General features: G+C 40.6%; 5 protein-coding genes across 5 annotated transcripts; 4 read left to right on the top strand and 1 right to left on the bottom strand.

Moving 5' to 3' along the window:
* Positions 1-19972: 19972 nt before the first annotated feature.
* On the bottom strand, positions 19973-20868 carry LOC122520487 (piggyBac transposable element-derived protein 4-like). The gene is given in 2 exon segments (XM_043640547.1): positions 19973-20500; positions 20503-20868. Coding segments are annotated over 2 exon segments (894 nt in total).
* Positions 20869-28641: 7773 nt separating this feature from the next.
* Positions 28642-29214, top strand: LOC122520486. The gene is made up of 2 exons (XM_043640546.1): positions 28642-28910; positions 29019-29214. Exons 1-2 carry the CDS (start codon positions 28642-28644, stop codon positions 29212-29214), a joined length of 465 nt encoding a protein of 154 aa, XP_043496481.1.
* Positions 29215-30265: 1051 nt separating this feature from the next.
* Positions 30266-33382, top strand: LOC122520485. The gene is made up of 5 exons (XM_043640545.1): positions 30266-30536; positions 30583-31140; positions 31485-31772; positions 31843-32894; positions 33005-33382. Exons 1-5 carry the CDS (start codon positions 30266-30268, stop codon positions 33380-33382), a joined length of 2547 nt encoding a protein of 848 aa, XP_043496480.1.
* A 5227-nt stretch (positions 33383-38609) lies between these two features.
* On the top strand, positions 38610-39895 carry LOC122520484. Its single transcript, XM_043640543.1, has 3 exons — positions 38610-38621; positions 38721-38987; positions 39071-39895. The coding sequence occupies exons 1-3, from the start codon at positions 38610-38612 to the stop codon at positions 39893-39895; spliced, it is 1104 nt and encodes a 367-aa protein (XP_043496478.1).
* A 43-nt stretch (positions 39896-39938) lies between these two features.
* Positions 39939-40505, top strand: LOC122520483. Its single transcript, XM_043640542.1, has one exon. The coding sequence runs from the start codon at positions 39939-39941 to the stop codon at positions 40503-40505; it is 567 nt and encodes a 188-aa protein (XP_043496477.1).
* Positions 40506-55164: the final 14659 nt, after the last annotated feature.

Below are 55164 nucleotides of genomic sequence, written 5' to 3'. Positions count from 1 at the left end.
GTTCTAAGAAAAGATCTAAAGAAAAGATCTAAAAAAAAATGTTTCAAGTATTTTTTCAATAAAAATACGAGAAAAAAAATCTTTCAAACATTTACTGTCCTGGATTTGTTTCGCGAATGTGATTCGAACGTTTCAGAGTAATAATATAACATAGGTACAAATAAAATAGAAACAGATTAGAAAAATTCAAAATATGTTTGAAAGATTAATAAACGGAACTTTATAACAATTTAAAAGAAAAGATGTGTAAATTCGATAAAGTACAATTATTTTCTCTTTTTTTTATTTCTCCTAATATTATTTTTCGACCTTACTAATGGATTTTTCCATCAATTTAAAACATTTCAAGATTCTATCGAATTATAGAACTTTTTTAGAGGGAAACTTTAGAGATAGTATTTATCAAATATGAAGTTTACGAAAAACGCGTAAATACCTTTTATAATTTTATTATTATTTTATTTACGCATTACTATCTATGCAGGTTTTATGTGCGAAAATCTCCACAAAAAGATATTGAGTTGAATTCATCGAAATATTCGTTACTATTTCTCAATACGGAAAATCATAAATGTAAGAATTGATAAATGACCGTTGAGAGATTCTAATGTTTATTTTTTCTATACGTTGAAATAAAAAGAACAAACCGTTACTCGTTTTATTTGATTCCTTTTTTTTTTCTTTTTTCTTTTCTTTTCCTACCTTTTTCTTTTCTTTTGTATTTCTATTTCGAATTTTTATTCGATGACCTTTGGTCGAATCAAATCGTATCCTATAAAGTAGCCATTTTCAAGTCGGAAATAACCGAAGCATACTAGGTATGTAAGTCGTAAGTTAACGTTAATATTAAGTAAGTTAATGTTAAGTCGTATTTATTTTTTTGTCTTTTCTACGCAGGGAATGCATTAAATGATTCATATCATAATGAAATTGATATTAAAAACTGTCCTAAATCTGAGGCGGAGAGGGTTCATCCGATGGATGAATTCCGTTTGAACGGAGTTGATGTCGAGTATGAATCTGAATCTTTGGCGGAGAGGGTGAATTCGATATCAACCATAGCAAGAGCTCTTCTTCCACTACGGCCTAAAGAGAAACAGTTAAAGAAATCAGAACAAAATGTATGTGTATTTTGTAAGAAAATAGAAGACATGAATTTTTTTATAAATCGCATGTACTTATTATTTATTTATTTATAATAATATTTTATTGACCCTAGAGCCTAAGCTCCCTAAAGGCCATTAATTACAGTGTAGTCCAATATATTAATAGGTGAAACAAAACGGAAATTAAAATTATGTAATTATTATTAAACTTATCATTATAATAGTAATAACGCACAGGAAAAGATAAAAGTAAAAAGAAAATAGTAGATAAAAGTATAGGTTCTATAATAGTAGTATAGTAGTATTGGCTCAAAGCAACAAACATATGGTTAAAAACAAAACAAAAAAAGAAATTTTTTTTAAATTTAATCGTAAGTCACAAAACACGCTGAATGTCTCTATTAGATCACCTGTTATTACAATATTTTTATAATGCATAAATAACTCATCAAAATCTTGCTCAAAAATATTCAATAATGCTGTGTTAGGCGGCCTGTAGATCACAGAAATTAAAACTTTATTACGAACTGATAACCATACTTCAGCAATCATGTACTCAGGAAAATCATCTATTTGATTTGATGAGCAAGCAACAATACGAGAAAATAACGTATTGCGTACAAATAATTAAATACCTCCACCATGACAACGCTTGCGATCATGTCGATGTAAATGGAACATCGAAGCCATATTTGAGCATCCACAATACAACTGGAAAGCCTTGATTCAGAGACAGCAATAATGTCCTTATTAGTTTCTCTAAAAAATTCACGAAACTCATCAATATGAGGAATAAGTGATTGGGCATTTAAGTGACATATTTTTAAATTAAACGATGATTCAGCAATAATATTACGTTGCTGAGAGCCAATACTACAATACTATTTACATAGACTATGGATATTTGATAGGTCCATTGACGGCAAAATTTTTACTGGTTCCGATCCATTTTTAAGGTCCACGCAAACAGAATAGCCGTAATCCAAATATTTTTTTGCTGATGTGAGAAAACTTCTTAATAATATTTTGTCGCAATTTATACAATGCCGTTGGATACGCTTATTTACAAAAATTGGCGTCTTTTGTGACCCATTGATGACTAAATTTGCTGTAACATCATTGCGTTTCCTCCTGCAGGCAAAAAACTTATCGACCAAATTTGGTGAATGGCATTTTACGATGATATCTCGTTCGCGAACAGAGTTTCCTTTAACATTTTTCTTTTTGTTGTATCCAATTCTCTCTACCAATGAGAAACAATTAGCGCTTACATCAGGAACCTCTAAAATTTACCAAGTTTAACCACTGCAGCTGTTAAGCTCTCCGAAGCTGCCTCTGGGAGACCCGAAATGACAAATTGGTCACGAAGTTGCTTAGATTCCATATATAGTTGGCGCATTTCTATCTCTTGAATGGCTTGCATTTGCGGATTGTTTGATTGGCCAACCATACAAGTTGAGTCCGATGATGACGCTGATTCAATTGCACCAACTCGCTTTTCTAAAGCTTTATAATCTTCTCGTAAAGAATCACAATTGGCAGCTATTCCGTCCAGTATTCTAGTCAGATCCGTGATTTTCGTATCAATGTCATTTAATCTGCTTAGCTTCTTATTGATTTCCTCCAAAATAGAAATTGGATACTCATTCTTCACTGTACAAATAAGACATTTGCTAGTAACAAACTCCTCGACTTCGGATCTTGAGTGAAGAGCATATCTAACTTTGACGCAGGTCAAGTGAAATTTATGTTTTCAAATATCCGGGTCGTAGCAGCGAGATCGTCAACAATTGGCCGTATACAAATACCACACCACTCTGTAGTTTTGTCGGGCATGGTATAGGTGGCAATGTTAAGATAATAATAATAAAGGTAATATGACAGTACTATCTAATACAATATAAACTGTGGCTGAAAATCAATGGCCGAAACAACATACAATTACATGTATAATTTTTTTATATCTATGAGTTTTAACATTTATATTACATCTATTATTATTTATTAGACGCAGGTTCCAGAGTGATAGTTATCGTAACAGCATTCAAAACAATAAATTTTTTCACATCTCGCGCAATTAATGAAAAAAGACTTGTTACATAAACAACGATTTTTTAAAAGATCTGTTGGAAAACAAAACTGATAAACGTTTAAAAATATTTCTTTTTCATTTGGTTTAATAAGGCATGAACTTAATGTTATATCTACATGAAATTGTTGATGTTTAGAATATATACGAATGTTATTTGTTAGTATATTGAAGATTTATCTATTTTTATATATCTGTTAAAAAATAAAATGTTAACTGTAATTCAAGTAATCAATTTTCCTTTATTATTTGCGCAAATGTTAAAAAATTTATTATTTCTAATTTTTTTGTAATAAGTAATTTTCTCTTTCCTGTATATATTTAGAAATTAATAAATATGAAAAACAAAATTAGAAAACAGATAGAAAAAAATATTAAAAAACACTACCCCTACGAAGGAACGAACACTGACAAACGGCGCGAGAAGCGAGAACGCTACTACTGACTCTAGCCCGCCACTTAATACACAGTCGAAATTAAGATAATATAAAAACACATACAACAAAAATAAAAATTTTAAACTTTTTTTTCTCAAAAATGGCTGCGCATTTTGAAAATTTCTTTGCCACGATAACACCTTAAAAGTATACTTCTAATATACCAAAGCTCGTTAAGATCTGTGGGGGTCCCAGTGTAAGGTCCCCTTGTCAAACCAAGTTCAAGTCGCGCGGCCATTGCGCTTGAGGGTCGTAACTACGTTATACGGGGGGTAACCACGGGGATATATTATCTAAAGAAACTATCCTTTCTAATTTATATACTGCGTTCTTTCAAATCGTCGGTACATTCAGCTGACGTATAAGTCAGCTGTTCTAAAAGAGAAGGGTATGATCGTAGCCATAAATAATTGGTAGATTAGAGTTGCGAGATCAGTCGCGAGCGCTTACTTGAGCAGTAGGGACGATACGTCTTATAACGAACATTAAATGTCGTTTCTTCTCGTTACAGGTAAGAGATGTAAATAATTATCACATAAAGTTTGTAAATAAAAGTTTAAACTTCTCGTTACAGAAACACAATTTTGTTTGAACTTGTATTCTCCCTATATTATAAATAGTTTTAACATACATATGCGAGATTCATAGCGCTTGTCAATTATTATTATAATTAAGTTCGATTTGTAATAATAATAAAGTAAAGCTGTACTTGTTGTTGATTCAGTTGTTAGTAGCATCAACCGCTGTACTTATTATTTGTAACGTAGTTACCTTATTTATTACTCCTTTAAGTGCTGAATACTCGTGGCCTATACAGTCCATACGGACGGCGCGCTGCTGGCGCTGACGATCGTTGGGGACTGAATACTGAACTGAATGTTGGACAATAGAAACAATTGCCGAACATATAAATTTGACCATAGTATACTGGTAATATTTTCAAAGAGTGTATTTGCGTCCATAGTCCATACTGATAGCATCTACTGAGCGCGTATTTGCGTCCATAGTCTTTATCGAAAGACTTTCGCTGGACGCATATGTGCGCCCATAGCACTCAAAGAGTTAAGACAAAGGAATTGTCTTATATGTAAATAAATGTAAAATTTGTTTATTTTATATATTTCTTTATTTACATTTTCTTTGATACTTAGTATTCTTTTTAAATGATATGAAGAAAATAATCTTCAATGTGTAATGCAACTCCAAGAGACTTGCACATTAAATTTGTTGGCCTTCTTTTTTTGTTTTTGTTACGTACATGGCAGTTTCTTCGTTTTCGTTTGTTAGTTTCGGAAATGAATATTACACATTTTTTATCTACTTTCCCTCTATCAAAATTTTGAATGTAGTATTTGTTTGTTTCGTTACTAATTAATTTAAATAAATCGTTCCCAATAAATAATTGCACGATATCCTTCACTCTCTGTGTAACTTCGGGAAATACGTTGGGACCCGAAAACCTTTCAAATTCATTCTAAGTCCTAGTTAAATCAGAGTCTGACTATGGTACAGCGTCTTCTTCGTCTGATTCATTTGAATCAGTTGTCAGCCGTTGCGTTATTAGATATTTCCTTATAAATAATGTACTGTCGTCCGAAGATTCAGAATCGGCAAGGTCGATTGGATTGTCAGAAAAGTCATCCGCGCATTCATCGTATCTTCTCTTTCCTCTTCCATTATAAAAAGACAAAACTACTTGTTGAGTATGGTACCTTTATACTATAATTTATACACACAAATATATGTGGGGTTTTGAATTATCTAAAAGTATAGATATAAATGTGTAATGGTATGAGTGTGAGAAAGGAATGAAAGAACGCATCGGGCGAGAATAAAGAAAGGGACCGTTGCGTTAGGATATTTGTTTAGGATATTTGTTTAGGTTCAGGGTTACATCATCTGGACTTTGTCGCCTTCGAATAGCTACATCGAGGCCTCTTGAGCGTTCTCGATTTTAAGGTGAAGAAAGGGCCGTTATTCATGATGGTGAATCATCGGGAAATTTCCAGAAGAAGCAACGAGAGACGATGGAGGGGATGTAGGGTATAAGTAGGCGACGGAAAGGACTGGTGGTGCGTTCTGTAGTAGTTTTTGATTGAGACGAGGAGGGAAAAGTGTAACGTGAGGTACGGAAGACAACGGGGAACGGCGAAGGATTACGATAGGCGACGACGAGTCGGATTCGGGTGTTCCTTGTGGTTGTTCGCGGACGTAGAGAGTTACACTTAGTATATCGTAGCATTAGTTTAGATTATAGATACTTACTATTCTATCTCTTAAAAACATTATACCTTGTTAAGTATTTATTAATAAATACTACCTTATTGTTATCATTAAATATATCTCATCATTATACATAAATCTTACATATATATATATATATGAGTGTGTGTCGAGAGCCTATGGTAGGGAGCTACAATTGTAGCCAGCATGCGTGTGCACGTTCAGTTGGTAGAGAGCAAGCGGCTAGTCGTAACACTTAGAATGTAAGAAATTAATCTAGGATTATAATAAAGAGTTATTTTTAGAGTTTATTAACCCACAACTATTTTATTTAATCCACCTAACATCAACATGGTAGCAGAGCGTGGTTACGATATAAAAGTAAGTGTTTAATTAACATATGGCTAAAGAGATTAATTAAAAATTAAAGATAATAAAAGGAAGAATAAATGGCTGATCAAGCAAGAATTGATGATATTCGTATTCCAATATTTGATGGAGTTAATTATAGTGCATGGAAATTTAGATTTTTGACTTTATTAGAGTATAAAGAATGTGATAAGCCTGCAATAAGGAAAAGGTTGGATACAGAAAATGAAGCTAGTTGGAAAAAGTTAGATCTAAAAGCGAAAACGATATTAATTAGTTCTGTATCCGATAAACAATTAGAATATCTTAGTGAGTGTACGACGACGTTTGAAATGATAAATAAATTAGAAACTTTATACACAAGTAAATCAACTGCACTGCAAATAATCAATCGGAATAAGTTATATAAAATAAAATCGGAAAACTATCACACAGTAGATGAATTTTTCATTGAATTTGAAAAAGCCTGTAATGAGTTTAAACAGGCTGCGGAAAATTATTAGAAGAAGAGAAAATGAGATATATTATAAAAGCACTTCCATCTAGTTATGCACATATTGGAGATTTTATTTGTGCCAGAAGATCAAAAGACTGTTGATTTAATAAAATCTAAGATTCGAGAAAAGAAGATAAATGCCAATGATAGTGAAAATAAAATAAATACGAGTACATTTAATGTTAAAACTAAAGGTCAATGTTTTAACTGTGGCAAAACAGGACATCATATAAAAGATTGCTGGCATAACAAACAAAGACAATATCAGAAGTCATCGAGAGGACAAATGGGGTCTCGCAGAGGCAACACGTACAGAGGTCGAGGAAGAGGTCATGAACAACAACAGAAATCATCGCACGAATCCTGGGCAACACAGGTAGTTCAAGGAAATGTAAACCAGTGTAGTGAGAGTGAAAACGAGAATGAGAACATTATAGAATGGTTACTTGATAGTGGTTGCACAGATCATATCGTAAATGATCAGAAATATCTATGTGATATAACAGATTTGAGAAACCCAATAGAAGTTATCCTCCCAAATGATAAAAAGTTAAAAGCTACTAAGATAGGAAGCGTAAAAACGGTGTTCAAAACGTATAACTATGAAACAAATGTTGAATTAAAAAATTATTTTTTGTAGAAGGGATAAAAAGAAATTTATTAAGCATATCGAAAATAACCGAGAAGAATAAAGTAGTAGCATCTGGTAAATATGCAAAAATTTATAATAATTATCATAATTAACAGCAGTAGCAGAAAAGACTGATGGTTTGTATCATATGACTAGCTTTATACGTAAGAATAATAAGGATAATGTTTACCCAAATTCTGTTAAAATAACAAGTAAAGAAAAATTGCATAGAGCACTTGGCCATATAAATTTTAGGTATTTAAGTAAACTAGTAAGGGATATAATGCTCGATGGGTTACCAGATAAGATAGAAAAAGGTTTTATGCAATGTATAAATTGTAAGCAAAGCAAAATGGCTAATGTACCATTTGAAAATAAGCGGACTAGGTCAAAAGAAATATTAGAGGTAATTCACACAGACTTAAATGGGCCTCATAGGACTCCTGGTTACAAAGGAGAAAGATATTTTGTAAGTTTCAATGATGATTATAGTAGATGTACTAAAATATATTGTATTAAAAGTAATGATGAGACAGCTGATTGTCTAATTGAATTTGTAAACTTAGTAGAAAACCAATTCGGTAAAGGTATAAAAAAATTAAGGTGTGATAATGGTACAGAGTACTTAAATAAGAGAATTTATGATTTCGTAAAAAGTAAGGGTATTGAGATATTAAATTGTCCCCCATATGTTCATGAACTCAATGGAGTAGCAGAAAGGTACAATAGGTCAGCAATGGACATGGGCAGATGCTTAGCAAGAGAAGCAAAAGTTAATATTAAGTATTGGCCTGAAATAATGAAAACGGTAGCGTATTTGAAAAATCGTACGATAGCCAATATGCTGGAAAATAAAACTCCTTATGAGATTTTCTTTGGTACAAAACCAAATATTAAACATTTAAAAATATACGGAAGTAAGGTTTTTGTAAGAGTCCCAGAAGTTTTAAGAAAAGGAAAATGGGATGATAAATCAAAATTAGGGATTTTGGTTGGGTACAATCATGATAGTTACAGAGTTCTAGTCGATAATAAAGTTTTAGATGCAAGACATGTTGAAGTAATTGAAAATGAGAATGATTTGATTTATGGTGAAAATGGAACCAAAGACAGAAACGAAAAGAATGAAAATGAAAAATTTAATTTTGTAAATTTGGAAAATGTACTCCTATTTCTGTGCAAACCAAGGAGGAACTTAGAGATAGTGATGAAGATAAGAATAATGAAGTAGAAAACACTAATGAGAAAATTGGAAGTAATGAGTGGAAAAATGAAAGCAATAAGACCCAGAGAGTGTATCACAGAGAACAAGAAATAAGGTAAAAAGATTTGGAGATCCTACAACGTATTGCATCTCTGTAAACTATATGGATATAAATGTACCTCAATCATTTGAGGAAGCATTAAATTGCGAGGAACATGAGAAATGGGAAGTAGCGATGAAAGACGAAATTAAGAATATAAATGAAAACAAAACCTGGGTTTTAGTAAATAGGAAAAATAGTAAGAATATTATTGATACCAAATGGGAATATACTAAAAAGGTGAATGGTAGATTTAGGGCAAGATTGGTTGCCAGAGGGTTTAAACAGAAAAATGCAATTGATGATATTTATGCTCCTGTAGCGAGCAATCAGGCTATAAAGTTTTTGTTATCTTTCTGTTGCATTAATGGATTGACAATTGAAGTAGTAGACGTAGATTCAGCCTTCTTGTATGGAGATGTAATCTCAGAGGTATACATTGAACAGCCTAAAGGTTTTAGTGATGGCACTGATAGAGTTATGAAATTAGTAAAGTCAATGTATGGTCTAAGTAAGAGTCCACGAGATTGGTATAGATGTTTTAATAAGTATGTAGAAAGCTTAGGATTAGGACAAATGGTATAGAATTATGTTTATATGTACACGGTACAGGAGATAATAAAGTCTACTTAATGAATTATGTTGACGATATAATAATATGTTGTAAAAATAAAAATAAAATTAAAGTTATTAAAAGATTATTAGGGGAAAAATTTAAAATTAAAGGCATAGGAGAAATTAAAGAATACTTAGGTATAGAGATAGACTATAATATAGAGAAGAATGAAATGAAATTAAGTCAAATTAAATATATAGAAAAGCTAGCAGATAAATATGATGTAGTAAATAGTAAGTGTTATAATACCCCAATGGAAACAAGATTAAATGTAGAAAAACGGATTGTTGCAATTAAAATATTATGTATAAAAACCTACTAGGGGCCTTGTTTATATTAGTTCGGGCACAAGGCCAGATATAAGTTATAGTGTAAACTACCTTAGCCGATTTCAGAATTGTTATACGAGTACACATTTAGATATGCTTTGAGAATCTTGAAATATTTATATGGTACCAAAGATTTAAAGTTATGTTACAATAAAAATGAGAACTATGAGACTGTTGATTATTATGTAGACGCTGATTGGGCAGGTGATAGTTCACATAGAAAGTCAACAACAGGATATGCGATTAGATTATATGGAAACTTGATCTATTGGAAATCGCGAAAACAGAAGTGCATTACCAAAGCGTCAACATATGCCGAATATGTAGCATTATCGGAATTGGTAACTGAAGTAAAATATATAAAGGAACTAATAAAAGTATTTGAAACTGAAATGAAAAAACCGATTAAAGTATACGAAGATAATTCAGGGGTAATAAATATTGCAAAGTACGGTAATTTTACGAAAAACTCTAAACACATTGAAATTCACTATCACTATGTACATGAGAGTGTAGAACAAAAGATTATCGAGGTACTCAGAGTAGAATCCGAAAAAAATCTAGCAGATATGTTTACAAAAGCGTTATGTAGAGATAAGTTTGTAAAATTTAAAGAATGTTAAATTTAAAATAAAGTTGTATTTGAAATGATTATAAATGATAGTGGGATATAGTATAAAGGTAAGGAAGCATGTTGAGTATGGTACCTTTATACTATAATTTATAGACATATATATATATATATATATATATATATATGGGAAGGGAAATTAGACAAAGGGAAACAAAATACGATATGGTTGGTTGGACCGTTGGGAGGTAGCGACGTGCAGCGGTACGTTGCTATGCAACTAAACAGTGGGAAAGAAGCAAAAAGATCTAGGCCAGTCATCGTATAGCCTTTAAGAAGCAAACAGCTATTATTGTATCAGATTAATTTGTATTCACATTAAAACATTCTATTCATCTTTATATTGGAATCCTACATTTGGGGGCTCGTCCGGGATTAAAAGAGAATAGATTTCATGTGTGCAATAAAAAGTCGTATAAAGTCGTATAAAGTCGTATAAAGTCGTGTGAAGTTGCATAAAGTTGTATCAAGTCGAAAGTTGCGTTACAATTACCAGCAGTGTGAATCCGATTCTAAGTTGATTAAGAGTGTTGCGCGAGGAAAGTTGACCACGCGTGAATACTAAAGTAAAGTTGTGAAGTAATCGGTAGTGTTGGTGTAACGGTGATATAGGAGGACGATAAAGAAACATTAAGATTAAGAAAAGTAGCTGTTTGAACGATGGCTCAATTAAAGGTAACACTCGAAACAAGTGCGGATGAGCAGGAAGTTGGACGTGAGAATTGAACGAAAAGGCCGTTCAAAACACGTCACTAAGAAGACGAGTTGAAGAACGAAAGCGTCAAGGTAAAGCAGTCAGGAAGAAGCCGTCACTTACACCTATGAGCAGATTGACTCCATGAAATAAGGGAGTTAAAAGAAGCGGCGAAGAAGTTAAGGTTATCCACAGTCGGAAATAAGCAGGCGTTAAGAAATCGCTTGAAAGATGCGATGAAAGATGAAGAAAGCGAAGACGAAGAAAGTGAAGAAGAAGAAGAAGAAGAAGGAGGCGAAGGCAAACGAGAAGAAGAATCACAGAGTGGTGGACAACGCGGGGAAGGAGGAGCGGTTAGCGTTGCTACGCAACAACTCGCTTCGTTTTCCATAAAGGATGTGGAAGAAAGCCTATCATATTTCAACGGAGAGGATAAGCTGCTGATAGATCATTGGATCCACGATTTTGAAGATACCAGCGTATTGTTGGGATGGAACGATTTGCAGAAGTTTATCTACGGGAAACGTATGTTAAAAGGAGCGGCAAGACAATTTATATCGTTCGAAAGAGAAATTAAATCATGGGACAGCTTAAAGCGTAGTTTGATTAGGGAATTTCAGGTAAAGGTAAATTCAGCCACGATTCATAAGCAGTTGTCCAAGCGTAGACAACAACCAGGCGAAAGTAGTCGTTTGTACATTTATAGTATGCAAGAAATCGCGAATCAAGGTAACATCGAAGAAGACGCCCTTATACAGTACATAGCGGATGGTTTGTTAGGCGAACGTCGCGATAAGGCAGTATTGTACGGATCCCGAACGCTCACAGAATTTAAAAATAATATTCAAATATTTGATAAACTTAAAGAAAGTAACGTACAAGAACGCGATTTAGAAAAGATAATCAAGGAAACGTAGCGTCGACACGTATCAGTAGATCTCCGGCGATAAAGAAAGGCCATTGTTACGGGTGCGGTTCGGAAGCACATAGTTATCGTTTCTGTCCAGACAAAGAAAAAGGTCTCAAATGTTTTAAATGTAATAATTTCGGTCACATAGCGAGTCATTGTAATAAATCACAGCAGCCGTCGGAAAATAAAGCAAGTATCAATTGTGTTCAATCTACTACGGATAGAGTTGCGATCAGGATTAATGGTTTGTTAGCATATGCGTTATTAGATACGGGCAGCGAAGTAAGCATTATAAATTCAGAGCTACATAATAAATTAGGAAGACCAAGATTATATGAAACCACTCGACGATTGGCAGGGTTTGGTAATGCGATAACGAAGCAATAGGGAGATGTGAGGTGAATATCGATATCGAAACGGTAGATATAAAACGGATGTATTTGTAGTAAGTCAGTCAGATATGAGATACGAAGTTCTTTTAGGAAGAGAGTTGCTGAAAGAGTTAGACGTTCGTATAAATAAAGGGCGAGTAGAAATAAGACGACCAGACAAAAGACTCAGCGAGGAGATAAGCGAGGGATCGGTAAAATCGAGCGACTATGGTTATGTCGAGCGACGGACGGATACAGACGATATGAATGCAAATAAAGAAGTAGAAGATATAAAGGCGATAATGGAAATAAAATATGTAGATACGGATGAAATAGACGTAAAAGAACCGTACAAGGTGCGCATAAAAGAATTAATACAAAATTATAAGCCAAATACTAAACCAGACGCGCGAACAGAGACAAAAATAAAGTTAACGGATAATATTCCAGTTTGTTCTAAGCCGAGGAGATTAGCTCCGAAAGAGAAAAAAATAGTTACGCAACAATTAGACGAATGGTTGGACGAGGGAATAATTCAACCCAGTACAAGTGAATATAGTAGTCCGGTAGTAGTGGTACCTAAGAAGAACGGAACTTACAGAGTTTGTATTGATTACCGTAAATTAAATGCAAAGGTGGTAAGAGATCGATTTCCTATGCCATTGATCGAAGACTGTCTCGATGCGTTGACACAGGGAGTGGTATTTTCGACAATTGATCTTAAGAACGGGTTTTTTCATGTCAAGATTGAGGAAGATAGCCGTAAATTCACTTCGTTTGTTACTCCAGACGGGCAATTTGAGTTTCTTAGAACACCTTTTGGGTTATGTAGCAGTCCCGCCAGTTTTTTAAGATTTATTGATGAGGTTTTTGGCGATTTGGTAAGGAAGAAAATAGTGTTAACATACATGGACGATCTTATTATCCCAGGTATCGATTACGAAGATGCGTGTAAAAGTTGGAAATAACGTTAACGGTAGCAGCTCAGAACGGGTTAATTATAAATTGGAAGAAGTGCAAGTTCCTGCGGGAGGAAATTGAGTTCTTAGGACATGTGGTGTGGAATGGGAGTATTCGGCCATCACCCACGAAAGTAAAAACGGTACAACGGTTTCCGGAACCGAAGAATAGAAAACAAATTCAAAGTTTCTTAGGTCTGACAGGATATTTTCGTAAATTTATTAAGGATTACGCTAAGATAGCAAGACATTATCAGATTTGTTAAAGGCAGGTAAGGCATTTGTCTTTGATACCGCTGAAAGAGAGTCGTATTCGCGATTAAAGTATTTTTTGTCTCAAGAGCCGGTGCTCCGTATTTATGACCCCGGAGCAATGACGGAATTGCATACTGATGCAAGTTAGACGGGTTTGGCGCCGTATTATTGCAAAAATACGAAAACGAAAATAATTACCATCCGGTTATTACATGAGTTATAAAACGTCGGAAGCAGAGAGGAAGTACCATTCGTATGAATTAGAAGTCCTAGCGATAATTAAAGCAGTTCAGAAGTTTAGAGTCTATTTGTTAGGAATAAGATTTAAGTTAGTTACGGATTGCCAGGCATTCCAAAAGACGCTTAAGAAAAGGGAGTTAGCACCGAAGGTAGCAAGGTGGGCGTTGTCATTGGAAGAATTTGACTTTGAAGTTGAACACCGTCCAGGAGAAAGAATGAAGCATGTAGATGCACTTAGTCGTTATCCGGTAATGTGTATCGAAGATACATTATTACAAAATATAAGAAAGAAACAGGAAGAAGAGGAAAGATTACGTGTCATACGTCTTGTAGTAGAAAAAGAGCCATACGAAGATTATATTCTAGAAAATAATATTTTGATGAAGCGTGTAAACGATAAGAACGTGATAGTGTTGCCTACGAGCATGCAGTCTAATATCATAAGAAAGATTCACGAAGGTGGTCATTTCTCTGTACGAAATGTAGCCGAAAAAATAAAAGAAGAATTTTATATACAGGGTCTGAAAGAAAAAATCGAAAAGATCATCAGCTGTTGTGTACCGTGTATATTTGCGGAGCGTAAGCAGGGGAAAAAGAAATTTTTAGGTCCGTATAAGATATCTAGATGTAAGAGAAATAACCGATATGAAGTGATTCGTGTTGGTGGAGATGAAGGACCAAAGATCACCGCAACGGCGGCGGATTACATGAAACCGTTCGAAGAGTTCCCTTCGGGGGCCGAAGGAGATGCAGATATGGCCGAGTGTGGGAAGGGAAATTAGACAAAGGGAAACAAAATACGATATGGTTGGTTGGACCGTTGGGAGGTAGCGACGTGCAGCGGTACGTTGCTATGCAAGTAAACAGTGGGAAAGAAGCAAAAAGATCTAGGCCAGTCATCGTATAGCCTTTAAGAAGCAAACAGCTATTATTGTATCAGATTAATTTGTATTCACATTAAAACATTCTATTCATCTTTATATTGGAATCCTACATATATATATATATATGAGTGTGTGTCGAGAGCCTATGGTAGGGAGCTACAATTGTAGCCAGCATGCGTGTGCACGTTCAGTTGGTAGAGAGCAAGCGGCTACTTGTAACACTTAGAATGTAAGAAATTAATCTAGGATTCTAATAAAGAGTTATTTTTAGAGTTTATTAACCCACAACTATTTTATTTAATCCACCTAACATAACACTACTTATAAAAAAAAAACTTGATGACGTTTGTAACTTATTGTTACTTTAAAGAAAAACCAACAGATACCACAGATCACCAACAGAATACAAACGTTACTAAAGTACAAATATTGAGTCGAGCACTTTCGGGTTTGTGCACGATTGCGTGCCTGCGTTTTTTCACTCTGTTCGAAAAAAATGCTATGATTTTCCATTTTCACGTTGTAAGAACGGAAGGAGTGTATCCAGAAAAACACACTTCAGTTGTAATGAAACAAACGAATTGCAGCAGTCTTCCCTCGCTAATGATAAGTTTTTTCCCATTAAGGGAACTGGCATGATTTTAAAGTAGGGTTTGCTGACAAAAACTACCACTTTCAAATTCTAGCCATCAAGATAGAATGCCACGTTCTATGAAAGCGCAAATATTGACGTATTGTTAGGAATAGAAGTCTACCTAGAGATTCTATGCACGGGCTAAATAAGAGCAACGCGTTCGCAACCAACCCTTCAAAAAACGCAGTTAGAATAGGTGGTAGGTGGACATTTACTAAGTGGTAAAGGCAGCCTTAAAGGGGTAGTGTGCAACGTAGCGACTCAAGCGCAGGATATCGAGAAATTTATATCAAGGTTTCAAGAATTGGATAACATCACAGACGTTCATCCGTTAATCTAGCAGAAAAAGTACTGCGAGGATCACTTTCAACGAAAGCACAGACGGGACACTGACGGTCAGTTCGTCGAACACCTCTCCGTTATAGAAGAAAAATTAGTAAGCCTCAAGGATAATAGGACCGCAGCATTAAATCGATTTCTAACCTTAGAGCGCAAGTTACCAAAAATTCGGTATTGCGAGATGATTATACAATGTTCATGAAAGAATACAAGGATTTAGGGCACTTGAGGACGGTTCCAAACGATAAAGCAGCTGCTCTAAGTAATTACTACATACCGCATTACGCGGTTGTGAATGAGGAAAGTGTAACTACAAAGTAACTACATACGCAATTCTACCGCCTAGTGCGAATAATAGCGTACTGCAGCAGGTTCAGCAGGAATGTGCGCCGTGCACAGGGCAAGGACATCGGTCCATTAGCTGTGACGAAAATCGCGGAAGCTAAAAGTCGTTTGAACAAACTGTGTCAAAAGCAAGAGTTCAGAGAAGAAATAAGAGTGCTGACTAAAGATCCAAACATTGTAATACGCGGTAGATTAGAATGCTTTCTAGACAATAACAGAATCAGAACACACACACACATGCGTGTAAGAGGGCGGTTGCAAAACGCGAGCATACAGTACGACAGTAAATACCCCATCGTGCTTCCAAGAGCGCACTAACTTACCGTGCTAATAATTCAATATGAACATCGGAAAAATTGTCATGCGGGCCCGCAACTGACACTCCCGGCGGTAAGAGAGAACTATTGGCCTATGGTGAGCAGAAGTACGGTCCGAAGAGAAATCAAGAAGTGCGTAACCTGCTTCAAGAACTCGTTAATAGCTTCGCGATACAAAATGGGTAATCTACCGGAATCGCGGGGTACCCCCTCCCGGACCATCACAAGCACCGGCATAGATTATTGCGGCCCTATCCTGGTAAAAGGGGTGGAGATGGAATGTTAAATACGTAAAGGCATACGGTGCAGAGTATTCTTATGCATAGCGACAAAAACAGTTAACCTTGAGTTGGTGACAGATATGTCAACAGATTGTTTTTTAGCGTATTTGAAACGATTCATGGCACAGCGGGGTAAACCTCCTAATATATATTCAAACAATGGAACTTACTTCGTTGGGGCAAATCGCGCGTTAGGAGAAAAAACAATACAAGTATTCAATGATATAGCGAAACCCAAGATTAGTGATCCATTAAGCGTCGAAGGGGTGACCTGGCACTACATACCGCAAGGCGCTCCAAATTTCGGTGGTTTGTGGGAAGCGGTAGTGAAAGCCGCAAAATATCACTTAAGACTCGTGGTAGGAAACGCTTCACTAACATTCGAGGAATTGTGTACTGTGCTAACCCAGATAGAAGCAATATTAAATTTACGCAATCTGTTACCTCTATCTGCCGATCCCAGAGACATAAACGCCCTTACTCATGCTCATTTTCTTATTTGAGACTCCCTGCTGTCGGTATCTAAACCGGACATAAAGGAAATTTCAATCAATCGGTTATCCTGGCTGCAACTTATCGAGTAGCTGCGACAGTATTTTTGGAAGCGGTGGTCAAAAAACTACTTAAACCTGCTCAAACCAGAGGCCAAAAGGATCCGTGCAAACACGTGATTCACTACAGAAGGGCCACTTGGTCGTAATTCAAGATGACAATCTACCCTCACTACGATAGCTGCTGGGCAGGGTGGAGCAATTAATACCGGACGCAGACGGAGTAACTCAAACAGCAATGATTCGAACATCCAGAAAAATCATCAAGCGGGCGGCAACAAGGCTATGTGTTCTACAAATAGAGCAACCATAGGCAGTCATAAGCATTTATAATTTGTAAAATGTATTCAATGTATTATTAACAGGTGGTGCTTAGAAGATTTAGTTAGTATCAAATGTTATTTAGGCAACGTCAGATTATATTTTTTGATCAGATTGTACATATCAGCGTTATTAGGTTCCAAGTTTTATTTTGAAAGGCAGTCCTTTCAAGGAGGCCGGCATGTTCCGTCATTGTCGGAACACTTAAAGGAATTTATCAAAGGAAAATTCGGATAGCATTCACAAATATAAAGATAACGGAGAAAGCAATTTACAGTAAATAGAAAATAATAATTTAGTATCACTGGGTTTTCTTCGTCGACAGACTGAAAAGTGTCAATAGATATCTAGTTATCGCGTTCGGTATCCGATCTTAATTTCTAAAGTCAGATCATTATGCCTCGACATACTGTTTTATGCGTAAAACACTGAAACGTTGGCGCAAGCTATTTTTTGGGGGATTAGAAGTTTGCATAATTAATTCCTATATTTTATACAAACTGGTTGAAAGGCAGAGAAACGAGCAGCCACTTAATCACTTGCAAATCCGAAAAATATTAGTGAAACTGTTCGGTGAAAATAGGGTACTTGACCGTTTTGTATTGCGCGCGGAATAGTTAAGATAGCGACAGCGTGGAGACATTAGATTAAGTAGATTCACACCCTAAATAGGATCTGTCACGATGGCCTTAGTTGAGTTGTGAGGGCGCGCGGGGACATTAGAAATTCATGGAGGACCGCCTTAGCGCGTCAGGGTCATGCGAGTGCGTCTTGAGGTTGGTGGAAGGGGAGAGGCGTGCGTGGGACCTTGGTCTCGAGAGCGCACGCAGTAGCTAATTCCAGTTCTGGATAGTGAGAGAAAGAGTGTTATTTCTGAGAATAAAGAGTGACGCCATATTGTCTTTGTTTAAGTGAGAGCTGTGGTGTGCTTTGTGGTGCGCTTCCAAGCTACTATCGTGTAAGTATTCAGGGTTGTTGCAGAGAACAACCATTCAAGGGTGGTTGCAGAAACACAACCATTCAAGGGTTGTTGCAGAGACAAAACCGTTTTAAGGTCGTGCAGAGAAACGACCACTCCTTTTACAGAGAGTAGCGGTGTTTCTTACAGGGCTTGCCGGTCTACCAACGTAGGAGAGAATCGCAGCGGCTCAGACTACCTCCAGGTATAGATTGTTGGCGACGAGAAAACGCCCATTTGTAGGACTGATAACGTGGCTAAGTAGGTTGCGGTACCTTGAATAGTTGTACGGAAACGTAGATAAGAGAGCTGACTAGCGTAAGGAGGAAAGAAGTTCCTCGCGACCATAAAAGGTGTGCAAGTGTATCGGCACCGAAGGAGACGATTCATCGGCAACGACGCGAAGATCTTCAGTCGGGTGGTAAGATTGGATCTTCTTCTCAGGGTGAAGAGAAGACGAAGGGTGCGAACGAGAGAAGGTGCTATAATTGTAACAAGTTCAGGCACTTGATGGGAAATTGTCCAAGGCCGAAGAGTGAGCGTGTAACATGTTTTAAATGCAGTAATTCTGGTCATCGGGCCAATCACTGCCAGCCAAGAGAAGAACAAATTAATTGTGTCACGGTAACGCAGGAAGAGGACAACAACAACTTTCTACGTGAGGTAGAACTGCGTATTAATATGGAAGAAAATAATTTTAGTATGCGGTTAACCCATTTGCATCATCGCTCTACTTAAGCTTCCACATCGAAACATCAGCGACGTTCAACAAACGAATGACGCGTATCACCACGCGCGGTCGATCGTATGTGCAGTAACGGGCATCGAAATTATCGATGATGATTCATGATAAAAATTCATCGAGCTCATTAAAAATGTACTTTTTAAACGATTTATACAAAGTATTATATCGCATTTTACATTTTTTTACACAAAAGGATAAACAAATATTTTTTTATAAATAAAATAAACTTATTTTAGTTAAAATGAACATATAAATAAATTAACGTTCGTGAAATTCTTTAAAGTAGTCAATACATAATGCTTTATCACAAACATGGCATTTAAATACTGTCTCCCTTCGAATTGACATACTTAGGCATAGAACGCATCGTTTTGAAATTCTATTTCCCTTTGCTGGAGTTGCAGGTATCTGTACAGGAAAATGTCTGCCAGTAAATCTCGTAATGGAATCATTGACAGGTGCCTTATTTACATTCATATTGGGTAAATATTTATCAATAATTTCTTCAGCTAATAACTGTTTAAACACATGAAACGATCGATCTTTCTTATGATTTTTAAAAATTACATAAGTGTTTAGCAACATCATGTCAATAAAATAAAAAAATATTTTTTTATAGGCTTTTTTACATCGTCGAATAGTATGAAATTTGCTTAACATCTGGTCGCCAACATCAACTCCACCCATATATTGATTGTAATCTACTACTGCGGTTGGTTTTAAACTATTTTTCCAGTATATCGGTTTCGTTTTTCTTCAACAAAACTTAAATCGTGCATAGTAGTTAGCATAACGACATCTTTCTTGTCCTTCCACTTTATCGCCGCCATCTCTTTTATACTAAATATAACAGCTTCCCCTTTTTGTAATACGCATGATTTTAATTCTGGAGGAATTTCTTTCCTATTTATTCTCGCTGTTCCGCATACATTTGTTTTCATATTATATAATATTCTCGGTATAATGTTGGTGAACTGTACCAGTTATCAATGAATAAGCAATACCCCTTGTGCAATAATTGACTTTCTTTCAACAAATTCAATACAACATTCCTGCCAGCAGATCCTGTAGCAGTTTTATCTCTTCCTATATATATATTGAAATTATGTATGTATCGTGATTGTGAATCACAGACTTTATAAAATTTGACACCGAATCTCGCACGTTTTGTTCGAATAAATTGTATGTAATGTAAACGACTTCTACATGCCATTAGTGATTCATCAATGGAAATGTTTTTATTTGGGACATACATACGAATGAAAGTTTTCTTTACAATTTCAATAACTTTTCGAATTTTAGACAATGGGTTATTAGGATTATTTGTACTGGAAAAGTGTAAATTTTGTGAGATAGAAATAAATCGGCTACAGCTCATGACATTCTTAAAATACGGAGTTTCTATACTTTTATCTGTTGACCAATAGCTTTGAATCGTGGGCTTGGAAATTTATATATATATATATATAGACTCATTAAAATATTTACTGCAATAAATACTTTTAATTCGTCCCCTTCAAGAGATATAAAGTCTGCGTCGCTTGCAACATACTTATTGGTTTCCATAATTACTTTTGTAATTAATTCATTGTTAAAAAATAATTCAAAAACCTCCCCTCTCGACAGACCCCGTGTATTTACAGTTGCACCACCCACATTTGTAAAACGATGTATAATCGGAGTATGATTTTCGGCTTTCCACACGTACTCTTCATTTATCAAACTATAGCTCTGTTCATTTTCGCTATCAGAACTTGACGAAATCCACCGGCAACGTCTTCTAGAAAGTCGTACCTCATTACTTGATTCCGAATCAGGATACTCAATATCCATTGGGGCATACTAAATTTTAGATTATATTACAAAATAAGATTGCTTTCCAAACTTGGATTTTCGAATTCAAATATAGATTAGCAACACTTACTAATAGTGGCAATTTGAAAGATTTTCACAGAAAAAGTAAAACTTTTTTAAAATACACTGATGTATATTAAACTCAAAGAACTGGAACGCTCTCACAAATGGTTAAACGTGGTCTGATGCAATTGAAGAATATGTTGCAACTGGTAAAAAAATAAACGTAGGCTCGCAGATTATTCCGCTCTTGGTGATAGCTGACATCGCGACCGCGGATTATTCCGCGCTTGGTGATAGCTGACTGTCGCGACCGCGGATTATTCCGTGCTTGGATGCAAATGGGTTAAAAGCGCTCTTAGATTCAGGAAGCCCTATTTGTTTTATTAAGGACCGATTTATTCCGCGCGAATATATGTTTACTAAGGTTGATTCGAATCGATTTTGCGGAATAAATAGTAGCGGTTTGGAAGTGATCGGCTGTGTAGATGCGATATTAGTTTTCAGTGATAAGGAATACAAAATTACATTACGAGTCGTACCAGATACGACGATAAGCAGCGCGTTAGTGTTAGGTCGAGACTTTATGTTGGTAGCAAAGCTATTTTTAAGCGAAGAAAAAGAGATCGCTGATATTATGAGTATAGAGGTAGATCGCGATAACGATTTCGGTTCGTCGCAGGTAATGGAAATTAATGAAGACATTCTGTCGGACATAAAAGCACGGGCACGTAAAATCTTTGACAGATGTTACATTAAAGCGCAAAGACCGTTTAGTTCAGCCGTTGAAAATACAATGAAGCTTAAATTAAAAGACGATAAATTTGTCATTTCGGGTCTCCCAGAGGCGGCTTTGAAGAGCTTACCAGCTGCAGTGGTTAAACTTGGTAAAATTATAGAGGTTCTTGATGTAAGCGCTAATAGTTTCTCATTGGTAGAGAGAATTGGATACAACAAGAAGAAAAATGGTAAAGGAAACTCTGTTCGCGAACGAGATATCATCGTAAAATGCCATTCACCAAATTTGGTCGATAAGTTTTCTGCCTGCAGGAGGAAATGCAATGATGTTACAGCAAATTTAGTCATCAATGGGTCACAAAAGACGCTAATTTTTGTAAATAAGCGGTATCCAACGGCATTGTATAAATTGCGACAAAATATTGCTAAGAAGTTTTCTCACATCAGCAAAAAAAATATTTGGATTACGGCTAATTCTGTTTGCGCGGACCTTAAAAATGGATCGGAACCTGTAAAAATTTTGCCGTCAATGGACCTATCAAATATCCATAGTCTATGTAAATAGTATTGTAGTATTGGCTCTCAGCAACGTAATATTATTGCTGAATCATCGTTTAATTTAAAAATATGTCACTTAAATGCCCAATCACTTATTCCTCATATTGATGAGTTTCGTGAATTTTTTAGAAAAACTAATAAGGACATTATTGCTGTCTCTGGATCATGGCTTTTCAGTTGTATTGTAGTTGCTCAAATATGGCTTCCGATGTTCCATTTACATCGACATGATCGCAAGCGTCGTCATGGTGAAGGTATTTAATTATTTGTACGCAATACGTTATTTTCTCGTATTGTTGCTTGCTCAACAAATCAAATAGATGATTTTCCTGAGTACATGATTGCTGAAGTATGGTCATCAGTTCGTAATAAAGTTTTAATTTCTGTGATCTACAGGCCGCCTAACACAGCATTATTGAATATTTTTGAGCAAGATTTTGATGAGTTATTTATGCATTATAAAAATATTGTAATAACAGGTGATTTAATAGAGACATTCAGCGTGTTTTGTGACTTACGATTTAATTTAAAAAAAATTTTTTTTTTGTTTTTGTTTTTAATATGTTTGTTGCTTTGAGCCAATACTACTATACTACTATTATGGAACCATTATACTTTTATCTACTATTTTCTTTTTACTTTTATCTATTTTCTGTGCGTTATTACTATCATAATGATAAGTTAAATAATAATTACATAATTTTAATTTCCATTCTGTTTTATCTATACATTAAATTGTACTATACTGTAATTAATGGCCTTTAGGGAGCCTAGGCTCTAGGGTCAATAAAATATTATTAAATAAATAAAATAAAAATAAACCATTCTCAAGTGTACCACGTAGACTATCGTATAGCGAAAAAGACGTGCTAAAGAATATCCTAAGAGAGCTTCTTGACAAAGGGGTAATTAGGGAAAGCATCTCGGAGTATGCATCACCGATTGTGCTGACGAAAAGAAAAACGGACAAGTACGATTATGTGAGGATTTTAGAAGGCTAAATAAAGTCACGTTGCGCGATAATTTTCCTCTCCGTTGATCGAAGATTAACTTGATTTATTAAGCGGGAAAAAATACTTTACAACTCCGATTTAAAAGATGGATTTTTTCATATTAGGATGGAAGAAGGATCGATTAAATATACCTCGTTCGTTACGCCAATGGGACAGTATGAATATTTAAGAATGCCTTTCGGCCTTAAAGGTGCGCCTCTCCGATTTCAACGTTATGTTATGGAAATATTTCGAGAAAACATTCATGTTCGAAAATTGCGCCTCTCAAATTAGATGACAGCACCTCTCGGATAGCATGATTAAGACGCCGCCTGTTATCATCGAGAAGAAGACATATCGATTGTTCTTATTGATCAAGGGATCACGCCACTTAACGTGTAAATAGATCATTGGTCCCTTGTGGCGTCATCCTCTGCGTGTTATTCTCTTATTGGTTTTGTTGTTCTCTCTTCCTAGCGTGGAACGCGCTAATTGGTGTATCGTTTTTTTTCTATCTTCCGCTCTGTTCCTCGACTCGAACCGAAAAGTGGCGTGGTCCAGGTAGAATCGTTTAATAAGTTAATCTGTGCGGACGTACTTTTCGAAATCAAAAATAATTGTGCATCATCTCCTTAGACTACATCTCGCTTTCTTCTCATCTCTCAACGTTCCATCTCTCACCGTTCCATCTCTCATCGTTCCATCTCATCTAATTCTTTTTCTTTTTCTTTTTTTTCAACGAGGCCAGCCTTGTGTTGGGTCTTTCTTACTGATCATCTCTTTACACTATCTTTCACTTTCATTAACGAAATATCAGGTAAATCTATTAACCTCTGACCTCTCATTCTTGTCTTACTCGTTTCATTAATTTTTATCCATTCTCATATTAAATTTATTATTACCTTGCTAACGACTTCTCGTACTACGTACTTCCGGCACACGTGGCGTGATATCCGGTACATGTGGCGTAGTCCATATATTACTAGTTATTAAATCATATTATAATTTTGCTATCTCTATTTCTTTTGTTCACAAATTTTAATAAATCTCGTCACATACGAACTCTATCAGAAATTAAAATAATACAGTCCACTTGCCTATCTCGTCCGTCTATTATCCTTGTTCTTAATACTATCCGATCTTTCTCTTCGCTCATCTCTATCCCAACTAGTTATTTCTCGAACATTTTTTGGTCCTTCGAGCCGGATATTAGAGTTTTGTGTGAGTGTAACAGAATTAAAAAATTTGTGAAAAGTGTCGCGCACACCTCTGTCGCATTGCTGAGCACCTAGGACGTTGTGCTGTGACAGAAAAATCAGTTCAAGGGACCGTAAGCGCAATTTGAACCGCAGTGTGTATTTCATCTAATAGTATAGACATATCATTATACAGTGGGCTTCCCAAAGCCGAGAGTGATAGTGCTGCAACGAGTGCTCGTTTAGTTGTAGCTTTTCTAGTTCGCTAGGGAAAATCTAGGTGGCGTTGGAAGCTAGCGCTTGTGGCCGTACCGCCAAAGCTTGGCGCCACCGGCACTCTTACCGTCACACCGCTAGTAACGAAACCAAAGAATTAAAAAAGCACCAAGTATATGAAAAGCCGCTACTATTCGCTCTCTTCCGTTACAACCACCGAGCGAGACACACGCGTTTTACTAGCAGCGACAAAAAGACTGAACTCTAATCACTATTTCCGTTTTCTCTTTATTGCATTTGTTAAGTTTATAATATATATTTTGTAAAATCCTTTTGATACGTTAAAAATATAAAAATATTCTAATAATATTCTTCCCTAGTGAATTAATTATTATTGCATATCGACGAACACGCTACAATTGGTGACCCCGACGTGATCAAAAAGGATTGTTCAACCACGTGCTAACTTACGTGATCCAAAATCTTCAAGGCCACGTGCAACCACGTGCATTCTTAGTATAAAAGAGGACCATTATCAAAGAAAAGAAAATCTACAAAAACATGTCGTTCGATTTGACCTGCTCACCACCAGTCACAAGAGCCGCAGGACGGAACGAAGACGCGGCCAACATGGCGGAGAACACGAGGCGAATGCCACAAGAGGCGTCCACTTCCCAACAGGCGACCTTTGGAGCGGAAACAGCCAGCAATCTCACAACCACAACTACAGCTGATTCAGTAAACGAGGTTACAGTCAGATTACCAACATTCTTGAGCAGTATGCCGGACATTTGGTTCCAACAAATCGAGCATATCTTTAAGAACAGACGTATCACTTCGGACGCCAGGAAGTTCGAACTTCTCTTCGAGGCATTGACTCCTGATGTCATGGACAAAATATCAGACTTTCTTCGAAAACCACCGGAAGGAGATAAGTATAATGCTGTTAAAGGACTCATATTACAAAGATTGACAGATTCGAAACAGAAACAAATTTTAAGATTCCTCAATGAACTACAATTGGGCGACAGACAACCGTCACAATTCCTACGGGAAATGCGCAATCTGACCGGTGATTTGGTCCATGAAGAATTTCTTCGTACCAAATTCCTCCAAAGCATGCCCACAAATATCCGAACATACTTAGTTGGTTGTACAGAAGTCCCTCTAGGAAAGTTGGCGGACGTGGCGGATGCGATGCTGGAAAGTTGCACGGAATCGGGTGTGATGGCCGTCTCGCACCGTAACGCCGCCTTTGGGAACTAAAGCGTTAGGGATACAAGGATGGATATTTTAGAAGAAAAATTAAATAGCCTCATTTTGAGATTAGACAGCCCAAGCAATGAGCTCAGACTCGCTCAATCTAATAACAACAACTACAGACGCAGTCGCAGCCGTTCGGTGTACCAAGGTCAACGATCTCCCAGCCGATCACGCTCCCAGGAGGGGATCTGCTATTATCATCGCCGTTTCGGCATAAATGCACAACGCTGCTTACTGCCTTGTAGCTTCTCACAGATGAAGGACAAACAGGGAAACTAGAAATGCTGTCCGCGGCACAGACGGACCAGGGCAGCACCATTTCATCACAAAAGACAGAAACCCGTCTCCACGTCTACGACAGACGCACTCATGTAAAATATCTGGTCGACACAGGCTCCATGGTCACTATCTTTCCTCGCAGGCTTTGCAAAGAGAAACTAACAGCACAACATCTAAGCTTATACGCTGCAAACGGATCAAACATCAAAACATATGGCACCAAATCTATTACTCTCGATCTAGGTCTTAAACGTCCTTTCAAATGGACTTTCATTATCGCTGAGGTCATCACAGCCATACTTGGTGCGGACTTTTTAGCACACTATGGCCTATTAATAGATATACGACACGGAAAGTTAACAGACAGAAACACCATGCTCTCAATCCCAGGCACAGCTACTAAGACGACAATCCACAGCATATCAACCGTCAGCCACGACATGCCATTTGCAGGTTTGCTATCAAAATACATTGATATCACTAAACCCAATTTCTTTTTGCCAGACGCAAAGAGTGCGTTCAGTCACACCATCGTCACTGTAGGACCACCTGTTACTGAACGTCCACGTAAACTCTTTGGGGAAAAAGCAACTGCAGCTAGAGCTGAGATACACAGACTCCTGGACAACGGAGTAATACGGCCATCCAGCAGCCCTTGGGCAAGTCCAATACATCTGACTAAGAAAAAAGACAATACATACAGACTATGTGGTGACTACCGCAAACTAAACAGTATCACAGTACCAGACAAATACTCACCACCATTAATTCAAAACCTATTCTTAAATATTCACGGTAAAAAAGTCTTTTCAACCATCGATTTAACAAGAGCTTACCACCAAATACCAGTCAATGAGAACAGCATACAAAAAACAGCCATTACAACACCTTGGGGATTATACGAGTACGTTGGAATGCCATTTGGATTGAAAAACGCTACTCAAACATTTCAAAGATATATTGACTACATATTTAGGGAGTTGGACTTTGTATTCATTTATATTGATGACATTCTGGTCATGTCTGAAAATCACAAACAACACACTGACCATCTACAACAAGTCTTCCAGAAACTACATGATCACAAACTATCAATCAATGTCAACAAATGCATTTTTGGACAGGAACAAGTACCTTTTCTTGGCTATCACATCAGCGGTGAAGGATAATCCAAATCCTGATAGAGTAAAAGCTATTGACAATTTCCACTTCCTGCAAAGTCTTGGAACTTCGGAAATTTCTTGGCATGTTTAACTACTATCATCCTTGCATTAAAACGCAGCACAGTTGCAACTTCATCTTAAAGCCAATCTTAAAAATTCCAAGAAAAAGACAAAACTCCTATCTCCTGGACTGAAATCTCAAAACAATCCTTCTATGATTACAAAAAAGAACTTTCCTCTGTAGCTCTACAATTACCCAATTCAACCGCAAAACTACGACTCACGAGAGACGCTTCAACCACAGCAATCGGCTCAACGCTTGAACAGCTAGAACATGACAACGAATGGAGACCGATTGGTTTTTCTCACGGAAACTGACAGATACTGAAAAACGGTACAGTACGTACGACAGAGAACTTCTTGCCATTTTTGCTAGCAAACATTTCAAACACCTCTTAGAAGACGACAGTTTACAATACGAACAGATCACAGACCGCTAACTTACGCCTTCTCACAAAAACTAGGAAAGGCATCTGAACGACAACTAGACAACTAGACTACATCTCACAGTTTACAACGGACATAGTCTACGTAAAGAGGAAAACGTAGCAGCTGACACTCTTTCAAGAATAACACAATCGACATACCACGACGTTAGACTATCAAAAATTCAACAACACCAACAAGACGACACTGAACTTACAGAAATACTCAGAAACATACTACTTCTCTACAGTTAAATAAACTCAAACTTGACAACACTAGTATTTACTGTGACGTTCTGCAGGAATCATCCGACCTTATCTTCCTGCTACTCTCCGTAAAACTGCCTTTAACATCATTCATGGACTTTCGCATCCAAGCAAAAAGCAACTTCACGACAACTACGGCAGAAGTTTGTATGGCCAAGCATCAACAAAGATACAATACTTGGTCAAATGAATGCATACCATGCCAACTTTCCAAAGTACAACGACATACACACATCACCTCAACAATCAACATACCGGATGATCGATTTCAAACATACATTTAGACGTAATAGTACTACCTGAACACAATATTCAAATACTGTTTGACATCATTGACCGTTTCTCCAGATGGCCTGTTGTAATTCCATTAAAAGATACTACAGCGGATACCATCATTACTTCACTCTTCGACCACTGGATCGCACATTATGGCACGCCTACTACAATAACAACTGATCAAGGTTCACAATTCGAGTCATCCTTGTTCCAGGCCTTCACAAGATTCATCGGTTGCAATAGACAACGCACAACACCTTACCACCCACAATCAAATGGTATGATCGAACGATGGCATCGCACACTTAAATCTTCATTAATGTGTTCACCAAAACCTTGGACAGAAATACTTTCCACAGTATTACTTGGACTCCGTAACAGCTACAAGGAAGATTTACAAGCCTCACCAGCTGAGATGCTTTATGGAACTACCTTACGCATTCCAGGTGAATTTTTCATTAACAATGACTCTGCAGCTAATCCACAGATCTTTGTAGAAAAGCATCGTGAATACATGAGAGGATTGAGACCGACCAACAGCTCATCATATAAAATCAAGGATATTTATTCCAAAAAACCTCCATACTTGTACTCATGTATTTATTCGCTCAGATCATGTCAAAGCACCGCTAGAACAACCCTATCGAGGACCATACAAAATTACAAGAAGAAAATCTGATACAATTTTTGAATTAGACATAATGGTACGCTTAAGGATATTAACATTGACAGATTGAAACCTACCTATATATCAAAAACGGACACAGAAAACGACGCTCAACCTACAGTAATCAATCCAATGCCTGAACACCACTGGTCAGCAACAACCAATATACCAACAAAACATATTAAGAAGAAAGTCTCTTTCAACTTACCGTCTCAAGAGACTTGAGGGGGAGTATTGTGGCCGTCACGCCAAAGCTTGGCGCCACCGGCACTCTTACCGTCACGCCGCTAGTAACGAAACCAAAGAATTAAAAAGCACCAAGTATATGAACAGCCGCTACTATTCGCTCTCTTCCGTTACAACCACCGAGCGAGACACACGCGTTTTACTAGCAGCGACAAAAAGACTGAACTCTAATCACTATTTCCATTTTCTCTTTATTACATTTGTTAAGTTTATAATATATTTTGTAAAATCCTTTTTGATACGTTAAAAATATAAAAATATTCTAATAATATTCTTCCCTAGTGAATTAATTATTATTGCATATCGACGAACACGCTACACGCTCGAGACTTATCGTCATCTCCCACTCACGGATCATCTTGGGAAGTAGTGGGGGCGGCCCTACTACTCCTTTATAGTTTCACGTATCAATCGCAATCCTACATCAACATGGCTGCGAAACTAGCGCTGCAGGAGGCGCGTGCTGATACCATCTCAAGCCTTACAGCCAACATCAAAAACATTAATTCAATGATTCTCTCTACCGCGGTCGACACAAGGGAACTGCTTCGAACAGCGTGGCAAAAGTTCGATGCTGAACACGACCGAATAGTATCGTCATCTCGAGACACGGCTATGGAACAGTCCTACTTTAAGGATAACCGTTATGATACGACCATGCAAAAATATCTAGCTGGACTTACGCTACTAAACCAGCGTATAGAGGAGCTTTCTCAACAGTACCGCCAGTCACATCTCAGACACAATCTCGTCCAAGGACGGTACTGCCGAACATCTCGCTGCCGAAATTCTCAGGTGCCTTCTCAGACTGGAGACCCTTTGAGGAATTATTTTCCTCTATGATAAAAAATAACCCAGACCTCTCACAGGTTGAGAAGTTGCATTATTTAAGGACCAGCTTGGAGGGAGAGGCGGCTAAAGTCATATCAAATCTAAAGCTATCCGCTGATTCCTTCGATATAGCATGGAATAGGTTGTCTGACAGTTCGACAACAAACGCCTATTGATTCTAGCTCATCTCGATAGGCTGATGGCCCTTCCTCGCATCAAGGAAAGGTCATCTGGATCCCTCCACAAAATCATTAACATCGTCACGTCATCTCTAAGTGCTCTAGAGACTTTAGGATGCTCGGTTGATCAATGGGATCACATCCTAGTTCATCAGGTGGGATTGGCGTTAGACGACAAAACTCGCGAGGACTGGGAAACAAGGTTGGGAACATCACGCGAGTTCCCACCACTAGAACAACTCTTAAGTCATCTCACTAGCACAGCTAGAGCGTTGGAACATATCGAGACTCGTAGGTCTTACGGAGGGCAAAAGAACATCTCAACAGCCCAAATCAGCCCCCACAAGGTCCTACGCTAGGGCCTTAAACATAAAGGTTTCGGCTACTACGCCAGCATCAACATCTCAGTCTTCCGGATCATCTCAGTTAAAAATGGATGAAAGAACAATTAAAAAACATCCTATGCCATTTATAGACGACCTCTCTAATACCTGTACTTACTGTAGTCACAGGCACTACATCGCTTTCTGTCCCCTATTCAAGCATCTAAGCCAGCATAAGAAGGAGAAAGTCATCGCAGAATATCGCCTGTGCTACAATTGCCTAGGCAGGTATAACGTCAGGCAGTGCAGGAGTAATAGACGATGCAACGAGTGTGGAGATCGACATCACACGCTCATTCATCTCGAGAAAAGGACATCTCCTTCATCGCGGACATCTCCTCCATCGCCAAGGACATCTCCTCCATCGCCTAGGACATCTCCTCCAAAATCAAGATCATCTCTGCCAATCTCAAGGTCTTCGAGCACTCTATCAGAAACAACACAGACATCTCAGAGAGTCTCGCCCTCTCAGAGCTCACGGGCATCCTCGGATGAGTCACCGAGAGAGGACCGTCGGAAATCTTCGGTTCTAAAGTCATCTCATCGCCGATCCTCCAGTTCAAAGTCATCTCATCGCCGATCCTCCAGCTTAAAGTCATCTTCAACTCGATCATCTCCTACCAAACCCATATCTATCAAGAAGAGTTCTTCTAAGGACTCTTCAAAAAAGTCGTCCTCAGAATGAGAAACAGGTAGGACATCTCATTACCCACATCGTCCTCACAGATCCATTGTAAAGTCGACCATCTCATCTTCCTCAAGGTCCTCTCAGACCAAACGAGTCAGATTTTCGTCACCTATCTCAGACATCGATCGTTCGTCTAATCCCTCGCTTTAACGTGCTCTCGAGCTCCAGTACTCTTAGCTACTTGTAAAGCTTTTGCCATATCTTTAAATGGATCGCCTAAGCTAGTACGTCTTCTCATTGATCCTGGATCGGAGTTGACTTTAGTTTCTTCTAAAATCATAGATAAGCTAAAGCTTAGCCGTTCTCCAGGAAACATTCCTATTCAGGGTGTGGGTAGTACATCTCCAGGAGCGACCCAAGGTCAAGTGTCCTTGGTTCTCCAATCGACATACTCGTCATCTCGGGTTCACCTTAAGGCATTCATTTTGCAAAAATCACATTCAATTGCCGTCGTCTGTAATATCGGAGCAAGACTGGCCTCATCTCAGATCTCTTAAATTAGCTGATCCTGACTTTCTCACTCCAGATCACATTGACATTCTCATTGGTGCTGATAATCTGAGACGAGTTCTCAAGTCCTCTCGGCTTGTTATGGGAGGCGACTCAGAACCTATAGCCTTCCACACGAGGTTCGGTTGGGCAGTTCTAGGCGCAACTTCCAACTCGAGCAAGGTCGATCCTCTCAAAATCTGCCATGCCATCTCTAACGATTCTCTTGACAAAGCTCTCACAAAATTCTGGGTTCAGGAAGAAGTCTCATCTTCCCCCGCATCAACCTTGACTCTCGCTGAATCGCAATGCGAGCAGCACTTTGTTGATACGCACTCTCGATTGCCAACTGGTCGTTACATGGTTCGTCTGCCATTCTCGAAAGACATATCCACCCTCGGGCATTCAAGGTCTCTTGCCATGAGATGCCTTGAAAGACTTCTCAAGAAATTCGAAACCGATAGGAATTTCAAGGAGACCTACTCTGGTTTTCTTAAAGAATATGAGTCTTTAGGACATATGGTTCCTGTTCCTCTCGATGCTCCTGAGCCATCTCAGGCGTTTTATCTCCCGCATCACGGAGTTTGGCGCGAGCAAAGTTCCTCCACCAAACTGCGGGTAGTTTTCAACGGTTCAGCCAAGTCTTCAACCGGTATCTCTCTCAATGATCTTATGCACACTGGTCCGAAGACTCAAACGGACATTTTCGATGTACTGCTGTGGATAACGCAACACAAGTACATTTTCATAACAGATATTGTTAAAATGTTCCGCCAAATCCAAGTACATCCCAAAGACCATGACCTTCAACGAATTCTCTGGGTCAATGAATCATCTCAAGTTCAGGCATATCAGCTTACATCTGTCACGTATGGTACTCGCTCAGCTCCTTATCTAGCCTGTCGCATTCTTAAACAGCTAGTTGAGGATGAAGGTCATAATTATCCTCTTGCAGTAAACACTATTCTCAAGGGAAGTTATGTTGACGACATATCAGGGGGGGCAGAGACTATTGATCATCTCAATGCAGTCGCATCTCAGTTAGAGGACATGTGCTCCTCCGCTGTTTACCACTCGACAAGTGGAAAAGTAATTCCCCCAACCTCACTCGTACCTCTCTCTCACAGTCTGACAGCTCGCCTGTTCATTCGTTTGATGATAGCACTACCAAGATCTTAGGCATCTCCTGGAATTCTCAGAAGGATGTGTTTACTTTTCACGGTACCATCTCTTTTCACCAAGCGGTCACGAAACGCATCATTCTCTCAGAAGTTGCTCAATTGTTTGATCCTCTTGGACTCCTCTCTCCGGTAGTGATCAAAGCGAAAATTCTCATGCAACGACTCTGGTTGGAAAAGGTTAGCTGGGATGATCATCTCACTCCAGATATCGTTCACGAGTGGTCTCAGTTTAGGCAACATCTCTCTCAATTATCAGTCATAGAGACTCCCCGATGGATAAACCTCTCGTCAAAGGCAACCTCAATACAAATCCATGGATTCTCAGACGCCTCTCAACTTGCGATGGCAGCAGTTATATATATTGTAACGCTCCTGCCCAAAACACAGATTTCGTAAAACAACAAGAACAGAACTTTAACAAGCGCGAACTCTTACAACCGTTAAGGCTCTTTCTACAGTTTCCCGTATTACAAACACGTCAGTTCTTTCCGAGCTCCTGTCAAGTTCTGTCGATCAACAACTCGTAGCTTGGAAACGGCCTTCACGTCCTTTTTCCAAGGACGGCTCGAAACAGGGTCGTAACACTACTCCCCCTCTTCGAAATTGTCGTCCCGACAACTGCGGTCTTCGCTTGGCGCCCTAACTTTGGCTCAGAGATGTGATGTTCTGCCATGGCCTTCTCTTCGCCGTAACCCGACCTGGTATTCACCCGGAGCATCAACTCACTCCGCCTAGAGGGAAAACCATGGCGAAAAAACCCCTAGGAGGCCGACGCGCCTGCCAGCAATCTTTCCGTTTCCTTCTTTGGCTCGACGTTTCCTCGCTTCCACAGCCTCGCTCTTTCTCCAGGACAGCACGCCTTTCCCAGGACTGTTTTGTTCCCTTCAGAGTAGTTCGGAACTGAACGCCCTTCCCCGGGAAACCACGTCTTTCTCTAGAGCTTCATAAGGAACCTTCATACCCACCCTAAACGGAAAACAAGAACTGCAGAAAACTTCCCGAATTAAAGAGCTTAAAATAAACTTAATTTTTCCCCCAAAATAAACCTACGCTACTCTAGCTGTCACCCCTTACTCTCTTCCCCCCTCTCCGTAAAAGGAGCAAGACGGTCCGCGTGCACCACGCGCTTTTTACCCCTACCAGACCTACCAACACTAAAAACTAAATCATTAATTTTATTGAAAATAAAATAAGGTCCCTCCCAATCACTCTCCAGCTTCTTTGCTCTTCCTTTTTCCCGCCGAGGATTGAACAGCCATACCCTCTGTCCTTCTTTAAAATCCTTCCTCTTGGCCCTTCTGTCATACCAAGCCTTCGTCCTACAGGACTTCATCTCCATCTGCTCCCTTGCGAGCGAATGTATCTCTTCTAGCTTCGACCTGAGCCTTGAGCTATAGGTCCCCGAAGATACTTTCTCCTCTTCGCCCGGAGGACACCCCCGCAGCAAATCCAAAGGCAAGCGTAGCCTCCTTCCTCCCAGCATTTCCGCCGGAGTAAAACCCGTTGTCTCATGCTTCAAAGTCCGATAAGCAAGTAAGCACATCGGTATCCAACGGTCCCAATCCTTCTGATCTTGGCTGATATACTTGGCGAGGTAGTCAGTAATCGTTCTGTGCTGCCGTTCTACCTGTCCGTCCGATTGTGGATGTAGCGCCGTAGTCCTCGTCTTGCGGATTCCAAGCCGTTCCGCAACCTCTTTCATCAGCCGAGACTCAAAGTTCGTGCCTTGGTCCGTATGGAGCTCCAACGGAACCCCATAACGTGAGACGACTTCTTCTACGAATGTCTCCGCAACCGTCTTCGCTCTGAAGTTCCTCAGAGGAAATGCCTCTACCCACTTGCTGAAGCAATCCACGACAACGAGCAGATATCTATTTCCCCGTGTGGACTTCGGGAATGGACCCAGGATGTCCATCTGCACCCTTTCGAAGGGCGCCCCAACGTTGTAGATCTGCATCTTACTACTCCCCTTCTCCGTAGTCCAAGGAATCCCACTGCGACCAATAAACTTTCGCGATCGGCCCAAGCGCCGAAATTTCCTGCCAGGACGGCCTTCTACCGCTCCTCTTTGCCTGAATCAGCGGCCCGATGTTCCTATCTTCTTGCTGTGAGTTGCTCCAGTTCCTGGTTTCATCTTCTCCTAAGATTATCCTTCCAACCTTCTCAACGTTCCCCGTTTCTCCCGCTTAGCGCAATAAGAGCATCCAGACTCCGCACACGGACGCCTAGATAAACCATCTGCATTGCCATGCACCCTTCCCTTCCTGTGCGTGACCACGAAGTCATAGCGCTGTAAACGTTCAAGCCATCGCGCGAGCTGCCCGTCCAGCTCCTTAAACGAGATGAGCCACTGCAAGGAGGCGTGATCCGTTCGCAACTCGAACTTCGCTCCGTAGAGATAATGGTGGAAGGTCTTGATCGAGTCCACCGCAGCTAGGAGTTCCTGCCTCGTGACGCAATAATTCCTTTCAGCCTTGCGGAAAACCCTGCTGTGGTAGGACACAACTTTCTCTCTACCATCCTGGATCTGCGACAACACTCGACCCAGGCCGTGCTCCGACGCATCTGTATCCAGGATAAACCTTTCTCCCTCCACTGGGAAAGTCAGAATCGGAGGAGTTACCAGGGCCCTCTTTAACTCTTCAAACGACCGCTGGCTCTCCGAATCCCAGGAAAACTTCGTTTCCTTCTCGTCAGCACGTATAGGAGTCTGGCTATCTGCGAGAAACCCCTCACGAACTTCCTTAGTGGGAGCATAGTCCAAGGAAGCTTTTCACTTGAGTTTTACTCCGGGGAACCGGCCATTCTACCACCGTCCTGATCTTCTCTGGATCTGTGGAGAGACCTCCCTCGGAGATGACATGGCCCAAGTACTTTACTTTCTTCTCGAAGAACTTACACTTCTTCGGATTGATCCTCAGCCCAGCTGAACGGAGCCGCTCAAAAACTTTGCCTAGATTGAGTAACATCTCCTCGAACGTGCGCCCGAAAATTATCACGTCATCGAGATAAACCAGGCAGCTTCGGCTCAATAATCCCCTCAAAACCCTCTCCATCAATCGCTCGAACGTCGCTGGGGCGTTGCATAACCCAAAAGGCATAACCCTGAACTGCCACAATCCTCCTCTTACTGAAAACGCCGTCTTACTCTTATCCTCTGGGCGCATCTTCACCTGCCAGTAGCCACTCTTCAAGTCCAGGGTCGTGAACCAGACCATGCCAGCCAAGCGATCTAAAAGATCATCTATCCGTGGCAGCGGATAGAAGTCCTTCTTCGTGACTTTATTAAGCTTCCTGTAGTCCACGCAGAATCTCAGTGTTCCATCCTTCTTTCGGACGAGCACCGCTGGGGACACCCACGGACTGTCTGATTCCTCTATCACCCCTCGCGTCTTCATCTCCTCGATGATTTTGTCTACTTCCTTCCGCTGATGAAGTGGAATCGTCCGCGGTGCCTGCTTAATCGGGACGCTGTTTGTCAATTCTATCGCATGCTCCACGACGTCGCAGCTCCCGGCTCCCGCATCTTCCGCAAATTCCTTTGCATGGGACCGGAGAAATTCCGCAAATCGACTCTTCTGCTCTTCCGTGAGATTACTAGAATTCCCCTCCAAAATGCGATCGAGCACCTCGCTGGTTCCCTCCACAATCCTTGACACAGTGCCTTCATTTTCTGAAATTAATTCCCGAAATTTCCCGACTAAACCGGCCTTAGACAGGAAATCCCTCCCCAAAATGCAATCATCACTGATCTCCGCTACAACTAAAAACAACTCCTCCGAAAATTGCCCTAACTCCACCTTCGCCTTTACCTTTTCCACGGCAGGAAAAACCTCCCCCGTTGGATAATGCAAACGCGCACCTAACCTAACCCTCTCGGAATCCTCATCCACGAACCTCGGATTTACCAACGAGACGTCGGATCCAGTATCCACCAATATCCTGCACGGCTCCCCATTCACCTTCCCCGCGAAAATAATCGACTCCTGCTCTTCTTTCGCGTGCACGTCCTCAACCTTCCTCACGAGGGGCCTAGATGCTTCAACCGGACTGGACCCCGTCAATCCGGTTCCTGTTAGTTTCCCTAGCGCCTGCCTTCGCGGCACTCCCTTTGGAAGTGACCTGTCCTCACGCACTTCCAACACGAACTTGCGTTTGCGGAACGCGTTTCCCGCGGAGCCGCCACCTTCGGTCTCCCTTCCCGGCGGAGAGAACCACCCCCGCCGGCGCTTACATCCGTACATCTCTCCGTCGTCCTTTCAGCCCTTCCGCCACCAAACGCATTGGAATCCTGCCGTCTAGACATGGGGTTATAGGCGCAAGCTTCCCTACGTTGAAAGCGTGACACCTCCGACGACCTGGCTCTGTAGATTGTTTCGAGCTCCAACGCCCTCACCGCTGCAACACGCAACGACTTGACCCCCTCGATTTAAGAGTCGTCCGAACCTCGGGTCCCTGATCGCATTCAGGAATTGGCCGCAAGCGATCTTATCTTGAGTCTCGGCCGTGCACTCTGAGTACACAAATCGGGCCAGGCGCTCCAAATCCGCGGCTAGCACTGCCATATCCTCTCCAGCCTTCTGCCTCCTACTCGCGAATTCCGTGTAGCTCTTCTGCTGATTCAGTCGCTCCCCGTAGCGCAGCTCCAGCCTTGACTTCAGCGCTGCAAATGAAAATTCCTCGCGGTCCCCGAAAGCCTGTAGAACCGCGCGCGCCTCCCCCCGTAAACTCGTCGCGAGAGTCAACGCCTTCGCCGATTCATCCCAGCTATTCGCCCTAGCCACCAACTCGAAATGCGAAAGAAAATCTCCCAAATTCCCCTCCCCGTCGTACGTATCGGGTTTCACGGCATAACCTAACCCTATCACTTCTACGCGACCTGAACCTATCCCCAAACCGACTTCACGCTGGCGCGGACGCTCCGCGGCTAACATCTGCCCTGTTTCCCTACGCTCCCATCCTAAGAAATCCCCCCGAGAGCAAGAAGGAATACTTAGCTGCGGTTCACTTCGAACTGCAACGTCCGTAGCTTCCAACCGCGCGTTTAAATCAGCGTTTCTCCTCTCCTGCTCCTCCAACTTCCCTCGCTGATAATGCAGCTCCTCCCTAAGCTCCTTCACCAACGACGCGAGAGCCTGAAACTCCGCTCCTTGAACCCGCTCCTTTTCCTCTGCCTGCCTTCCCCGACGACCTCTGGCAGCCATACAAAACTCACGCGCACGTTTCCGTACAAAACGGATCAAAACGTATCCCGGACGAGCCCCCAAAAATGTAACGCTCCCGCCCAAAACACAGATTTCGTAAAACAACAAGAACAGAACTTTATTAAACAGCGCGAACTCTTACAACCGTTAAGGCTCTTTCTACAGTTTCCCGTATTACAAACACGTCAGTTCTTTCCGAGCTCCTGTCAAGTTCTGTCGATCAACAACTCGTAGCTTGGAAACGGCCTTCACGTCCTTTTTCCAAAGACGGCTCGAAACAGGGTCGTAACAATATTAAGGTGTGGTATGCAGACTCATCCTCAGTAGTCCGTCTACTCTGTGCTAAGACTAAAGTAGCTCCTCTCAAGAGGTTGACAATTCCTAGGCTTGAACTCTCAGCAGCAACCCTGTTAGCCAAGATGACCGGAAAAGTAATTAGACTTCTCGACCTCTCGGACGTTCTCACTTTTCTGTGGTCTGACTCTTCTGTGACCCTTGCATGGGTCAAAAACAATCCTATGAGATGAAAGGAATTCGTAGGCAATACAGTAGCCGCTATTCACGTGTCCGTACCCCATGCTCATTGGAAATTCATCTCCGGAAAGCTCAATCCAGCTGACTGTGCATCTCGTGGGCTCATTGCATCTCAACTCATTGATCACCCACTATGGTGGAGTGGTCCACCATGGCTTTCTCAGTCGCCAGAATTTTGGCCCTCGTCAATGCCACCCTCACCGGAAGAGGATTTGGAGGAACGCCCTGGCATCTCACTTGCCCTCTCACAAGCCCAACCTCTAGTTTGGGACCTCGTTGACCTACCTCAATCATCCTCTTTTCATAGGCATCTCACTAAACTCCTTCGGATACTGCACTCATTCAGAGGGCAGTCTCGTGCTTTAAAAAGGTTCCTGGCTCGAGCTTGTCCGCATCGCCATTGAATCCAGCAGATCTGGAGAAGGCTAAAACGTTCTGGACACGCGCGACTCAAGAGGCGTATTTCTCACCAGAGTTGAGAACGTTGTCGGCAGGTCAATCTCTCCACAAACGTCACGTTCTGACACGACTCACGGCCTTTGTCGATCGTGCTGGAATTCTCAGGGTTGGTGGACGGTTGCAAAATTCTCAGCTGGATGAAGATAGTAAACATCCAGCAATACTACCTCGTCAGTCAAAATTCACCAACCTAGTCATCTCCGATGCTCACGCCAGAACTATGCATGGAGGAACTCAGCTGACGCTCTCCTACATTCGAAGGACTTTCTGGATTATTGGAGGTCGTGCTCCAGTGAAGGTTTTCCTCAAAGATTGTCTCACTTGTGCTCGAATACGTGGAGTGAGAGCTCAACAACTAATGGCTCCTCTACCGGCATCTCGAGTGACACCATCTCTTGTGTTCGAGACTACAGGGCTTGATTACGCCGGGCCAGTAACAATGAAGACCTTTCAAGGCAGAGGTGCAAAGTCCTTTAAGGGTTGGATAGCAGTATTTATATGCTTCTCTACCTCTGCCGTTCATCTCGAGGTAGTTTCTGACTACACCACCGAAGGATTTCTCAAGGCATTTCGCCGGTTCACCAGCCGTAGGGGTATTCCAAAAACGCTCAGAAGCGACTGTGGTACCAACTTCCAGGGGTCGAACAAGCAGCTTAAGGATCTACTCTCAGCTGCAACGAAGGAATCTCTCAAGATCCAAAGACTTCTCTAATGATGGCACTAATTGGATCTTCAATCCTCCAGCAGCACCACATATGGGCGGAAAATGGGAGGCGGCGGTGAAATCTATTAAGTATCATCTCAAACGAACTATCTCGGATACATTGCTAACATTCGAAGACTTCTCCACGTTTTTAGCTCAGGTTGAAGCGGTTCTTAATTCTCGACCTCTCAGTTCTCTCTCGGAGGACCCTGATGACATCAGAGCATTAACACCAGGGCATTTCATCAGAGGGGAGGCATTGACAACTATCCCCGAGCCTTCTCTAATAGACATCTCAAATTCCAGGTTATCTCACTTTCAGCGGATTCAAGAGCGCTTCCAGCAATTTTGGAGAAGGTGGTCGACGGAATGTCTGCAAGCGCATCAGACCACATCCAAATGGCAGACATCGCAGAACGATATCAGGGAAGGGTCTCTTGTCCTCATCACCGACGAGCGACTTCCGCCCTCGAAATGGCCTCTCGCCAGAGTGATAAAACTACACCCAGGAAAGGACGGTCTCTGCAGGGTTGTCACGCTGAAGACCGCTACCAACACTATCACTAGACCTATCGTCAAGCTCGCACCATTGCCTCTTCAACCGCACACGGAAACATAGTTTGTTCAACAGCTCAGCACATCTCGTCATGTCAAATTCTCGATTCACGCTCGAGAATTGGGGGGGAGAATGTTCGAAAATTGCGCCTCTCAAATTAGATGACAGCACCTCTCGGATAGCATGATTAAGACGCCGCCTGTTATCATCGAGAAGAAGACATATCGATTGTTCTTATTGATCAAGGGATCACGCCACTTAACGTGTAAATAGATCATTGGTCCCTTGTGGCGTCATCCTCTGCGTGTTATTCTCTTATTGGTTTTGTTGTTCTCTCTTCCTAGCGTGGAACGCGCTAATTGGTGTATCGTTTTTTTTTCTATCTTCCGCTCTGTTCCTCGACTCGAACCGAAAAGTGGCGTGGTCCAGGTAGAATCGTTTAATAAGTTAATCTGTGCGGACGTACTTTTCGAAATCAAAAATAATTGTGCATCATCTCCTTAGACTACATCTCGCTTTCTTCTCATCTCTCAACGTTCCATCTCTCACCGTTCCATCTCTCATCGTTCCATCTCATCTAATTCTTTTTCTTTTTCTTTTTTTTCAACGAGGCCAGCCTTGTGTTGGGTCTTTCTTACTGATCATCTCTTTACACTATCTTTCACTTTCATTAACGAAATATCAGGTAAATCTATTAACCTCTGACCTCTCATTCTTGTCTTACTCGTTTCATTAATTTTTATCCATTCTCATATTAAATTTATTATTACCTTGCTAACGACTTCTCGTACTACGTACTTCCGGCACACGTGGCGTGATATCCGGTACATGTGGCGTAGTCCATATATTACTAGTTATTAAATCATATTATAATTTTGCTATCTCTATTTCTTTTGTTCACAAATTTTAATAAATCTCGTTACATACGAACTCTATCAGAAATTAAAATAATACAGTCCACTTGCCTATCTCGTCCGTCTATTATCCTTGTTCTTAATACTATCCGATCTTTCTCTTCGCTCATCTCTATCCCAACTAGTTATTTCTCGAACAATTCACACCGGTGATGTTTCGGTATATTTAGATGATTTCCTTGTAGCGACTGAAACAATAAAACATCATCTTGGTTATTAGAAAGAGTTTTTAAGTTGCTCGTCGCAAATAAGCTCGAATTACGTTTAGATAAATGTCGTTTCTTCCAGACGAAAATAGATTATTTCGGATATACGGTGACGTGCGACGGTATTAAACCGATGGATAACGGGCTCGATGCGGTAAAGAGATTCCCGATCCCGAGGGACGTCCGGGACGTACAGAGCTTTTTAGGTTTGTGCTCTCACTTCCGTAAATTTGTAGAAAATTTTTCAATTATTGCCAAACCTCTTTACGACTTGGTTAGGAAGGATGTAAAATTTCGATTTGGGGACGTCGAGGAATAAGCGTTCACAAAACTTAAAGAGAAACTAATGCACCCGCCGGTATTAGGTATTTATTCACCACGTGACGAGATAGAATTGCATTGTGACGCGAGTAGTATAGGTTTTGAGGCGATTTTATTGCAGAGGAAGTCGGACCGTAGATTGCATCCTCTTTTTTATTTTTCTAAAAGAAAGTCCGAAACTGAGTCGAAATATCACAGTTTCGAGTTGGAAACACTCGCGATTGTCTAAGCGTTACGTTGTTTTCGACCGTACCTGTTGGGTATCAGATTTAAGATTTTTACCGATTACCAGGCGTTAAGCCTAACATTAAATAAAAAGGAAACGCACCCTCGGATAGCGCGATGGGTATTAGAGATGCAAAGTTATGATTATGTACTTGAACACCGATCTGGTTCACGTATGCAGCATGTAAACGCGTTAAGCCGGCAAGTATTAGTTGTAGAAGATAAGTCTTTCGATAAGAACCTTGCTTTGTGCCAGGACGACGATTCTGTGATAAAAACGATACGTAGTGAGTTGGAACGAACCGAAAGTAAATTTTATGAGTTACGGAACGATTTGGTATACCGTAAGCATCACGATCGGATTTTATATTATGTATCCGCGGTGTTAGAAAAAGCCGTCATATTTAAGTACCACAACGAGATGGGACACGTTGGCGTCAGTAAGACAATGGAAAATATTTTGAACAGTTATTGGTTTCCGGGAATGAAATCAAAGATCAAAGAGCACATTAAAGGCTGTCTAAAGTGCGTCGCTTTCACGCCGGATTCAGGGAGGTCCGGAGGCTTGCTGCATTCAATATCAAAGGATGACGTATCGTTCGGTACGTTACATATAGACCATTTGTCGCTAATATCCCAAACAGCTCGTTCGAAAAAACGATATATTTTTGTAATTGTGGATGCTTTTACTAAGTATATAAAATTGTATACAACAAGGACTACGAGTACGTCCGAGGTATTTAAGTGTCTTACTTTGTATTTTACCTAATATAGTCGGCCAGCGCGTATCATATCTGACAGAGGAAGTTGTTTAACCTCCAATGAATTTAAGAATTTTATGAAAGTTAATAACGTGCAACATGTAAAGATCTCTACAGCCTTGCCACAGGCGAACGGTCAGGTTGAGAGGTATAGCCGAACCATTTTACCAATGATTGCGAAATTAGCAAACGAGAGGAACGTGCGTTGGTATGATGTATTAAGTGATGTGGAGTTTGCATGCAATAATACTGTATCTGAGACAACGAAAAAATGCCCAAGCGTTTTGCTATTTGGTGTGCGTCAGCGGGAAAAGGTTGTGGATGAATTGCGTGAGGGAATGGAAGCCCATGGATGTGTCGGTAGAAGGCGAGATCTACCAAGCGTGCGTAAGCGGTCCGATGAACGTATCCAACGAGCTCAGGAGGCGAATAGACGTGTTAACGACAAAAGACGTGAGGTAGCGAAGCAATACCAAGTGGGCAACAAGGTAATGGTAAGGAACTATAATGCTACCCCGGGTATATCCCAGAAATTGATACCGCGCTTTAAAGGCCCTTATCAAATCGAAAGGGTGTTAAGAAACGACCGCTACGTTGTGAAAGACGTCGAGGGTTTCCAATTAACGCAAACGCCGTATCTTGGGACGTGGGAAGCCTCAAACATGCGACCATGGGTACCCGCGTAGAAAGAGACTAAAGAAACATATTATTTTCATTTTTTTTTTGTTAATCTTAAAAGCGTGCGAGTTCGGAGGCCGAACTAAGTCAGGATGGGCGAGCTGTAACGGAGTAATATTTGTTTTGGATAAGATATAGGATAATCTAATCTTAGTTTGTATAAGATAGAATAGAGAATTTATGGCACTATAGAATCCGTAAGATAGGGTCCTCTTCAGAAAAGGATATAATATTTATTTGTGATCAAATAACGTCTGGTGATCTAGACTGTGGAGATTTCGAGAACGCTTTGTACGCACTCCTACTCTGAGGTGTTACGTAGATTTGAAAGAAAGACGGTTGATGACCAATAATGGGTCGGAAAAGGGACTAGGACCGCCTTGCGTCCCCCTTTACCCCTCCTTCGGCGGTAGGACTGATGCATAAGAAAAGAGGAGTTATTCCTATGATTGCACTGGAGTTATGTCTTATGATTAAGTGTTAGGAAGTCTTATGGTATAATGTCGAGGTATTAAGTGGTCGTATTATGTAAATTGTTGTGTGGCCTTGTTGAGTTTTATGTCTTATGTCTTACGGTTTTTACGTCTTATGTTTTCTTACGTTATGCTTATGTAATTACGAAGAGTTATGTTTAAGTGATTTTATGTACGATTAAATATATGTGTATTCCAACCTTTTAATCCTGACAAACTGTTATCTAAATAATAACGCCCTTTAACCCTTTCATCTAGATCGAGGAACGGTCGTTTAAAGATTCGAGTTGTTCCGGAGCATCAGGACTACTAAAGAATTATCTTGTCGCCTGACGCTTCATCGGAGCTGGTGGAATTCCGACTCAATACGGTCACTTATGGCACCTACCTGGCTATTCGCACCCTATCGCAGCTGGTTTAGGATAAAGGTACGCGGTTCCCGCTCGAAGCCCGTTGTTTGCAGACAGAGACATATGTCGACGATATCTTCGCGGGAGCGGACGACATATTGGCGGTGGTTAGAAAGAGGGTAGAAATTGTAGAGCTTTTAGTTTCTGCTGGTATCAAACTAGATAAGTGGGCCGCGAATTATCCAGAAGCACTTCTAGATTCAGTAAGACAGGTCGCGGAGAAATCGATCGAGAATGACCAGACGGTTAAAACACTAGGCGTGCGCTGGGTTCCAGAACAGGACGAGTTTATGTTCGACGCAGCTAGCCTGGCTGACATGGCTGCCGCTCATACTAAAAGATCGGTTTTATCGAATATCACGCGTTTATTCGACCCCTTAGGATGGCTTTCACCGATTACTGTTGTTGCCAGGATATTAATGCAGGACATGTGGCTGTTGAAATGTGATTGGGACGCTCCGTTACCGTCGGAAATCCGTGAGGGTTGGTATAGATATTGCTAAGGGTTAGATACATTGCCGTGTATATCAGTAGGGAGGTGGCTAGGAAGTACCTCGAAATCATCTTGTCAGATATAAAGGATGAGAAATAAAGAAAAGAAACTTTCTCTTCGAGATTATCCAGCATTTGTTTGTTTAGGCGATACCACGTGAGGAATGCGTCACCCTATGTTTCGTTTCATGTTTCGTCGCATGGAAACCACTCGATGCTTCTCGTAAATAAATAGATAAATATTCGAGAGAGACCGATAAGTTTCTGGAACGATGAGAGAGTATAAAAGAGAAGCGTTTCAGTTCGGACCGGGTTCAGTGTAAGTCCAGCTACGGTATAGTCAAGTGTTAGTGTTATATTTTTGTCGACTTAATAAATAGTTACTTCTGATTACAATCACACTCCTAACTATTTTTTACCATATCCATATATAATTTATACATCCTACAGATACACGGTTTCACGGATGCCTCTTCGCGTGCGTACGCCGCAGCGGTATATTTGCGTATTGACGAGGGTCACGGGAAGTTTCGCGTGTCGTTATTAGCTTCTAAATCAAAGGTAGCTCCTGTTAAGACTGTGAGTATTCCTAATTTAGAACTTTGCGGAGCAGCTCTTCTTGTTAACCCTTTCCCTACGGCACTCCGTTCCGCGGAAGTAGCGCCACTGAACGAGACACCGCGCTGTGCAGTGTTTCAATGGCATTTTGGAATTCTCTTATGTAGATACTTTTTTGAGAATTATGTAACAACTGTTTCGTCATTTTATATGAAAATCATAAAAATGAGTATATTTTGAGTATTCAGAAATTAACATATTAACAAATTTAAGCGTAAGTGTAAGTGTTCACTCGAAACCGATTATATTCGGTGTCCGTACACACAGCACTTCGCGCGGCCGCTGACTATAGTCAGTGTCCGTAAACACAGCACTTCGCGCGACTGTCGACTATAGTCGGTGTCAGTAGCGAAAGGGTTAAGCTTATTCTTCATCTAACTAGCTTAGACTTTCTACAAAAATGTCCAATTTTTGTCTTGTCAAATAGTCAGATCGTGCTTACTTGGCTTCGTAAGCATCCGTGCCATTGGAAAACCTTTGTCGCCAATCGCGTTTCGCTCATTCAAACTCAACTGCTTTCAGCAGCATTGTCCCATGTTCCGACTGAGAAAAATCCTGCCAATTTGGCATTGCGAAGTGTTCCACCGGAAGAGTTAGCTAAGAGCGCTCTATGATGGCAGGGCCCGGCATGGCTTTCCATGCCCTCAGTCCAGTAGCCACAGTCGAGCGAGGCTGTTCGAGTGAACCATGTCCGTTATAGCCTAAATGAGCCCGAAGTCCTGTCCATCGTCCTGTCCAGCGTACTCATCATCATCATCATCACACAGCCATAGTTGTCCACTGCTGAACATAGGCCTCCCGTAACTTTGTCTATCCTTTTCTATCTTGTGCCTCCTGCATCCAATTGTCTTTGAAGCGTTTCAGATCGTCTCGCCATCTAGTAGGAGGTCGTCCTCTACTGCGTGTAGCATCTTGTCGTGGTCTCCACTCCAGTAATATTTTAGTCCACCTTCCATCCCTCATACGGGCCACATGTCCAGACCAGTTCCACTTTAGGGAAACTATAATTTCAACAGCGTCTGTAAATTTCGTTTGCCTCCTAATATACTCGTTCGTAATCCTATCTCTTAACGATATTCTCATCATAGAACGTTCCATGGCTCTCTGAGCCACTCTTATTTTCCTCACGGAGCTTTTAGTAAGAGTCAGGGTTTCGGCTCTATAGGTCATAACTGGTAGGACACAGCTTTCAAACACCTTACGTTTGAGGAAAAGGGGGATGTTTTCTTTAAATATATAACCAAGTCGCCCATATGCAGCCCAAGTTAGTGATATTCTTCTTTTAATTTCACAAGTTTGATTATCTCTATCTATTCGTAGTTCGTGGCCGAGATGTTGCGTACTGCAGGCGTCCAATTCTCTGGGTACGAAATCGTCAACCAATAGATATAAGTTCTTCACCTCATTTTATTACCAGTGTTGAGATATCTGACGCTCGAGTGATGGTCATTCGTCTAGTTCAGGCAACAGCGTTCGCGACGGAGATAGGAATCCTGACGGCGGGCAAGAGATTGCCTAAAGGATATCGCCTTTCTAAGTTAAATCTCTTCATGAATGAGGATGACGGTCTCTTACGAGTAGGAGGTCGTTTGGCTAGTTCTTGCTTATCTTTCGATCGGAAAACCTACTAATTTTGCCCCAGAATTCAACCTTAGTCAATTATTTGTGCGACATGCACACTACCAGTGTCTCCATGGAGGTCCAACCCTGACCTCGAGTTATTCGAAGTGCCAATTTGGATATTAGGCAGAAATCGGCTAGTTAAGTCGACTATTCGAGCTTGTATACTTTGTCAACGAGTTAGGCCTCCATTGGCTCATCAGCTTATTGGTGAGCTCTCAGTGGATCGAGTGGTAGGAAGTAGGGCTTTCGCGAATTCCGGTCTCGATTATGCAGGTCCGGTACAAGTGCGTATGTCAAAGGGACGCGGAAATCGCTCCAGTAAGGGTTACATTGCTCGGTTCGTCTGTTTTGCTACTCGAGCTATTCACCTCGAGCTGGTTAGTGACTTAACCTCTGAGTCCTTCATAGCTGCGTATCGTCGGTTTGCAGGTAGACGGGGTATTTGTCAGAATCTTTAAAGCGACAATGCTACTAATTTCCAGGGGGCTGATAAAGAGCTTAGGATTATGTTCAACCGTGCTTCGGAGTTTTATCAGAGAGTGGCATATTTTCTTGCAAACGATGGAACGAACTGGAAGTTCATTACACCTAGTGCTCCACATTATGGTGAGTTGTGGGAAGCCGGAATCAAATCAGTGAAGCACCATTTAGAGAAAGTCATAGGGGTGCATACGCTCACCTTTGAGGAGTTATCCACAGTCCTCGTGGAAATTAAAGCATGCCTCAATTCTCGTCCTCTATGGCCGCTAAGTTCGGATACCGACGATCTGGGGGCGCTCACTCCTTCTCATTTTCTCAATGAGGGAGTTTCTACTTTGATTCAGAACGCCGATTTACCAAAGCTACCTGAGAACCGTTTAAGTAGGTTTCAGCTTTTTAGCGAATTCGAAACAATTTCTGGAAATGTTGGTCGAGCGAGTATTCGGCACACTTGCAGTGTCGAATAAAATGTCGATCCTTGCGAGAACTTCAAAGTAGGTCAGCTTGTGTTAGTAAGAAACGACCGGTACCCCCCCTCAAAATGGCCCTTAGGCAGAGTCAGAGAGGTTCACCCTGGGCCGGATGGTTTGGTTCGAGTGGTCACCGTAAAGACTGCTACTTCTTCACGCCAGCGACACATTGCGCGGCTAAGCCTTCTCAGATTAGCAGATGCACCACTTAAGATACTCGATTAACAGCTAGTTTTGGTTCGTCAGTATGACGAAGGCGGGCGGGATGTTCGGTGAAATTAGGGTACTTGACCGTTTTGTATTGCGCGCGGAATAGGTTAGATAGCGACGGCGTGGAGACATTAGATTGAGTATATTCACACCCTAAATAGGACCGGTTACGATGGCCTTAGTTAAGTTGTGAGGGCGCGCGGGGACATTAAAATACATGGTGGACCGCCTTAGCACGTCAGGGACATGCGACTGCGTCTTGAGGTAGGTGGGATGGGAGAGGCGTGCGTGGGACCGTGGTCTCGAGAGCTCACGCAGTAGTCCAGTCCAGTTCTGGATAGCGAGATAAAGAGTGTTATTTCTGAGAATAGAGAGTGAGGCCATATTCACTTTGTTTAAGTAAGAGATGTGGTGTGCTTTGTGGTGCGCTTCCAAGCTACTATCGTGTAAGTATTCAGGGTTGTTGCAGAGACAAAACCATTCAAGAGTGGTTGCAGAGACACAATTATTCAAGGGTTGCTGCAAAGACACAACCGTTTTAGGGTCGTGCAGAGAATCGACCATTCCTTTTACAGAGAGTAGCGGTGTTTCTTACAGGGCTTGCCGGTCTACCAACGTAGGAGAGAATCGCAGCGGCTAGACTACCTCCTGGTTGAGGATGTTGGCGACGAGAATAACGCCCATTTGTAGGACAGATAACGTGGCTAAGTAGGTTGCGGTACCGTGAATAGTTGTGCGAAAACGTAGGTAAGAGAGCTGACTAGCGTAAGGAAGAAAGAAGTTCCTCGCGACCATAAAAGGTGCATGCGTTCTTTGTGTAGCTTTTTAACAGGGTACTACTTCTTGTATCATTTGTTTGAATAAAGTCTCCAATTGTCCTGGCTTTTCTTTAAAGTTCGTGAGAGTTTTTATGCCTAGGCAAGTGTTCTATACCGCGTAAAATTGTGTTGATTGATTTATTTATCCTTTCCTATGTCACTCATTCGTATGTCACTATATCACTTCCGAAAAAATTAAAAAATTTATTGGACTGATGATTTGGATGAGTCTAGTACAAACACTACTCAAGAATTTTGGTCAACGGATCCTATATACGATTTTTCATTGCCGCGCAGCACAATGTCACCAATGATGCTACACATCACACCGCTACTTCAGATACTTGGATTGATCATTTTATCATCATTAATGATTTTAATTCAATATCTTCCTGTCAATCTGATTAGCAGTTTCTTTCAGGTAAGGATTGCATATCAGTGACAGTTAATTATAATGCTCCTAAGCATACCTAAATGATTATTATACGTCGTAACTGGGATTTAATTAATATGATGAATTATATATATAATTGTTAATAATATTAATGACTTTGTAACATTAATCTTTACTGAGTACTTATCAATTGATGATTTCGTCAGGTTTAAGTCACACCGAATGTTTTTCCCGAAGCCTTAACCAGAAGACTAGATCCGCAAGCCCCCGATAAGCTTATACACTCTGATCTCTACGGTCCATTTCAAGAGGAATTGATAAATGAATCACGTTATTTTTTCGTGTTTAAAGACAATTTTTCTCTCTACAAAACCGTATACTTTCTACAGAGTAAAAACGAGAGTACAAAACGGATCAAAGATTTCATTCCAATGACAAAAAATTGTATGGAAAAAGTACAGTAACTCTACGTACAGACAATGGTTTGGAGTTTGTGAAGCAAACAGTCAAAGAAACGCTCAAGCAACATGGGATGTAACACAAGAAGACGATGGCTCCGGAATCTTTCTACTGAAAGAGAAAACCGTACGGTTGTCGAGGCTATGAGAGTAATGATTCATGCGAAGAAATTACCCTTGAGACTGTGGGCTTAAGCAGTAAACACGTCGGTTTTCATCCTTAATCGCACTGACACGAGTTCTCAACCCAAAATAACTCCGTACGAGTTATGGTTTGGACGGGACGTTATGTTAGGAAAGCTAGTTACTTGCGGAGCAACTGCCTACTCGCATATATCCAAAGAAAAACTCAAGAATCTTGACAGCAAGACTATTTAAGGTTTTTGCATGGTATATAATTAGAACGTGAGAGGCTTCAGGATATTAAAATTTGATTGATTTCACTACCGCTTATCACTTTTCACCCATATGTGGTGCAGCAAGAAGATTAAAATGCCACTAAGTGGAGTCGGTTGGAAGTACTGATGAGATAGCATAATGTTTCTGAGTGCATTTAGTAAACATCGGTTTTAACATTGATTCCGCGCCTACGAGATTTGTGCCACAGTCTGAATGCAGGTCGCGTGGGATGCCTCTTCTAGCTGTAAAGCGTCTGTATGTTAGGATAAAGCTATCACAGTTGAATAGTCACTGACAGTCTCGAGGTGCACAGCTGACGTTGTGAGGCATACAAAGATGCAGATCCAACCTTTCGTTGATTTCTTACCACAAACTTTCAAGCATTTGATTGTGAGTGGACCAGTTTAGTCAACGCTGGTATGAGTAAATAGCCGTGATGGTATGACACGCACGACAGGCAGCTGTCCCATCAATCGCTGTGCACGAATTCCACGTTGTCGCGCGCAAGATATGCAGCGGAGAATGAGGGTTTTGAATGAAGTTCTACCTCCGAGAATCCAGTATGATTGACTTTTATCAACAAGAGTGATTTAAATGCCTCCATGATGAGTACGTAGATGCAAGTGTTCTTTGATGAGCGTAATAATGCGTGAGGAGTGCTGTGGCAACAATGCTGCATGTTTGTTATCCAATGTTAGTGAGGACAGGTTGAGCCGATCTTCTTACTCGTATGACTGCTTAGTGATCAAGAAAGGCAGTTAATCTAGAGAAAGCGTGAGCCTTTGGCAGAGTTGAGATTGACTTGAGTACGTAGATTTCGTGTAAAAAGAAAGCTGCTTGAGTAGCCCCAACTCAAAATATCTTGACAAATTCTATATCTTCTGAAGAGATTATTGTTGCAGGTGAAGTTAGAGGGTGCTTTCTCAGTCTCGCTATGATTTCAAAGTAGAGAGCTGTCATTCTTATGAGTTTTTTGAGCGATGAGTATCGATATATTAAATCCCAATTGTACTCGATTTTTGAAGCTGCTACAAAGAGTGCAACACCAGGAAAAGCTTCATGAGCACTGAAGTCGATTTGTACTTGGTTAATTGTGTGGTGAGATTTATAATACTGTGGGTATGAGTTTTTCTTTTTCCTCCAATACCGATGATTGGTATAGATGAGTGCAGGCGGTTGGTGTTGAATTAACGGGTGAGTTGTTCGGAAATAAAAGTGAGTTCCGAACCAGGATCGATCAGTAGACGAGCATGATAAATGATTACTTGCGTATGAACCTTGGAAATTTATTTGAGAATCAGCTTTGCTACAAAACAGTAATAAAATCGCAATCGGCCCAAATGAGGCTAGCACCTTTCGGCGAACATCTTCCTCACAGCTTCTGGCAAGCATGCGCGATCTTAGCAGCAGCATCACCGGAAATAACGGCTATTAACGGCTATTGTCTACCTACTCTTGAATTCAAATGCACGTCCTTGGTTTTGTCTCATTTTCGTTAGTCTCTTTTTCTAACGTGCGTACTCAAGTTTCTTTACAAACTCATCTAAATCCTTTGGTCTTCTCATCTAGCAGTTGAAGCAACAGTTCTTCAATTAACATAAGGCTAATATAAGTGCATCACCATTTCTAGTCATCTCTCCTCGTAGTGTGCAGACTACGTGCAACCGATAACTGACCGTTAGCAAAATCACTAACTCACCTCACAGTGCATCAATAATATCTCTGTGCGGTAGTACTCAAATTGTGCAACTCATTCGGTCTGTACTCATACAGATTTTCTCATTACGTAGGACAATTGTGTATTTCCATGCACTTAATTTGTGTCTTTATTTAAAACCTTTGTAGCGAGCTCCCTTTGTTCCAAGCGTACCATCAACAAGGCAATTTTTAAACATTTGTTCTTTGAGCCGAATTTTCTACAAAGTAAGAATTAGTGTTCGTGTAAGTGTGTGATTGGTGCTTGCGTCTCATTTGAGATCTCACGCGAATCCTTTGTTAATATTCGCGAGAGCAGTGAATGAGAGTAATGAATACGCGGACTAGCCTGGATTCAAAGATTCATACTGAAGAACGAGAGGACATTAAGCCGCTTTATTATCTCCAAAGTTGTATACAGGGCTCACTGGCACAACTCCTTGCAAACTTCCCATTGACTAGAAGCCCACTGCAGCTATCATGAGAAATGCTCAACGCCCTCTATGATAATAGGCGGTTACCCATCAAAGCTCAACTCGATAAGCTGTGCTGACTCACCCCACTAACATCGAAGTCCGCGACGAGACTCAGCAAGCTCATTTCTACGGTAACGGAGGCACGCAAGACATTGGAGTCACTGGGAGAGTTGAGAACTTTGGAGACATCATATAAGTTCACTACGTCACACGACATTTAGACAGAGAGAATTCACTGGGCTCGTCCCTCGATTAACCTACCTTCAAGCAGATCAAAGAATTTGTGAACTCAAGGGCTCGTACGTTAGAACGCATCGAGACTACCACCGCCCAGTCATATGCAGTGAAGACGCAAACACTCCGAAAGCCGGCGACAGTTCATCAGGTCGTCACTTATCAGGACAACACAAAGTTTCGCGCACTCAATGTCTCTGCGCGGCGTACCATAGCAACTGACGCTAGGCTATGCTACAACTGTCAAGGACGACACAACGCGAACTCATGCCGAAAAAGCCTGCGTTGCAAACAGTGTGGAGCGAAGCATCACACTATGTTCCACGGCCCAGGACGTCCTCAACCAAAAACCGCACCTAATACGGAGCCGTCACTTTCAACCTCAAGTAATCACTAGGATTCAGGTGCAATCGTCCACTGATCATCCACTCACTGCATTCATCACTCAACGCTGCTTACAATAGCAATTGCTAAGGTTCATACGCAAGTACTCACTCATCAAACTCGTTTACTCATTGATCCTGGCTCAAAGCTCAATTTCATCTCCGATCAACTCATCAGTCAACTTAACATCAAACGCCAGAACTCATCTATACCAATTATCGGGATTGGAGGAAAGAGAACTCAAACCCACAGTATGGTAAATCTCACCTTGGGTTCCATCTACACGAGTTAAAAGTACAACGTTCAAACTCACATTTTCAAACTGTTTCCTCCATACTGTCATCGTTCCAATCTAACAATTATAACTGGTCTCATCTCTCAAATTTGAATTTAGCCGATCCTCATTTCTTCGAGAATCGCTCCATTGACATCATTATTGAAGCTGATTCATATATGCAAATCATCGAGCTCAACATTATCAAAAGCTCCAGGTCAATGCTAATTGCTAAGCTCTCAATTTTTGGATAGCTTGTCCTCAATCCTGTTCACTCATTGCACTTATCATTACATTAAGCACACCATGTTTCCACTCAAGTCAATGAAATAAAGCTGCAAGAATTACTCACTAAATTTTGGATACAAGAGGAGTTACCATCCGACACTGCAAGTGCGCTAACTCCAGCTCCCATTCAAATCATCACCCAGCTTACTGAGTAACTCATACTCAGCAGCTTATCATTGTTTACAATGAACACTCAAGAGGCTCCAGCGAGATAGCCATTATCGTTAATTATATACCTCATTCATGGAGGAATATGAAGAGTTTGGTCACATGGTTGGCATCTCAGGCAACTCAGAGAGGTCGGCGCGACAATGTGAATCCAATACTTGGGAGACTGTTGAGAGAAATGATCTTGGCATGAGATGCTTAAGACCATCTGAAGGATTGAGGTTCTCATCCAGCAGATTACAATCAAGGATTCAGTCTCGACCGACATACTATCTGCTAAATCATAGAGCACTCAAACCAGACATCACAACAACCCAGCTGCGAGTGGTATTTAATAGCACGAGAAAAACCACATCGGGTTACTCACTCAAGCACATCGATGAGAACCATCGCGACTGACATCACGAAAATTTACCAACAAATCAAAGTGCATGAAGACGATTGAGACTTGCAGCGAATTCTATCGGTAGACAAGTAACTCAAGGAGACTCAATATCATATCATCACGGTTACGTATGGAACGAAGGCTGCGCCCTTTCTTCCAGTACGAACATTGCTACAACTAGTTAAGGATGAAGGACATCGCTACTTGTTAGCTGTGCCTTCACTATTAAAAGGCAGATATGTCGATGACATAATTAGCGAAGCTGACTCAGGCGAGCAACTCATCAATATTGCTTATTAACTCAAGAACCTATGCAATGCGGGAGGCTTTCCACTTGCAAAATGGCAATCAACAGAGCAAAATCTGCTCCGAACATTCGCACTGGCTCAAGAGAACTCAACGGCTATCTCATTTGACGATTGCACTACCAAAATTCTCGGATTAAAGTAGCTTCCATACTCAGACTCATTTGCATTCTCATTTCTCTGACCACTGCCAATAAATCAAGAAGCGTTGCATCCTATTTCGTCTCTTGCTAATGAATATTGCTCGAGTAGTACAGGTGCTCCAGAAACGCTACTAGCCAATTGAGTTCGATATACGCATGAATGTCCGAGAATTCCTTATAGATGTGGTTGAGTTGTTCGAGCTATGTCTAGGACATCATTCTGCTGAAACAAAAAAAAATGATGTTAAAAGCGGGACATTAATACTAAAATTAAGTGTCATAGTAGACTATAATCTCGTTATGGAAGAAGTCGGTAAAACCGATATGATTTTAAATTCCACTAATACTGTTCGTAAAACTCTAAAATGGTATAAGAAATTCTTTTTCCACATGCTGAACCTTTCGATTTACAATGCTTAC

Source organism: Polistes fuscatus, unplaced genomic scaffold (genome assembly GCF_010416935.1).
Source record: "Polistes fuscatus isolate 324 unplaced genomic scaffold, CU_Pfus_HIC Scaffold37, whole genome shotgun sequence".
Classification (NCBI taxonomy): Eukaryota; Metazoa; Arthropoda; class Insecta; order Hymenoptera; family Vespidae; genus Polistes; species Polistes fuscatus.
This window is presented reverse-complemented; position numbering and strand designations above follow the sequence as displayed.

What these genes read in the sequence shown, in the direction of transcription:
- LOC122520486 (XM_043640546.1), top strand. Translation starts at nt 28,642, where the DNA reads ATGTGTTCACCAAAACCTTGGACAGAAATACTTTCCACAGTATTACTT. An exon ending in TCCAAAAAACCTCCATACTT is followed by an intron (nt 28,911 to 29,018) that starts GTACTCATGTAT and finishes TTTTTGAATTAG; the next exon opens with ACATAATGGTACGCTTAAGG.
- LOC122520485 (XM_043640545.1), top strand. Translation starts at nt 30,266, where the DNA reads ATGGCCCTTCCTCGCATCAAGGAAAGGTCATCTGGATCCCTCCACAAA. An exon ending in TGAGTCACCGAGAGAGGACC is followed by an intron (nt 31,141 to 31,484) that starts GTCGGAAATCTT and finishes CTCGAGCTCCAG; the next exon opens with TACTCTTAGCTACTTGTAAA. An exon ending in ACATTCAATTGCCGTCGTCT is followed by an intron (nt 31,773 to 31,842) that starts GTAATATCGGAG and finishes TTCTCACTCCAG; the next exon opens with ATCACATTGACATTCTCATT.
- LOC122520484 (XM_043640543.1), top strand. An exon ending in TCTCACAAGCCCAACCTCTA is followed by an intron (nt 38,988 to 39,070) that starts GTTTGGGACCTC and finishes GCACTCATTCAG; the next exon opens with AGGGCAGTCTCGTGCTTTAA.
- LOC122520483 (XM_043640542.1), top strand. Translation starts at nt 39,939, where the DNA reads ATGGGCGGAAAATGGGAGGCGGCGGTGAAATCTATTAAGTATCATCTC.